Source organism: Orcinus orca, chromosome 3, assembly GCF_937001465.1.
Source record: "Orcinus orca chromosome 3, mOrcOrc1.1, whole genome shotgun sequence".
In the NCBI taxonomy this organism is placed as follows: domain Eukaryota; kingdom Metazoa; phylum Chordata; class Mammalia; order Artiodactyla; family Delphinidae; genus Orcinus; species Orcinus orca.
The window spans coordinates 184,542,375-184,611,605 of record NC_064561.1 but is presented as its reverse complement, the minus strand read 5'-3'; the positions used below and the strand labels follow the sequence as shown (position 1 = coordinate 184,611,605).

At 55.4% G+C, this 69,231-nt stretch overlaps 2 protein-coding genes and 1 long non-coding RNA gene across 13 annotated transcripts in view; 2 read left to right on the top strand and 1 right to left on the bottom strand.

The window, feature by feature from the left end:
* Positions 1-2,756, bottom strand: part of BRD9 (bromodomain containing 9) — a 21,742-nt gene extending 18,986 nt beyond the window's left edge. For 5 of the 10 annotated variants that reach the window (XM_033436644.2, XM_033436645.2, XM_033436648.2 and 2 more), the window contains exons 1-3: positions 2,568-2,753; positions 1,701-1,915; positions 1,266-1,398 (exon numbers count right to left, since the gene is read on the bottom strand). In XM_033436644.2, coding sequence (XP_033292535.1) covers positions 1,266-1,398; positions 1,701-1,915; positions 2,568-2,619 — 400 coding nt within the window. In that variant the 5' untranslated portion in view covers positions 2,620-2,753. Of the gene's footprint in view, positions 1-1,265; positions 1,399-1,700; positions 1,916-2,567 lie in introns of all 10 variants that reach the window. The other 5 variants (XM_033436641.2, XM_033436643.2, XM_033436646.2 and 2 more) reach the window with 3 other exon arrangements.
* A 32-nt stretch (positions 2,757-2,788) lies between these two features.
* On the top strand, positions 2,789-17,100 carry TRIP13 (thyroid hormone receptor interactor 13). The gene is made up of 13 exons (XM_004274515.3): positions 2,789-3,012; positions 3,822-3,987; positions 4,082-4,211; positions 4,917-4,972; positions 5,748-5,838; positions 7,101-7,173; positions 9,790-9,853; positions 10,650-10,736; positions 10,963-11,069; positions 12,727-12,880; positions 14,784-14,896; positions 15,893-15,962; positions 16,292-17,100. Exons 1-13 carry the CDS (start codon positions 2,921-2,923, stop codon positions 16,385-16,387), a joined length of 1,299 nt encoding a protein of 432 aa, XP_004274563.1. The 5' UTR covers positions 2,789-2,920; the 3' UTR covers positions 16,388-17,100.
* An 18,604-nt stretch (positions 17,101-35,704) lies between these two features.
* Positions 35,705-47,327, top strand: LOC117203068 (uncharacterized). 2 transcript variants are annotated; one of them, XR_007476381.1, is made up of 3 exons: positions 35,705-36,218; positions 38,032-38,142; positions 46,955-47,327. It is a non-coding gene; the product is annotated as an uncharacterized LOC117203068 (long non-coding RNA). The 2 variants fall into 2 exon arrangements; XR_007476382.1 differs by having other exon boundaries at positions 35,705-36,222.
* Positions 47,328-69,231: the final 21,904 nt, after the last annotated feature.

Here is a 69,231-nt window from a genome sequence, read left to right as displayed (position 1 = left end):
GTCTCCAGCCCCCATCACTCCCGGGCCTGGGACATTCCACACAAGGTATGAAGCAGCAGACGACGGCTCTGGACATAGAAGCTGACCCTGGATGCACCGATATCATTGTACTTGGTATCGTTTACGGGCCTAAACTTCTGGGCACGCCTCTGTTTATCTGTAAAACGGGGATAAAAATGAGCGTTCCCGTGAGGACTCCAATTGTTAACCACGTCTCTGAGCCCACAGCGTGAAAAACACGGTTTTCAGGGAATGTGAACGCAGATGTCGGTACAGGCTTCCTTCCGCAAGAGTATGTATTAAATGGTCCTCCCTAGCTTTGTCCCCCAAGGCCCACACCCAGCGCCCAGATCTGGCATTCTGAATGCTGTTCTCCACCAAGCAACCAGGGCTCCTTGGGGAAATGGCTCACTTCTGGGCTGAAGGGCAACACGAGTGCAGACCTGCGGGTCCCAAGAGTGACGCTCTTGAGAGTGATCAGGACAGGTCCAAGAGAGCATCGTCTGATCGTGAGTTTTTCAGGTACACCGGGGCAGGTGCTAAACGTATGATCTCCAACAGGCCGTTGGGCAGATTAAGCTAGCAAGTACTAGTAACTGTAGTAACTTCAGGCGCGTTCATCTGAGGCACTGATGTTCTGTGCCTGACCTTCTCTGCTCCACAGCAGGCCCAAGGGCCCTGAGTCCTGCCTGTTCCCTACAGCAATGACTCCCGCAGGAGAGGGTGTTGCCAGGAAGCAGCAACCCCACACTGCAATACAGTACCTCCCCTGCCCCCACCCCGGCAACTCAAAGGTGGCCAGACCCCAAGCCAAGGAAGAAACACCTGCAGGACAAACCCGCCTCCAGTCCAGCACCTCCTGACAACCTGACAGCCTCTGAGGGAAGCGACCACGCACAAATCAGAGCGTCCCGAGCACTCCAGAAGCCTTCCTCTGCTGCAGCCAGCATAGCTCCCAGGGGGAATGATGTCCTGAATAACTGATACCAGCACTAGCCTCCTCCCGTCCACAATGAGCTTCTCATTAGCTCCTGGGCTTTAAAAACAAAAGGCCAGCAGTGGTGGGCCAAGCCCTGCTCTAGGAGTTCAGAGAGGATGGCAAGAACTTTAGGTCCATCCAGCTACTCTGTGTGAGGCCCTGGGAGAGAAAATGCTGTTCCTTCCTTCCTATGCTTCTCCCAAGAGCTGAAGGGCGGATGCCAACCACTAGTTCACAGCGACAAGCTCCGAAGCTCCAGGACGTCTCTGAAAACGCCACCACTTGCCTGGCTGTGTCCGGCACGCTCGGACAGGCCGGTCGGGGGGCGGCTCCACCTCCACCTTCTTCCCCGGATCAAAGTCGTCCGCCTCTCCCTCTGTGTCACAGTGTTCCTTTTCCCGCTTCCGCTTCTTCTCTTCCTGTGAGGCAGGGTCAAGGCAGTGAGAGCAATGAAGTGCTTGTTAACAGACCTCGCGTTCCTCAGGGAAAGCTGAGAGAGAAAAGCCCTCTTCCAGAGCCCCTTCTTACTCCAGGCCACCACCCTTCAAAGACCCGCCCCCCAGGGGCCAGACAAGAAAAGATGCGCAAAGAGCCAAAACCGAAGCAACCGACCCCTGCACGGCGCACCCTACACCCTACGAGAAACAGAACACTCGCTTCCGGAGGCCAGGAAGCCCTTGCTCCACCTGCCCCCCAAGGGCTTTCGGCCGCCCTCGCTCACCTTTCGCTTCCTTCTTTCTTCATCGTCAAGGTGCTTCTCCTTCTCCGACTTTTTCTTTTTCTTCTTCTTCTTCTCCTTGTGCCTCTCTCGCTCGTGGTCTGACCTGTCATCGTAGTAACTGGAGTCGTGGCCGGACCCTGAGAGCTCTGTCACTTCACTTCCTCCAACCTTGAGCACCAGCTTCAGGGGCTTCTCCAAAGGCTTGTCTGCATAGTCTGTGGACACGCAGGCGACCTTCACCGTGTGTGCTCAGGGCGCTCAGAGGCGCATACTGCTGCCCTGTCGGCAGCGTGGTGGGCCCAGGGTGGGGTGTCACGGGGAGGACACAGAGGCCCAGGAAGGTGGGGGGATCGGCTACGCTCAGGTGGACAGCAGGGGAATGCCAAAACCAACAGCGAAAGATGCTGCTGGGGGCAAAGACAGGTGGGGTGCTCCCTCCCTCTCGCCCACAGACATTCTCAGGGGGGCTGTAGGGAGATCTCTGGGTCACTGTCGGGGGGAGGAGCCAGACCACGCCTAGGGCCCAGGCGCACAATCCTCTACCCCCAGGTCCTGGCCCGTGGTCACCCCCTTCCTGTCCTGCAGCAGTCCCCGTGCGGCGTCCCTGACACCGGGACCAGGGGCGGCCGGACCAGGGCACAGGCGGGAAAGGCGGGAGAAGACCTCGGGAAACACGGACGAAGAACCACAGAGGTGCTCAACGCTTTTCTCCAGGATGCAGCCAGAGCTAGACGGACGCTTGAGAGGCGCGGCCCCGAGACCCCGCCGGCGCGCCCCGGACCCCCGCTCTCGTCCCCGGGATCCCCGCCGCCTCGAACGCCCGCCCGTCCGCCCTCCCGGCGTCACAAAGCGCGTCCGCCGCCTCACCCTCGTACGACGAGCGCCACTCGGCCTTATGCTTCTTGTGCTTCTTGCCCATGGCGACGGCGCCGAGGTCAGCAGCGAGTCCTCCCGCACCGTGGCCGCCGACCCCCGGCCCTGCTTCTCCGCCCGCCTCGCCGCGGAGCTTGTGGGATCGCGCCGGAAGCGGGCGCCGAGACCGGAAGTGACCCGCCCGCCGGCGCCGGCGCTTCCGGGTCAGGGGGCGGGACGCTGCGCGCGGCAAGTTCGAAGCGCGGGCGCGGCGGAGGGCTGAGGCTGCGGCGGTGGCGGCGGCGCGAGGCGAGAGGCGGCGGCGGCCGCGGTCCGGTCCGGTCCTCTCGGCTCTCGGCGGCGGCGCCATGGACGAGGCCGTGGGCGACCTGAAGCAGGCGCTGCCCTGCGTGGCCGAGGCGCCGACCGTCCATGTGGAGGTCCACCAGCGGAGCGGCAGGTGAGCCGGGCCCCGAGCCGACTGCGGCGCAACCCAGACCTGACAACACCCGACCTCGACCCGCCTCCCCCGAGCCTGACCCCGACCAGATCCCGCCCTGACAGGAGCCGACTCCGATCCCGAGGCGGACTCCGGCCCGGCCTCGGCTGAGCCAGGGAACGCCGGGCTCTAGAACTGCCGGTCGCAGGAGCTCCGAGTCTGGGGAAACGGCCCTGACCCCGCACCCTCGCCTGCAGTCCCGATCCCCGGCGAACCCTGTCTGGCCTAGGTGGGCGGGGAGGGGCCGGGGCGCCGGGGGTGCCGGTGGCGGGTGACGGGCCCCGGCGGGCGGCGGCGGGGGGCGGGCTCTAGGGGCAGCCGAAGGGCCTGCGAGGTCTGGGAAGCAGCGGGCAGGGGGCTGAAGGGGGACCGCAGCTCACGGCCTCGTCGCCCGCCGCCGCAGCTGTGGGGCTTCCCGTCTCCGCTAATCACAGCCCTGTCACTGCGGCTGCGCTTTGCGGGCTTCACGTTGGGCCTCGCGTTATCCAGCACAGCTCCAGCGTAGTGACTGATCTCCAGGAGCCCAGGGTGGCACCGACTCTTGCCGTCGCCCCTTCTTCGGATGGGGACCTGGGGCACAGAGCCCTTGGGCGGCTTCCCCAGGTCACGAGGAGTCTGCGCAGGTCTGCTCCCCAGGCAGGCCCTCCCGCCTGCCCTCTTCACCGCACTTTGCCCTGTTCCGTCTGTTTTTTTTTCTTTTTTTAAAATCACTTGTTAAAATGTTGGTTTTTAACTCAGACCTGATTTACATGTTTTGTTTGTTTTCCTAGCACTGCAAAAAGAGAAGATCTAAAGCTGAGTGTTAGGAAGCTCCTCACCAGGCATAACATTGTGTTTGGCGATTACACGTGGACTGAGTTTGATGAGCCTTTTCTGGCCAGAAACGTGCAGTCTGTGTCCATTGTTGACACGGAATTACAGGCTAAAGGTCCACAGGTAACTTACTACTTCTCAGCGGCCCCGTGAACGTGCACGTGCTGTTTTGAGAGTGTGTTGTGTAGATTTATTGGATGTTTCCTTCTCGTCGCAGCCCGTTGATTTGAGCATGTGCACTATTGCACTTCACATCTTCCAGCTGAATGAAGATGGCCCCAGCAGTGAAAATTTGGAGGAAGAGACAGAAAATATAGTTGCGGCAAACCATTGGGTGCTGCCTGCAGGTACCCGTGGCAGTAACAGTAGGCAGAGCATGCCAAGAATGGGAGGTCAGAGGATGGTACACGCCTTGGGCTTGTCAAGGAGATTTTGTCCGCTGTATAGAATTTTAGAATGTTGTATTTGTTATGAAATAGAAAGTATATCACGACAGAGAAAGGTAGAAGCTTCCAGTATGAACCTATTTGGATGGATCCGTCAAAGACAGTGCTAACTGAGAATTACACTGGTGCTCTGCTTTCCTGCCCAGTTGGTCAGTCTTGCTGGACCACTGCTTTCTCCTGCCTTCTTGATGCTCCTCCGTGAACTTTGCCGATGGGGTCTAGCAGGCAGAATCCTGCTTCTAATCCGGGTTAGGCTTGATGTCCTAACGACTGGAATAGACCCGCCGCTCGGCCCTGCTGGAATGTCGGCTTGTGGGGAGAGTGGTGGGTTCAGGGTCTGTGCTTGTGTCCGAGCATAGGTCCACAAAGACAGGTGTGCAGAATAATACGACAAAGAGGTTAATTATCTATCCAAAGCCATGTGCGACTGCCACTTATTCAACATCTTTAATTTTAAGAACAATTTTAAAAGTTTAGCTTCCCTGTAACCAGAATTTTAGCTTACCGCGTGTGGAGCAGTGGAGGGCATCAGTGGCTCAGGGCAGACCTAACCAGTAGGTGCAAGGCTTCCTTTCCTAAAATTAGGTTTTTGTTTTATTCTCTCAGCTGAATTCCATGGGCTTTGGGACAGCCTGGTGTATGATGTGGAAATCAAATCTCACGTAAGTTGTGCATTTTTCCCAAAAGACCCCATTATTTGAAGTAGAATCATTATTGTGTCACTCTCTAGCACTCCTTAACTCAGATGGGCTTTGTGAACACTGCTTACCAGCAGCCCATGTCCTGGATTTCTGTCCTGTGGGATTGCTCCTGAGTGGAGCTGCCCTCTGGGGAGTTCCCCTTGGGAGAAGGGGGAGCGTTGGGAGGGTGAAGACCACTTGCACTGGGTCACACGCTTGGTGTGACCAAGCACGTGCACATGGTCACTCCCGTGGGCTGAGGAGGCAGTGCTGGGGGGCAGACCGAGCAGGTGGGCAGGTCTGAACCCCCTTCAAGGGGAAGAGTCCTGCACACTGGGGGGGGCACTAGGGGTCTGTCCCCACCGCCCCTCATCACCCCAGGCTCCTCTAGGCAGCCACAGTGGACCGCAGAGCCCTGGCTGTTCTTTCAGTGAATGTGCCGTGCGCTGGTCCACTGCTGTGTCCCAGAGGAAGGAGCTCACTCTTACTTGGTGTGTCCTTCAGTAGTTTTGTGTGTCGTTGGCATTTTAAATAAAAGTGATCTTTGTGTTCACCGTTTATCCTGAAAACAGTAACAGCCAGCGCTTGTCCTCTCATGTCTTAAGTTACCGTCCGGGTTGAAAGCCTGTAGGTGTATGGCAGGTGTCTGGCCGTGGCGGTCTCTGAAGACTCCCGTCGCTCTACGCGCTTAGGGCACGTTCAGCGGAACCTTTACCTTGCTGGGGACTTTACCTGTACCTTTCCTTTCTCCACGCAGCTCCTTGACTACGTGATGACAACTTTACTGTTTTCAGACAAGAATGTCGACAGCACCCTCATCACCTGGAACAGGGTGGTGCTGCTTCACGGTAAAGCATCACAGCTTCTGTTTGTGTGACGAGATCAACTGTGCGAAATCAGCTTTTGCTTGTGGCTTTGTCCTTCTGCGAGGAGTTGCAGCTCCTTTTTTCTGGGGGGGCCAGAGTTGTCCTAGAACATCCTCCTCTGTGAAGCCAGTCGGGCTCACACTATCTGGGCTTTGGTTACTTGACCCTTCATTTGGTAGCCACCTGATTATGCCTTGTGACTTTTTCTACTGTTATTAAACTTTTCAAGTAACTGCCTTATTTTCCGATTGATCGTGGACTCCTTAGGATAGCAGTTGCCTCGTATTTCTTCGTAGTGTCCTTAGAGCTTCCCTTGATGGCTAATGGACTGCAAAAGCCACTCTTTACAGGACTCTGCCTAGTTCTTGGAGGAGAATACTGGGTTTCCTTTCTTAATGTTCCTGGAGAGAAAAGAATCGAGAGAAAACCCCAATTATAGTGAAGTAGGAGCTATAATTAGAAGGGTGATTAGCCTCCTTATACAATAAAGATTGTAGGCTTGTATACAACTTTAAGAAGACAAAGTCTTTTAAACAGCATGTGTTCTGGCAGATTGGCTTAAAGCCAGGGTCAGTGGAGGCAATCCAGAGGCATTTTAATTAGCGCAGTACATTACTTGCATTTAGAATTGGTTGTATGTTTACTCTTAAACTATGGAAAATGCAGAAAATCAGAGTTGACCATGTCAGCATTTTCTATTGGATGGGTTCATGCTTCCACATCAGTTCCCTCAGAGTTCCTGCAAAACGCTGTGCTAAGTGACACGCACTCAGGGCACAAGCCCTCGCCTTACGGCTCTCCCTGTGGAGCGTGGGGTTCGGGCCCACGTCCAGGTACCTGGAGTGGAAGATGGTGGTTCCTTGGCTTCAGAAGGAGCAAACGTCAGTGCCTTCAGAAGGGTCCTGACGGCTACCAGGAAAGGTGTGTTTGACTTTTGAAAGGTGGATTTTCATAGTCAGTGGATTTCATAGAGGACGTTTGGGGACGAGGAGGATGTCAGTGAAGATGTGGACAAAGGAACGTGGAGCGGACTGTGGGCCAGGAGGCATACCTGGTGATGTTTTCTAGCATTTACACCGCTAGGAGATTTCTTTGTAAGTTCATAAGCGGTACTTGTGGTAATAACATTCGTAGCATTGAAGTCTGTTCGTTATCTTATATCCTGTGGATAATGCAACTCCTGTTGTTTAAGAAATTTCTTATAGCACTAACTTAAAAACACATTTGCTTGCATTTTGTTACAGGTCCTCCAGGAACTGGAAAAACATCCCTGTGTAAAGCTTTAGCGCAGAAATTGACCATCAGACTCTCAAGCAGGTAACTTCGGTAATTTGAGAGAGGAGAGCCACAGAAGTGGGTTTGCTGGGTTTTCAGTTATAACAATGGAAACTTTTTATTTTTAAGTCATTTTACATGAATAGTAGGTCTCTGTCTTTCAGTGTAAATTAATGAACTCCTCTGTACTCAGCGTTGTCTTGAGTTATGATTCCAGTCTTTTTAAACGTGTTGAGACTTGCTTTATGACCAGCACGTGGTCTCTCCTGGTGACTGTCCCACCACGTGCACTCAGAACGTGTTTCTGCTCTTGTTGGGTCGACTGTTAGCTCAGGATGCTTGGTGTCCCTGCTGGTCGTCTGTCTGCTGTTCTGTCGCTTCCTGGGAGGACTGTCCAAGCCTGGCGCTGGGTGTGTCTTCCTTGAGTTTTGTCAGCTTTGGGGTTTATAGTTGTATCACATTTAGGGGATATCTGGCTGTTATCTTTCCAACTAATCCCCTGCTCTCTGCATTTGTTTACATGTTACACTGCCTGATACTGTCCCACAGGCCACTGATGTGCTCTTATGTGTTTTTCAGGCTTTAAAAATTTTCTGTGTTTCATTTCGATAGTTTTCTGCAGTATACGATCTGTCAGTGGAATTTTCGTTTCTGATAGTGTATTTTTCTTTGGAGATTCTGTTTGGTTCCTTTTATACTTGTATTTCTTGTCCCATTGTGTTCTCGGTAAATCCTTGGGTAAGTTTATGATGCTCTGTCTACCAAGTCCGTTGTCGTTATCATCTGGGTCTGGTTGCGGGACACATGTTTCTGCCTCTTGGCCTGTCAGGGAATTTTTGCTTGAATGCGGACGCTATGATTTCAAGCGTCTGGACTCTCTGGTCTGTCTTTAGCGACCGCTGGGTTTCGTTCTGGCGGGCGTTTGTGAACTTGTCTTTGGTGTGATCCTTTTGAGGTCTCTTTTCAAGCTTTGTTCGAGAGGGGTCTCGATGTGATCTAGGCTTAACCCTCAGGTGGGGCCCTTCTCGGGTCTCCGCTGAGTCCCTGAATGAGCAGCGAGTACTCTGCACCTTGGCTGTTGGGGCCTATGAGCGCCAAGGTCTCCCTACTCAGACACACCACCTACCCAGGAAAGACTCCAGGGCCCCTGATGGTTTCTGGGGCTTTATGTGTATCCCCCTCCTCTGGAGCCCTGCTCTGTAGCCTCCAGACACCTCAGGCTCCTTGAACTCTGGCCTCTGTCTCCTTGACTCAGCCTGATGGCCACTCTTCTTGGGTCCCCCCCACGGTCACTGTTGGAAGGTGCTCCAGGCAGGAAGTCAGGGCGGTCGCGCTCGCCCCGTTGCCGTCCTCTCGAGGCGTCCTCACAGTCCTCTGGAGCTGTCATCCAGTGCCTGTCACAGACGTTGTTTCCTTTGTTCTGCCTGGTTTTCCAGTTGGTTAAGGCAGAAGGTAAATATGACCCCTGTTGATCCAGTATGACTAGAAGAGGAAGCCCTGTGAGATTTACTTTGAAATCTATTTTGTTTTCAAAAATGTCTTACAAGTAGGGAAATTGCTTTATTTCAACGCTCTCTTTTACGTTTAGTAACTTGGCCTTGGGCTTTATACAGTGAAATGCATCTGTGTTTTGAAGACCTCTTAAGGGCGGTTTCCTAAGCCACCAGAGGGGGAGGTGTTATTACAAGAAATGTGACTTTTCCAGTACAAAGATCTGGAAATCTGTACTAATTTTGTGGCAGAAAGAAGCCTTAGCAAGCCTTTTTCGCCCACTTCACTTAATAATCAAAATGCTTTATAATTAATTTTGTTTAATAGTCAACCCGATCATTAGGTTGTCTGTCTCCCCCTTCTCCTATTTTGTTAAACAGAATTAGTAAATGGTCTTTTTCAACTGGAAAATTAATGATACTTTTTAAAAGTAATTCTTTTTCTTCCGTGGACTTTTGACCTGAAAGAAACTGTGAAGAGGACCTGGGAGTTCGCTTTTCTCGGGCCCGTTTCCTGTTCGATTGTAGTCAGAACCCAGTGCATCCAGTCTCTTGCCGCCTCCTTGTGGACGGGGTGTTAGCGCTGGATTTCAGCCAGTGTGTGTTCAGGTTCCCTTCTGAGCTTTCCAGGGCTCTAGGTTTGCAGGAAGTGATTTTGTGCCGGAAAACAAATTGTCACATTCTTTACGGTTTTGTGGAAGGAGGACAAAATGTTCCGCTCTGGCCAAAACATTCGTCATGCTCGTGTTTTGATTTCTTTGCTGTGTTAGTGCAGGTAATGCTTTTTCAATATGGAAGCGTAAGTATAAGTAAATACTTATGGAAGCGTAAATACTTACGGAAGCGTAAATCTATAAGTAGATTTAAAATGAGAGGGATTTTATCTTGCTTTAATTCAGATGAAGGTACCGTTCAGTTCGAGAAACTTAACTTGCTCCATCTAGAACTATTGACGTTGGTGCACCTTGTTAGATTTTTCATATTTTTAGTATGTAGCTTGCGAGGCAGCCCAATCCTGTGTCAGTGGCTGTAACGATTGAACAAAGTAGCCGTTCTCAACGTGCTGGGCATTTGAGAGATGCTGCATTAACGAGGTGGAGGTGCTGCTGCAGAGGAGGCTGCCGGACTGGTTTGTAACAATTGCTGTGACTCTTTTTTTCTGTCTTAGGTACCGGTATGGCCAGTTAATCGAAATAAACAGCCACAGCCTCTTCTCTAAGTGGTTTTCAGAAGTAAGTGTTAGTACTAATTCCAGTTCTCTGGGTTGTCAGCTGTGCAGTTGAAAAGTTGTCCTGTAGATTAGGCAAACTTTCTACTCCAAAAGCTTTAGGAGAGAAAGAGGTGAAACGGGAAAGTGAACAAGGGGCTGACTTTGTGGTCAGAGAAAACTTCCAGAGCTCAGCGGTAACTTGGAAATAGCTTGAGGCCTGAGAGGACCCTCTGCCCGTCACATCCAGACCTCTGACTGGGTGGGACAGGAAGCTCAGTGTAACCTTAGGAGGGAGGGGTCTGCCTTCTAACGGGGCGGCACCCCTCAGCTGAGCGTGCGCTGGGGGCCTGAGCCTCGTTCACCATCTGTGAACTGAGGGACTCCAACCAGGTGATGTCACAGGTGCCCCTCACCTCTGAAAGGCTCTGCCGCAGGCACCTGTGTCGGGAGGTCCCCCTGGTGGGTGGTGAGTGGGGACAGGGAGTGCCCATAAGGGGTGCACCGGGCCGGTTTGCACGCGAGACCCAGGCTGTCCTGGTCATGAGGACAACCGGGAAGGGAAAGGAGGAAAGACAGGTGGGCCAAGGTGCGAGTCACCTGAGCCATGCATCCCTGGCCCACGAAGTCAGGAGGGAGGACATCTGGGTTCTCTGCAGACTGGCTCCTCTGGTTCAGGGAGTTTTCCTAGGGGCCGTCAGGAGACAGTGGGCTTGTGCGGCCACCTGGGGTCAGAGCGAAGCCCGGTGGGGACAGTGGACACATGCGCACCAGGCAGCTTGATGAGTGCAAGTGGATAATAAAGAGTGTTTTGCTTCCAGAGTGGCAAGCTGGTAACTAGGATGTTCCAGAAGATTCAGGACTTAATTGATGACAAAGATGCTCTGGTGTTTGTGCTGATTGACGAGGTACGTGTGTTCAGACTTTAAACCTGTGACTGGAGGAGGCTCGAGACTGAGCGGCCTCGTAAATTGCTGGGGCGCCGCCAGCCCCCCACGGGTCCAGCCTCCGCAGGCTCCGTGTCCTGCAGTCCTTGCCCCTTGGGCACCCCTCTCATCAGGCTCACGGTGCACGTGCGCATGCCCCCACCTGCGTCTGCTCGACTGACAGCGCCCCGTTGCTCCGTCCCTACAGGTGGAGAGCCTAACGGCTTCCCGCAACGCCTGCAGGGCGGGTGCCGAGCCTTCGGATGCCATCCGCGTGGTCAACGCCGTGTTGACCCAGATCGATCAGATCAAAAGGTAACGCTGTGCACAGCGGGCTTGCCTGAGAAGCACGGACACCGCTCAGACTTACTCCCAGCTTTTCTAGCTAAGAACGCGTCTGACGTTGAGCGTGGGCTCTGTCTTCTCCACATCTGAGGCAGCCTGTGCTCAATGCACGTTTTAGAAATTTATTAAAGTATTAAAAGCACAAAACAAACCTTGGGTGTGGGGAGGATGTGTGCCCTGCAGAGACGCATAAATGCGGTGTCTGAGTCAGTGCCAGCAGCACCCGGTGTCGGTGGCCGCTGAAGGGCCGGCACTGGGCAGGTGGGGCGCCAGCTGCTCGCCCTTCACGGGGCCGGGCTCGTGTGTCCGCAGCCCAGTCCTGCAGCTCAGGCCTGTGGCCAGTGTGCCCAAAGCCGGCCCAGCTCTGGGGGCGGCTCCTGACTCACGAGAAGCCCCGTCTGCCCTGTGCGGTCTCCCGCCAGCCCCTCGGGCTTCCCCCGTTGCCCTCCACGTGCCGCGCTCAGGAGGGGGTTTGCTGAGCCGGGTGCCGTGAGCCGCACTGCGCTGTGTCGGACTTTACCCTGCCGTCGCGGTGTTCTCCACGGCGGAGAACATCTTCATTGTCTCTTGGGGTCCGCGGCAGGCGTCCCTTGCTTGTCCTGCAGGCGAACTTCGTGTGAGGTGTAGACCCTCTTGTCTCTGCCCCCTCACCCCACCGCCCCACTCTTCGGTCTGGTTTCTCCCCCTGCCACTGCCCCCGCGTCCACCCCGGCGCCCAGTGTGGAACCATCCGCGGCATTCAGCCCCCGGGGCCCCTACCTCTCTCCGCTCTCCTGACCTCTCCGTTTCTGCTGCCGGTGTCTCCCCGGCATCTCTGGGCGGGGGAGGGCCTGCACTCCCACCCTGCTCACGGATCTGGTGGGTGAGTCTCCATTGAAGACCTGTACGTCCACACGGTCCCCGGCCCTCGTTCGGCCCAGAAACCCCAACTCCCTGCGGTTCCCATTGCACTGATGGCCTTGCTGCGCACCCACTGCTCAAGGCAGAAGACGGGGCCCCCGGACCACCCGCGTCACTCCGGGAGGAGTGGAGGCTGGGGCTCTGGTTTCTCTCTCACCCCACTCACCTCACGCTGCCTCTGTGCGGGTCTGACCGTTTGGGAAAAGCCCGAGCCCCGGACGAGGGTCCCAGCGGCGTGTGTGCGCCCTCCGTGCAGCCTCCTGGCCCGTGTGCCCGCCCCGCCCCGGGCTCACCCTGCTCACCCTGCAGAGGGCTGTGTACCTGTGTATGGCCGTGCCCAGGCAGGCAGGAGTGTAGGTGCTGGGGGCTCGGGCGCACGCAGAGGTGAGGGGCTCGCCGTGGGTGAAAGGCAGGGGGATGTCAAGCAGGGGCCCGGGAGAGCTTTCCGGGAGGCAGGGGAGCGACCGGGGCACACGGCCCGGGGAGGGTCTGCTGTGTTGCAGCCAGGAGGACCTGGCAGGAGTTGGGGGTCAGGCAGGAGCTCAAGGCGCAGGGCTTCGGAAGGCCTCGCGGGCAGGCGTGCGGAGGGGGAGTGTAGCCGGCTGAAGGGCGCTGGCTGAATGCCCGGGACCTTGGTGGCCGTCTGTCCTGACGCTCCTCGTGTCGGGTCAGGTGTGGTCGAGTCCCTACAGCATGGGGTGACAGGTCCTCACCTCTCTGTCCGCAGGCACTCCAACGTGGTGATCCTGACCACGTCCAACATCACGGAGAGGATCGACGTGGCCTTCGTGGACAGAGCTGACATCAGGCAGTACATTGGGCCACCCTCCGCAGCAGCCATCTTCAGAATCTACCTCTCCTGCCTCGAAGAACTGATGAGGGTACCTTGGTTATTTCTCTCTCCTAATCAGTAGATTTCTTACGTTTTCTTAACCCGCTGATGCAGCCTAATGTATCTGGTTGCAGCATAGAATGAGGTCTCTCAACCTGACATCAGTCATCTCCTGAGATTGAAAGTTACAGTTGTTGGGGACTTCCTGGTGGTCCAGTGGTTAAGGCTCCGTGTTTCCACTGCATGGGGTGAGGGTTCGATCCCTGGTCAGGGAGCTAAAATCCCACGGGCCACGTGGTGAGGCCAAAAAAAAAAGAAAGCTACAGTTGTATCTGCAGGCTGAGCGAATAGTCGAAACCACAGCCACTGATCGAGTGTTTTGCTGATCATCGTGGTGGTTTGATCTGCTGATCTGCAGGGGCTGAGTGAGTAGGGGTGTGGGCCTGTCCCGGACCTCACGGCCTTTGCAAGTGACCTGCTCTCTGGGCCTCGATTTCCTCCCCTGAAAGAGGAAGAGCGGTAGTGGTCCTGGTTCACAGGGAGGCCACCGGACTGGGGGTCGTAGTTCACAGGGAGGTCGTCGGCTGCAGTGTTCGCAGCCCCGGGTTCTACCGTCAGCGCAAGCACAGCGGCAGCGAGTGCGTTCACGTTCACTGTCTGTTTCTCGCGAGTCAATCTAAGGGCCCGCGTGTGCCCGTGGGCGGTAACCAAGCCAGCCAACAAATAGGGATTTCTACAGCGATCGCCAGGCTGGCATCCTTGTAACTGGCTGGGGGTTGGGACCACTGCCTGCACCACGGAGTGGGGGCCCCAGCGTCCTCACAAGGGTGACCCGGCCTCTGTGACGGGGACGGGAGCTGGTCTCTGCCCCAGGTGCGCTGTCCCGGGCCCTCCTGCTTTCCTGCTCCATGGTGGGGGGGGGGGGGGGGCGGGGGGGCGTGGAGCTTCGACGTGGTGCCGCCGTTTAGGGGCCTGCGTGGTGGCGGGTCCTGCTGGAGGCCCCTGGGGGCCTTTCCAGGGTGCCGCGTCGCACCGTTCTGCGAGTCCAGGGGCCGCCCTGAGGTTTCGCCAGGCGTTCGGACGTTTTCTGGGAGCCGAGTGCCTGGAGCAGGTGTCGTTTCCTAGACGGTTTATGGGAAATGAAGATTCCGATGTGGCGGCGGTTTGGCCGGCCCTGAAGGCTGTCGGCGCGGGACTGTGGCCCTGCGCTGTCGGGGGCCTGCTGGACGGCTCAGGTCCCTGGGGGGTCCGCGGAGGCCGCGGGAGCCTGAGGGAGTGTCACGCAGTCAGGTGGGAGGGTCAGAACACAGCCAGCACAGACCCTGTTGCTTAGTTTTACCTACGACCCCCACGAGCCCTCCCAAATGTGCATCCAGACCTCTCCTTTCTCCTCTCGTGGCTTCTGAATCAGACGGCGTGGCAGCGGCAGCGTGGCGGCCTGACAGTTTAGCGCGGGTGCTTGGGAAGGAGCGTCCCACGTGCAGACACGTGGTCTGGGAGGTGAACTCTAGGACCCGGGTCCATGGTCAGTTAGAGGCTGTCTGACATTCCACCAAATGAGAGTCTTGGTTTTAATACAGTGAACAGAGACCCTCCTTGAGAGGCCGGCCAAGTCCGGCTCCAGGGCCCAACTCTGTCCATTGTGGGATGTGACGCATGGTTGAAACTGAATATCAGGCTGGACTCAACACCTCTGAGTTCCTCCCCACCTGACACGTGCTGAGGACATGTTTTGCCCACAGGAGCAGAAGAGGCTGAGCGCTGTGGTTTCTGAGACACGTTTTGCTGTCTGTATTCTTGCCTTTGTTAGAAGAAGAGGGGCTGTGTGAGAGAGCTGCTTCCTGGGGCCCGTGCAGGCCCAACGGCCCCGCTTGGGTTTCTGAGATGTGGCGTGGAGTGTGCCTGCCGCCTGAGTGCCGTCCCTGTTGCTGACCCTGCCTGTGTCCCCACAGTGTCAGATCGTATACCCTCGCCAGCAGCTGCTGACCCTCCGCGAGCTGGAGATGATTGGCTTCATTGAGAACAACGTGTCCAAGTTGAGCCTCCTTCTGAGTGAAATTTCACGGTGAGCGCTGACCTCGCTTTCGTAACCAAGAGAAGCCTGTTTGCTTTGGGATTGGCGGGGAGGTCGTCGTAATTGCCTGTGGCAGCCGTGGTTGTAGTTTGGGGTCAGACGGCATGGGCTTGATCCCGAGGCATCGCACACGCGCCCGTAGCCTCCCAGCCTCCCTGACCCTGGGCTCCTGGACAGGAGAGTGGAAGCACTCTCCTACCTCTCCTACCTCCTAGACGTGACAGCGGACCGTGAACAAAGTTCTGCCCTTGTATCTGGAAAGACGTTCAGGTTAAGGCTCTCTTTGACGCATTACTGATTTCTTAAGCAATATCTGGTAAACTTTTACAATTTGGCAAGAAAATAAAATGGAGGCTTTTGCTTTGATAAGCAAACAGTTAAACAAGTAAACAATTAGGGCGCTAGGCTTGGTGCTTTGGGAAATAAAGGAAAGTGGTCCAGCTCCCTGGGCACCGAGGGACACGTAACACGTGAGCATCGAGAATCGTGGGCACGCCTGCTCAAGGCCCAGGCTGGTAGCGCTTTCAAGTTCTCAGATGGCCTTGGTGATCAAGGGAAGCTGGGAAATGGAGCAGAGCCCCGAAGGACAGTTAGAATTTGCATAAACTGGAGAGAAATCAGGAAGGCTGCGGGCGCCCTTAGGTGGGTTGTGCTGCAGACACCAGCTGGTGGCGCTGGCGGGGCCTGGGGGGTGGTGTCACTACCCGTTGGAGAGATTTAGTTAAAGTGGCTGAGGTGGGACAGAGGAGAGCAGTTCAGAGACTTGGGCAAAAATTCACCAAGATGTGAACCAGCCCGGTTCCCGGGGGAGCCCTTGTTGCCAGCCGTGTGCCCACCTCACTGTGCTCCTTGTGAGGCCGTGGGTGGCGTCAGGACCCTGTCCTGGCCCCCCTCGAGGGGCTCTGGGGGAGGGACGTGCAGGGTCTAGTCCTGAAACATGCAGTAGTCCGTGTGGAGTTGACGGCCCGAGTGTGCTTATGTTCACAGGAAGAGTGAGGGCCTCAGCGGCCGTGTCCTGAGAAAACTCCCTTTTCTGGCTCACGCTCTGTATGTCCAGGTGAGTCCCCGGCCGAGCTCCGCCTCCGGGCCCTGTTCCACCGCCGCCCGCTCTGTCCAGCAGGGTGTGGCGTCGCTGAGAGTCCCACTTGCCACCATTGGGGTGTCTGCCTCATTTCACGTTTCTAAAGCGACGGGCTCCTGGGGCAGTGAGAGGAGGCGGCCGTGTGTCTGCTCACCCCTCGCTGGCACGTCGAGCTCACGTGCAGGCCCCCCCTGCCACCTAGGAGGTGCTTGTGCCCTGGGGGGAGGGGAGGGCAGGGGGGCGCGGGTGCTGCCGGGTGGCCCCTCCGAGGACGAGAACATTCACAATGCTGTCTGTCTTTCCAGGCCCCCACCATCACCGTCGAGGGCTTCCTCCAGGCCCTGTCTCTGGCCGTGGACAAGCAGTTTGAGGACAGAAAGAAGCTCTCGTCGTGCGTGTGACCTGACACCCCCGTCCGCGTTCTCGGGGAGCACACAGCAAGGAGGCGACAGGCTTCTCTCACAGCAGCGGCCGCCCCGGGAACCTCCGAGCCCGTGGCTGAGCCTTGCCGGCCACAAACCCACAGGCCGGTGTTGTTCAAGAAGCGTGTTATATCTACGTACTTTGAAACGCGTGTTAGAAGACAAACAGCCTGTCGTTTTCTCTTTTAAAAGACGATCATCTGAGCTCTGTGTCTCTTTGTAAAGAACCGTCTAGATGTCCTTGCTCTAGCCTGGCTCCGGTTGACTGGGCCCAAAATGCTGACAAATTTTGTTTAGAAAGATGATTAAGTAAGCTTTATAGAAGCGAAGCAGAAACCACATTGCCTTAAATAAGAATGTAATCATAGCATTAAAAGAAAAGTGCACGTCACTCGAGGCAAGACAGCGTTTGCCTCCTGCATGAGCTTGTTCTGTTCAGTGCAGACATTTGGAGACTGATGAATAAGAAAAACCTGTTCCTATGTTAACAGAAATCGAGAAGAAAATTCTAGGGCAGGTGCTCTTCTCAGTGAGCAGACAGGCTCCACTTGCGGGGAGGAGAAGCTGACGCGGGGCGAGCCTCCCTGGTGCCCAGTGCAGGCCGGCGTTACGGGGACGTTTCACGGTCACTCACGGCCCAAATGCAGACTGATGTTAACACGTGTAAAATAAATTGGCCAATAATTGATGTATTCCACAGAATATCGTGTTTGTTGCTGTCACCTCATGCTAAAATAAATTTCACATTAGTGTTTCGTATACACTTTTAAAAGAACACGTTACCTTTTGTCACAGAACTTAAGTGTTAAAATTGTTTTTCCAAAATTTTCTCGTTTTGATTCTCTTATCACCGTCAAATGCTTTGAGTTTTATTTTAAAATTACTCACACGATCACTTGACTTTTAGCCTGTTTTACGCCTTGAGGTGAAGGTGCATCATCTGCAGGTGGCTGTGCAGCCCGGGGAGGCCCAGGGTCAGGGCTGGGCTGGGGGTGGGAGGACCTGAGTTTCCGCCCCTGGGCCGTTGGCCGTGCTCCGGTCAGATCCAGGACTAGAGCGACTGCGGCCCTGGGGCCGGGGCCTGGCTCTGTGGTCTCCTCAAGACCCTGAAATAGGGTGAAAGTGGTGTCTGTGGGCCCTGGGGTCAGAAGAGGGGAGGGGGTGCTCCACGCTCCAGGGTTGCTACTGAAGTGCCCAGCGTCAGGTGTCCAGATGGGAGGAGACGGGAGCGCGGGGGCAGCGGGGGAGGGAAGCCCCAATAGGGACGGCGGCGGGGCCTGCAGCGCAGGTCTCGGTGGGCTCCACCGGGCATCCCCCAGAACGCGGGTATGTCTGACGCCGCCGCCTCTGGGCACCAGGGGTCAGCGCTGCTCCGCGGGACGGACGGCGGGGGCTCCGGGTTCAGCCAGGGCCCCGGGGCGGGGCGAGAGTGGCCAGCAGAGATGGCCAGCCTTGCCCCGCGCTCCTGTTCAGGCTCTCTGGCCTCCTCCCCCGCCGCCATGTGTGCCCGTGCCCACGGGACATCGGCACCCGCGTGCCAGCCAGGTGGGGGCCGGAACACGGATGCTCGGCGCCCATCCTGCCTTCTCGGGCCCCCCAGGCGGAGGACGCGGACCCCGGGCGCCTCACCGGGCGCAGGCTGTCGTGGGCACGTTCTGGGCCGCGGCCAGAAGCCGAGTGGCTGGGCCCTGGGGCCAGGGTGGGTCCGCGCGGCCCACCCCCTGGGGGCAGGTTCCTGTGGGGGGGCCCGGTGAGCCCGCCAGACACGGCGCCCGCTGGCCAGGCCTCTCCTGAGCCCCCGGCCTGGCGCGCAGGGCTCCGGCCCGACCCCTCAGCCGGGAGGGGCGCCCTGCGGGAGAGGCCGCGGACACGGGGTGGACAGAGCAGAACTTCCCGGGCAGGATGACCTGGAGGACGAGGCGATGGGGATCAGGGTTGGCGAGGGCGATTCTCACGGTCACGCCACCGAGGAGCCAGCTGCTGAGCTGAGGGCGCCGTGGCCGCAGCCCCTCCACCCGGCTTGGAGGTGACACCTCGCAGAAAGGCCCAGGAGCAAGCTGACGACGGCGGCTCCGCCTGCCCAGCCTGGAGGCCCTTCTGTGGAGGCCGTGGTTCCCACCCTCAGCGGTGCCCCAGGGCTGCGGCTCCTGTCACCATGGCAACATGGTGGCAGCCTGTCTCCTCGGGCTGAAGTGTCCTTTGTGATGGGGAGGTGGGTTTTCCATCCCCCGAGTTCTGATTTCCAACTCAAACTTCCTCCCTCCACCGTCTGGTTACTGTTCAGGACAGGAAATATTTTGTTCTCAGTCACCTTGTATCATTCGGAATTGGAACCTTCTTTCTCTCTCACCTGAGCTGTCACGGATGGAAACCTTTATTCTCTATCATCTCCAGATTTATCTATTCTGACCGGAAACCTTCTTTTTCTCTAATGTGAGTTTCCTTTGTTCCTGAAAGCTTCTTTGTCTATAATCTGGGTTCGCATTTGTTATTGGAAACCTTCCTCCTCTATCAATCACCTCAGTTAGAATTTACGACAAGACAGTTTCTTCCCCTGTCACCTGAGTCATTATTACTGACTGGAAACCTTCTTCATTATCACTTGCGTCGTCATCTGTGACTGGAAACCTTCTTCCTCTATCCCCCGACGTCATCACAACGCGAAGGCTCTTTTCTCTTTCAGAAAATCATCACTTCTGAGGGGAATCCTTTCTTTCTGTATCACTTGGGTTGTCTGTGTCTGCAAACTACCTTCTCAGTCGCTCGATGTGCCTCTGTGACAAGCGGTCTTCTGTCTGGACCACCTGAGTTACGATTTATGATGAGGAAACTTCTTTCTGCATCACCCCACTTGGGATTTACGACTGGAAAGGTTTTCCATTGCCTGAGTGACCATTTATGACTAGAAACTTCTCCCTGTGTCACGGTCGTTAGCACTTAGGGCTGGAGACCGTATTTATCTGTCTCCTGATTTAGCATTTGTGACTGGAGGTCATCTCTTTCTACCCCTGGTGTTGTCACTTATGACTGGAAACCGTCTTTCACCATGACCTGCGCTATCATTCCCCTCTGGAAACTTTTCTTTTTTACTAGTTTTGAGCAACAACCTTCAGTTTTGCCACCTGAGTTGTCATTTGTGACTGTTATCCTTCTTCCTCTGGCACCCGAACCCTCATTTACGACAGGACGTCTCTGTCCTGTCACCTGAGTCATCACATGAGGCTGGAACATTTCCTTCTCTTGACCCTGTTACCTCCGTGACGGATGGTCGTCTTTTTTTTTTCCAAGCGTGCACTGGTTTATTGACCATGGACGGTCTTCTTTTTCTGTGATCCGAGTTATCGTCTGTGATGGAAACCTTTTTTTATATATAATGTTGGTTACCATTTATGACTGGAAACCTTCCTTCTCTATCGCCTAGTTATCATTCATGACTGAAGTTTTTTTCTCTCCTGATTGATCATTTATGACTGAAAAGTCTTCTTTCTCCATAATTGATGACTGGTACCTTGTCTCTTTATCACCTGACATCTTTCAGGCCTGGAAACCTTCCTTGTCTCTCACCTGAGTTATCATTTATGAGTGAAACCTTTTTCCTCTGTCACCTGAACTATCACTAATTATTGGAAACCTTTCTTTTTCTGTCTTATTTATGACTAGAAACCTTTTCTCTATCACCTTAGTTCTCTATTTTGACTAGGAACCTTCTTTCTGTATCACCTGAATGATTATTTATGACTGGAAACCTTTCTTTCTCTATAAGTCTTCATTTGTGACTCAAAACCTTCTTCTCTAGCTTATGAATTATTATCTATAACTGGAAGTTTTCTTTCCTATTACCTGAGTTACAATTTTTGACTGAAAACATTTCATTTTCTCTCACCTGAGTTTATCACCTGAGTTATTATTTACAACTGGAAACACTCTTTCTCTATCATATGATTTATCGTTTATGACTTGAGAAAGACAAATATTATCACTTATATGTGGACTCTAAAAATTAAAGCAAACAAGTATAACAAAGTGGAAATAGACTCACAGACACAGAACAAACTAGTGGTGACCAGCGGCGAGAGGAGTAGGGGAGGGGCAAGGTAGGTGAAGGGGATTTAGAGGCACAAAGCACTAGGAATAAAACAATAAAGTTCCAGGGATATAATGTGCAGCACAGGGAACACAGCCAATGTTTTATCATAACTTCGGAGTATAATCTATAAAAGTACTGAACTACTATGCTGTACAGCTGAAACTAATATAATATTGTAAGTCAACTATATTCAAATAGAAAAATGTGAAATGAGGATTTAAACCACTTCATAATTAAATTACCTTAGAATTTATTTAAAAAATTTTTTTTAATGAATTTAAGAAAATAAAATAAAAACAGGAGACGCCAGTGGGAAGACTTAATCACAGAGGCACTGGCGACTGGCCTAATGTTTCCCAGTAAACGGGGCTGGTGCCGCCCCGGGGCTGCTTCATCCCTGCGAGGGCCCAAGATCCCCACGGGCAGAGGGCTCCCCTGGCGGGGCTGGGGTCCCCATGGTGCAGGCCCCACGGCGCGCGTTTTGGGAGCCCAGCGGCTGGGCGGTGGTGATTAAGTCCAAGTGCCGCCCAGCTCTGGACACAGAACAAGCTGATATTAAACACCTGACAGGCACTGACAGATGGCGGAGGCCGAGTCTCCCGCTGTGTCTGTGGAGCAGCACGTGCTCAGTGTCCCCCGTGTCCTCTGAGGGCCTCACGGGAGCCCCACCCACCCAGCAGAGGGCATGTGGCCCCAGGGAGCGCAGGTCCGGCCCTGCCGAGATCCACCGGCCCAGCTCGGTCCTAAGCCCACGGCGGGGGCGGGCTGGGGTCCCTTGTGGGAGGGTTTGAGCTCTAGCTAGGACCCTCTTCTTCACGCCTAGCGCCAGCTTTCCTTCCTGCCGTAACAAAACACGTGAACTGGGGCCTAAACAGCAGATTCACTCTCTCCCAGCTCCGGGGCCAGACGTCTGAGATCCAGGTGCCCTAGGGCCGTGCTCCCTCCCGAGGCCCCAGAGAGGGTCCTTGCCACCTCTTCCAGCTCCCGGGGCTCCAGGTGTCCCTGGGCTTGTGGCCACGTCATCACATGGGTCTCCTCTGTGGCTGTGTCTCTCTTCCCGTCCCTTGTAAGGACCGTGTCTTTGGGTTTACAGCCCGGCGGATAAGCTAGCATTCTCTCATCCTACGACACGCGACACAATCACATTTGAAAGAATCTTTTCCTAATAAGCCAATAAGTTCATAGATCCTGGGGTGAGGGGGTGGACATCTTTTGAGGGCCACCCTCAGCCCACACAGGGCTCTGGGATCAGCCTGCAGCCCTTCCACCCTCCCTTACTGAAAGCAGTGCATCTGTCCCGGGCAACTTCCTTCCGGGCCGGCCAGCCTTCCAGACGCAGCGTTACTTCCAGAGTTTGGCCGTGTCCCAGAGGTCCTTCAGAATTTGTTCCAGAAGTAGAGCAGCAAGAGAGGAAACCCCAGGCCCTGCACACGGATAGGAAACCCCAGGCCCTGCACATGGATGGGGGTCCCCGCACAAGGCCATCCCTGCCCTCGTGGGCATCAGCGGGGCTCACCGGTGGCCTCCCGGCCTGTGGGTGCCCCTGTCACACCTGTGCACCAAGGACATGCCGGTGTCCCAAGGAACTCGTGGGGTGTGGGGTGCCTCCTCACCCCCTCTCCCGTGGCTCCGGGGCCCTTCGCCACTTCTGGTCCCTGCAGGCGACAGGCCGGAGTGCCACACCTGGGCGCAAAAGAAACAACAGCTCTCGTCCAGGCCTCTGGGCTGTCCGGCCTCCCCAAGACAGAGGCTGACTGACTGTTCCGTGGTGGGAGGGGCTCCAGGATGCCCCGCCCCCTGCTCTGTCCGCCATCCCAGGACCACCCTCCTTGTCCACCTGACAGTTGCGTTAGTGACTGGGGCCCAGAGAGCACCCCGAACCCCGCATGCTCGGGAGCAAGGGTCTTCCTCTCCCCGCTCCCCCCTCCCCCACTTCTCCGATGCTCTGGTTCTGTTGAATCCCACTGCCCCTCACCCCGGCCTGGCCTCTGCATCCCCCCCGCTCCACCTGTGGACATGAACCTGGTCCTCCCTTGGGTCGCCCCCCCAGTGCCCCGCTATCAGCCCCCCTGCATTCCGGTTCCCTGGAGGGAAGCACTGCGTGCTGATCAAACGTGCAAATGGCAGGAAGCTAGGAGGGAGAGCTAGTGTACTGCAGGATGAAGTGAAGGTCCAAGACGCCCTCACCACCCTGGAGAAAGGGCCCAAGTTACAAGACGGAAGGTGGTGGGAGAAGTCCGCAGTCACGCTCTCGGGCCCACTCGCTTCACACGAGGAGCAGAAAGACCCAGCCTGACAGCTTGTGAAGAAGATCTGAGAGTGTCAGTGGACCACAAGCTCATCAGGAGACAGCTGTGTGACTCGGCTGCTTAAAAGCCCTGATGTAGCCTTGAGCAGCCTGGAGAGAAGAGGACCCTCAGGCCAACAAAGGAAGTAACCCCCGCCTTGCCATGGTCTCCACTGGTCAGTGCCCACCAGTCAGACACAGGGTAACAGCAGCCCACGCTGACGGGGCAGTCCTGTGGTCCTGTGTGGACGTTTCACGGGTTAATAAGGGTGTGACCCTCACATCGTGCAGTGGGTCTTTCCACCGAAGGGGACAGGAGGTGGGCCCAGGCAGTGGGAGGCGAAGCTCCGCCCTCGGGTGCCTCTCAGGGGTCCTGCAGGGTGTCCGGCCCGGCCTCAGGGTTTCCAGAGGGGCAGTGACAGACTCGTGAGGTTGCAGCAGAAGGGCAGGGTGGCCAGAGTCACGTACTGTGGACTTGGACGTCGGCGGTGGGACCGGAGACACTCAGCCCCTAGAAGAGCCTTCACTGAAAAGGGAAGAGAAATTGTCTTTTCTGCGGCCACGAGGTGAGTTTTCAGAGCCGTGGGGATAAACAGCTGGGCAGGGGCAAAGGAAGGCTGACTGAAGGGCCCAATGAGCCGTGTAAGCGGCCCTGGCCACATGCTCGTGGTCTGTTCTGTTCTGGTTTGGTTTTAGAATTATGAGATAAAGCGAGGTGACAGGACAGCGTACAGAAGCGCGTGTGCACAGCTTAAGGGACTCGCCCTGATCAACGCCTCTCTCCTCCTCAACACTAACCACCACCTGGAGGGTGTGTTTCTACCAACGTCCCTGGAGAAGACGCTGCTCGGTCCTGCCCGGCGTTGGCCTCTGTGAACGGGCCACACTCTGCATCCCTGGAGAAGACGCTGCTCGGTCCTGCCCAGCGTTGGCCTCTGTGAATGGGCCACACTCTGCTCCGTGACCTGCTGCCTTCTCTCCCTTTGCTCATTTTGCACTGGAGCCTCCCCTGTATTTTCACAGACGTTTGTTGGCTACCACAGGCCTCATCGGTTTGTCCATTCTGCCGCCGTCGAAGCCCCCGGTCCAGACCCCCCACCGCAGCAGTGACGCACGGCACACAGGCACTGCGGGCCGCCCGGCGGTGAGCCTGCTGGGACGCACGTCTGCGGGCCTGACTTGACCACGCGGCAGTAGCTGTTCTCTGCAGGGCTTCATGATCTCCTCCTCGCCTGCTGTCGATGAGAAAGCGGGCTCCTCTCGGTGTCCGTTCTCGCCAACTCTTGGTGTTTCCTGACCTGTAAATTCTGCCACACGGTTGGTGTGAAATGATGTCAATTATACTTTTAATTTCCACTCACCTGATCACTAATGAGGTTGAACATCTTACAATTATTGGGTCGCTTGTGGTTTCCTTATCGAATGTTGGGGGTCTTCACGTATCCTGAGTATTAACACTTGGTGCAGGGCGGAACGGATACCTCCTTCCTGCTTCGCGGCCTCTTTACTCTCTGGGACGAGCAGATGTCCTTCCTCTGAACGTGGTTGAATACATCAGAATGTTCTTTGCTGTCTGTGCCTTTTCTGAGTTGTTTAAGGAATCCCTCCGTACCTTCAGGGCTTACGGATAACCTCCTGCCCCATCTTCTAATTTGTTGTTAACAGTTAGGGCTATGGGGGCACTAGGATCTCTCTACGTGTGGGGTGAGGGAGGAGTGCAGCCTTTTTTTCTTGCAGTGACTAACTTCCCTATGACTTCCACATGGGAGTCCAGCCACATGGTCCCCAGCGTGGGCTGGTCTATCCCTGCAGCAAAGCCACCCGGCCCCTCAGCAACAGCTCTCAGTATCGGTGGGGAAGGTCCCCGCCGTGGTCTTCTGCTTCTGGTTCATCTCTGCAACTCGCATTCCTCTGCCCATCCACGTGAACTTTAAAATCATCTCACCAGGGTCCACAGCAAACCCGCTGGAAGCTGACTGGAATTGCGCTGGATCCACAGACCCGTTGGGAGGCCGTGGCTTCCTCACAGCACGAGTCCTGCCCTCTGTCTGCGTGGCAACCTCTCCTGGATTTAGGTCTTTATTAATGCCTCAGTAAAGTGTATGATTTTCTCCTCAATTGCCCTGTTCATGTTTTGTTAGATTTTTAAAATGTTTTATCTGGGATATAGAAATGCAGGTGATGTTGTGTGTTGGGTTCACATCCGACACACTTGCTACATCTTGCTATGTCTAAAGTATGTGCCAATTCTTTTGGATTTTCTATCTTTATCCTCTTTTATTTCTTATCTTTATTATTCTTTTTCTTTTTGTTCATTTTTCCTAATTTCTATAATATAATAATACCATTTGTGAATAATCTATTTTTTCTTCTTTCCTTTCCAATCCTTAGCCATTGTCTTTTTCTCCATCTTCCTCTGTCTCTCTTTGTCTCTGTCTCTGGCTCTTCCTGTGTGTGTCTCTCTCTCTTCCGCAGATGATATGACCACCTACCTCTCTCTGAATGTAGCAAGAAGTACAGTTGGAGGCATACATACCAATCCTGTTCTTAAGGGGAATACTTTCTGTTTCACCCTTTAGTGTTATATTTGCTGAAGGCTTTCTGAAGAGACCCTTCATCCCGTTAAGGAAATGCCTTTCTAAGTCTGATAAAAAGTTTTTCGTGGATGACTGTGAGTGTTCTCAGATGTTTTTCTATAAGCTGATCACATGACTAAATTGGAATTTTGTCTGTCTGTTCGCTGCTGGACGCCCACTGCTTAGAAGGGCTGCGGGGACGAAGCATCTTGACTCCTCCATCTGGAAAATGGGTTCATCTCGGTGACCCGGGCCTGGAAATCTGGCTCCTGGGGGCTGTCTGTGGCCAGGTCAGGGTGGCCCCGGCTGGGCCCAGGGCTTGGGCCAGTGGTCAGTGTGAGCCGTTAGGCCACCAGGAGGGACGGTCTTCCATCTCTGCCTGCTCTCCTGGCTCAGGAGACGTCCCAGAAAGTGGGGGCCCATCGTTGCCGCTCCTCTGGGGTCTCAAACCCGAGAGGTGGCCTTCAGAGGACTGCTCCGGCACGAGGGATCCACGGGGTCTTTGGACTCGCCCGTGAAGCCCCCGACCCCTGGGGGCAACTCCAGCATCCATCCCAGGGCAGCTGGGCGTGGAGGAGAGGCCGTGGGGCGCCGGGCACTCCAGGAAGGGCTCCGCAGGCTGGGTCTGGGTGTGAAGAGCACACGCAGCCCGAGTTCACCCCTCCATCCCCCGGGCGCCCTGCAGGCCCTGCCCCCCACCCCGGGCTCAGCCTCCACCGGGCGGGCGGCTCCCTTCGGCCTCCCCTCCCCTCCCCTCACAGGCCGGCAGCCAGCGCACGTCTCCGGGGTGACTGCACGTTCCTTCACCCCCGGGAAGCCGAGAGCAAGCGAGGTGCCGATGCTCCAGTTCCTGGAACGGTTTCCGGTTGTTTGGGCCGAGCTGAGACCCCAGACTGTGGGGCTCGTCCAGAAACCCTCTTCGGTGGCATTTCATCAAACTACTGGGAAAGAAAATGAAAGGCCCTGACGACCAGACAGTGGGGACCTGCTGGCCCCACGGCTCTGGCTCAGTGTACGCCGGCTCTGTCCCCGGACACCCGGCCCGGCTACTCCTGCCCCAGGGCTTCCTGTTCTTGACCTTAGTCTGCGGCGGCCACGCTGCAGGGAGGGACGGAGCCTCTTCATGTTTCAAGACCAGAAACACCTGTGTGGGTCCTGCCTCAAAGGGGGCTGTCGGGAGGAGAAGGGCGAGCCCACCCCGAGAAGCCACGTGGTCAGCTGGGCCCGCAAGAGCCAGCGTTTGGGAGAGACGGACAGACTCCAGCTGCTCTGTGCGCTCGCCAAGTATTTTAAGCGGTCATTTGATGAAACCCCATGTGGGTTTGGCCAAGTCCATTTCCCAGAACTGTAAACACGCATCACAGAGGGGGAAAAAAAGCGGCACAGATGTTTCTGATTCCTTCGCACTTGAGGGACTGTTTCCTGCTGTTCGGAGACTCCGGGCCCCTCCTGGGGTCCCTCCCCGCTGGGCCAAGAAGGGGAGGTGGGTGACCTGGGCGGGAGGGTGGGGAGCCGTGCTGGGGGCTTTGTGAGGGGGACGGGTCTTCCCACGCTGGAATTTCAGGGTTTGTAAAGTCTGCAACCGCCCACCTCTCAGGGCCGAACCGGTGCCCCAGGAGGGGCCTGCCTCTCTCTGCCTTTGCTTCCCAGGACCCTGCACCCCTCTCCTCCCCAAACACACGTTCTCCTCCAAGTCGCCCCTGAGCACGAAAAGGGGGCTCTGTGCCTACGATCTTATCTCAAAACTGAGCGACGTGTTCTCCGCCAGCTTTATGTTAAAATGTTATTGCCGCTGCTCTGGGAATGGCCTTTATGGGGGAGTTTCCCTTCCTTCCTCTCTTCCTCTTACCAGTCCCTCCCTGTTGATGATTTACAGATTCTGTGCTGAAACTGAGGAGGAGAAAATGCATGACAGAGTCGATAAAACCTGACCAGAAATCTTAGCCAGCCCCCCGTGGCCAAGGGCGCAAGCCTGGTGACACACAGGGACGAGGCTCAGCAGCGCTGCGTGCCGGGGACCCTGCTTGGGACAGCCAGCCACCAGCACCTGCACAGTGGCCAGGATCGGAAGCCGCTCCCAGCAGATTCCCACCTCCGTCCTTTTCTCTGAGGAAAGCACGTTGGGTCCAGGCGAGGACGAAAACCAAACGAAACACGGACACGGTTTGGGAAAGTACATCACGTCACAAACGCCATGTGGTTCTGTGTGATCACCACCAGCTGGTAGATCATCGAAAATGTGTCCGTTCACAGTTACAGTCGCAGGCTGGTTCCAAACAAGGGGAGAAGGGGGCTTTCACGTTTCCAGGAGTGAGGATACAACAGGAGTTTAAGGGACACAGAAACACTGTGACTGAATCAAACTTGGGTCCCCTCACCCGCGTGCAGTGAAGCCAGTCTACTGACCCCGGGTTGTGGTGAAGGAAAGGGGAGCGCTTATTGCAGGTGCCAGGCGAGGAGTACGGACGGCTAGTTCTCAAAGGGCTGGGACTGCCCGAAGGCTTCTGGGTGGGGGTGGTTTAAGGGTGACCTCAGGGCTGAGGACTGTAGGGTGCCTGATCGGCTCACGGGCACTCTTCTGATTGGCTGGTGGTGAGGTCGTCAGGAGTCGGCATCATCAACCTTCTGGTTTTAGCCGGTCTGGGGTCTACATGCTTGTGGGCAGCACACAGTTAACTTCTTCCTCCTGGTGCGGTTTCAGTATCTGCAAAGCAGCTCAAAGATGTGGCTCAGAATAGTAACTAGAGCCCTTGACGAGGAACCAAAGGTCATTAATTTTGTGACGGTTTTCCTTTGTTTCACATTTTCTCACTTCTCTGATTAAATTTTCTCTGTGGAACTCAGGGAAGTGGCAAAAGCTTTTCTACAGACAAGAGGCAGGAGGAGGACATGGCAGGGTCCTGCTTGGTCTCAGCATGAGGTTGCAGAACATCTATGGACCTCTTCAATTCCTTTTCTAAGGGGCTGACCCAAAAGTCAACCTGGCTCTACGATAATGGGGAGCAGAAATGTCGCAGGGAGGGGGAGTTAATTTGCAGCGATATCATTTTATTTGTGGATGTCACAGCAGAGCCACTTCTCAACTCCATGTTCACATTCAGTGTTCTCTCTTCACCAACAAGAACCACAGATTAACACAGAGAATATATCTTTAGTAACCAACAGTCTCTGAGAGCTTTCTATGTACAAACCATCTCCCAATCAGTTCACGCATGTCAATACACCCAGTTCTCTCCTCAACACCGTGAGGGAGGCGCCTTCCACCCATTTTACAGATGTGGAAACAGAGGCTCCGGACGAGAAGCAGCACCCTCGAGGGCGCCAGCTGGAAGGGCACACCCAGGATGCCGCATCTCTGAGAAGCGGCTCCCTGTGTTTGGGACTCCTAACTTGGGGAGCAGACGGGGAGGAGAAATGCCCCAGGCGTCAGGGAGCCGATGCCACATCTACTGGTGCCGATCCAGGCCTGGAGGACAAGGGTGTCCTCGGGACTTCTTCCTTCCAGGAGCACCAAATTCAGAAACTATCAACAGCAGTCTCCTCGGGGAAACTGAGTGATGCCGAGGACTGTTACTTTTCAGCTTTTGTGTACATTTTTAAATCCGTGGACACTATTCTTTTATACTTTTCATTTTGAGATAATTTTAGACTTAGAGAAAAGTTGAGAAAGAGTCCAGAGCTCCGGTGTACCTTGTGCCCAGCTCCCCGTGCCGGCGTCCCGCGCAGGCACACCGCAGCGCTCCAGAGCAGGGATTAACACGGGGAGAATACGGTCGGCTACACTGCTGGCTGGGGTCAGATTTCACCAGAGTTTCCTCGCAAGTCCAACCCCTGTTCCAGGTCCTACAAAGGACCCCACTGCACTTTGTCTCCTCGTGACCTTCACACTTCTGAAGGTCAGGGGTTTGTCAAGTGTCTCGCAGCTGGAGTGTCTGTTATTTTATCACGACTCGGTTGAGGTTACGTATCTTTGGCAAGAAAACGGCAGGAGTGCTGTGCGTTCTCTGGCGTGTCTTGTGGGGCGCAGGAAGCCAGAGTGTTTTGACTTGATTCCCCTGGGAAAGGTGGCGTCTGCCAGGTTCCCCCACTGAAAAGTTACTGTTTCCTTTGAAAGTAATAAACATCTTGGAGAGAGTCTTAAAACTCTGCAGATATCCTATTTCTCCTCAAACTCTCGCCCACTAACTTTAGCTTCCATTGGCGGATTTTGCTGCGACGATTACCCCTGTGGCGTTCTAATGGTGACTGCACGTTTACCTCATTCCTTCTACATTTAGGAACTGGAATTTCTGCGTAAGGAAGAAGTCTCCCTTTCCCTCATTTTCTGCTTATTCCATTATTTATTTACATCAGTATGGATAGCGGATACTCACCTTACACTGAGGTTATACCCCTGTACTGCTGTTACTTGTTTGACTGCTCAAGTGGTTCCAGTTCTGGCCATGGGGCTCTCCCAGGTTGGCTCCTGTGCCCTTTGACACACACCTCCCTCGTCACCATCCTCTTCTGAGCGCTCCCTTCCTTCCTGGCACAATGAGATACTCTGGGCTCATCTCATATTTTCGCCCAGCTCTGGAATCAATCACTTCTCCAAGGAGCCCTGGTGCCTTTTATTGGGAAATGGTATTAGAAACCGTATCTGGGCATTAGGTGTACTCTTTGCTATTGGGGTGTCATTGAGCAAAGAGAAATTTAAGCAGAAAATTAGCCTGTAATTAGTATTAAAATAAATGTGTATCAGATAAATAAATGAAAGAGTGAATGAAGGAACCGATTCTTCAAAATAGTCAAAAGATAGATTTTGACTGACTCATTTCTTCTTTATAAGAAATAATTTAAAAGTAAATAAACATATTTTACTTGCATTGTCTTTCCTTCTCATTTCTCTCCTCCTTGCATTTAGAGAAAGAAAATTGCTGAAAATATTTTGACTAAATAATGCTGTCGTTCCCTCTCAGCTCTTTTCCAACTCTGAAACAGCACCTCTCACTGTCAAAAGGATTTCCTGGGGGTCTTAATAACGTAAATGAACTTCTCAGCTGAAACAAAGTGATCCAGATGGGGCTTTTTCACCTGAAAGTAAATGCTTGCACAATGCCACATAAGTAAGAGAAGTGCAGGCAGCAGTGTATTCAGAAGGCAGGGGCATAGCCCCACAGGGATCTCTGGAGCAGGAACTGTTCCAGAGGCACTGGGTGCTCTGCACACACATTGGCTTCTTAGCCTGGGATGCTAAGAAGCCAATGGCCTGCTCCTTGACCTGCACTTATACTGATTTTACTTTTCTTTGGTAATTAAATTATTTTAGTAACATTTTAATTGCATTAGTAGCAATTATACAAAACTTTTGGGAGGAGCTTCTGTCCTTCCTTGAGACATGGGTTGTCTGTGGCAGGCACTGCTCCCCTGCCCCCCGCTGCACCCAGACTTGACTCTGGGTGAGAACACTTGTCACACCGCAGCACAGCCTGATGTTATGTTTTCACATCTGCTTCCTCCATCAGACTGTGGTGAGGCAGGGCCCGAGTGCTAGAGGCCCAGCCGAGCGAGGGCCTTGGCATCTTCCCGTGTGCAAGCTGCTGAGACACATCAAAAAGCAAGAGACGCCCCACTGCGTGCAGACAGGAATGCTGAGGAAAACACAGCAAAAGCAAAATAAGGATGGGAGAGGAGTAGCTGAGCTTACGAGGAAGAAACAATACATTCAGAAAAATGCCTGCCTCCCGATAAAATGAGATGGATTCACTAATATAATTGAGCCCACATTTACATTACTTCCGTGATCCAGGAACCACCAAGGTAAAACAACAAACAAACATGTTTCCAAGCTGGTGGTAAGCCAAGATTCCTGCTGAAAGTAAAGGCCAGGATGTGCTGAAGGGGCACCGCAGCCAGCCTGCTCAGATCCCCCTGAACAGCAGCCCGTAATCCTAAGGACAAACGCGCAGGGAGACAGGGGAGCACTACAGAGTGGGCAGAGGCCACAAAGCAAAGGGTTCAAACCCTGGAATCTGCCAAGTCACTACGTTTAAAATCATTAATTATAAAGGAGGGACCTGAAGCCAAAATAAAATATAAAAATGAAGAACAAACATGAAACGTGAAAAATAAACAGGAATAATTTTTAAAAGGAGAAAATAAAACTTTGTCTTATCAGTTCAGCTGCTATGACAAAAACACCACAGACCAGAGGCTTCCATGACGACGTGTATTCCTCACAGCTCTGGAGGCTGCAGGTCTGGGATCAGCAGGATCGGGTTCTGGTGAGGACTCTTCCTGGTTCATAGACTGCCACTTTCTCACTGTGTGCCCAAAACACAGGAAGTGTGAGGGAGCTCTGTAGGGTCTCTGTCTTCAGGGCACTGATCCCATCATGGGGGCAGCACCCTCATGACCTCATCAGCTCCCAAAGCTCCCACCTCCTAACACCATCACATCAGGGGTGAGGGTTTCAGCATATTAATTTGGGGGGACACAAACATTCAGTTCATAAATAAACTCCTAAGGATGAAGTATACTGTTCATTGAAATTAAAAATACAAAGGATGGGATAAGCAACAGATGAAACATCACTGAAAGTTATGCTTTGAAGAAATAACCCACAGTGTTCATTCATAGAGAAAAAGAGATGGAAAAACATGAAAGAGGAATTAACATACATGGAAGAGAGAATGAAAATGTTCAGCTAGTTTTCATGGGAGTCACAGAAGAACAGAAAAGAAAAACCTTAATGGCTGGCAGTAAATAGCAAAAGAAATAGAATAAACCCAACCTAGATCCATTGTATCGTAGTGAGATTGCAAGATACGAACAATAAAAACAGCTTGAAAGCATGTTGAAAAAAGGCAATTTGCCTGCCAAGGAGCATTTAGACAGACGCAGGCTTCTCAAGATCTGCAGCAGTGGCCAGGAGACAAGACAGTAACACCCAGATGTGAAGGAGAAGGACGTCGGCCTGAGGTCCACGGGAGTCACATGGGTGAGACGTGCTCAGCCTTGACAGAGGTGATGGGTTCACAGGTGTGTATCTATGTGATGAGACTCACCAAATTGCACACTCTAAATACAATCACTTTTTGTATTTTTGTATATCAATTATTTCTCCATTAAGTTATAAAAAGAACGTTTAAGACAACTCTTCAGAGGCAGGTTTAAAAGCAGATTAGACACAGGAGAAGAGGGGGTTGGAAAGCTGGACTGTAAGACGTAGGAAGTACCTGGGCTGAAGAAGAAAGACAAAAGAATTAAAATAGAAAATAAACAGAGTTTAAAAGGTGAAGACGTGATGAAAACACCTAACCCCACGTACATATTTGGAGCCGTATAGAGAGAGTCGGGAAGCAAGACCAAGTCCAACGCCAAGATCAGTGCTAAGGAAACCATGTATTGATGTGTCGACAAAGCACAGGAGAACTGCTGAACACCAGGGGCCAAGGGACATATTTTATTTTGTTTTTTATTAGTTATCTATTTTATACATATTAGGGTATATATGTCAATCCCAATCTCCCAATTAAGGGACATATTTTAAAAGCCAGAGAAAAAACACAAATATCACTTCATAAGGGGCAATAAAGTGATGCAACCCAGAAAAGAACAGACTGGCATCTTTGTGGTGCTAAGAGAAAGTGAGTACATCCAGACTCCTGTACCCATGTGAGCAGCCTTCAACACGAAGATGGAAGTGGAGGAAGCGCATCCCAGGTGGAGGCACCAGAATGCAGGTGGAGTGGAGGACACGGAAGGGCCGCCCGCCGCCACATCCGACAGCCGGGGTGTCGTGTGGGACCCGGGATGCTGCGGGCTCACTGGGTGCCTCACGTGGGAGGGGCGGGCCAGGGAGGCACCGGGCCTGCGCTGCGAACACCGGCTGGACCCTAAGGTCAAGGTCGGGGCAGACTGTGGGGCTGGAGTGCTCACGGGGGTGAAAAGGCCATCCAGCGGGCGGTGCGGTGATTCTGATTTGTGCACGAGACACAGCCTAAGTGGTGACAGATGTCAGGTCCACAGAACCAAAGGATAAAGTGGGTGAGTCCACAGTCATCGCGGGAGATTTCAGCACACGAAGCTTAGCAACTGGGAACAAACTGCGTAAAGACATAGGTTTGTAAAACACATTTACATAACTGACAAATGTAGACCAGCGCGTTCAGTGCATAGAACACAAGCCTTTCAAAGTTACGCAGGACATTGAACTGACAAGTGGGTCACGAGCCAAGACTCCGCAGAACTGAAGGACTGGATCGCTGGAGCGTGTTTTCTCTAACTGCAGCGAGACAGCAGAAACACGATTTAAGAAATCCTCGAATGTTTGGAAATTAAGCAATAACCTTTTGGATAACCCGTGGGTCAAAAATAAATCACCATGGAAATTAGAACGTATTTGGACTGAGCGATAAACATACGACAAATTTAAACTTGGGGGATGCAGTGGTTTTATAGCCTTAAATGAATATTTAGGGGAAAAAAGAATTTAAAAACAATGACCTGATTTCCATCTTCAGAAAGTAAAGAAAAGCAAATTAAAGCCAATGAAAGTGGCAGGAAGGAAATAATAAGGATAAGGACAGAAGCTAATAACATAAAAACCCCACAGGCTAAAGCATTGTTTTTAAAAAGATGGCTCTTTGAAAAGATCAAAAACACTGATAAAACCCTGACAAAAGTGAACGAAAAGGGGAAAAGGCCTAAATTACTAATATCGAAAATAAAAAGTGATGTTGCTGTGTGTTCTGCGGACAGTGAAAGGCTGTAAGAGCGCACTCTGAAACACTTTGCGCTGTTACATCTGAAAATGCAAAGGAAATGGATGAGATCCTCAATAAACACGATTTTCCAAAACTGACACAAGGGACAAAGGAGAGACTGAATCCCTTAGCGAAATGAACGTGTAATCAAAGCTCTCCCACGGAGAACATGCTACGCCTCACCCGCTTTTCTCGTGAATTTTCGGGCGAACCCGGGCACCGGAAGCGCTGCCTTCCCTCCCCCGCCAGGCGCTCAGGGCCCGGGTCTCAGGCGCCCGGAGAGCACAGGCAGGCCACGTGGGTGGCGGCGCCGCCGCCGCCGCCGCCGCCGCCGCCGCCCCTCAGCCCCGGCCCAGGGCTGTCCGCGAACCGAGAGCACCCGCGGTGCCGCCGGCTCTGTGCTCGGCTGGTTTCGGCGAGTGACCCGAGGCCTGGGGCTCAACCCTCTGCGGACCCAGCCCTGAGGGCGTCCGCGCTGAGAGCGTCCGGCCAGCCCTGCCCTGAGCGGCCCCTCCCTCCAGCCCGAGGGCCTGCTTCTCCGGGAGAAAAGGCCCCGCCCCGTGCCATCGGGCGGTCACGTGGGCCCCAGGGCCGCGCCGGGCCAGGTTGGCCGTTTGTGTTCCCATGCGCATGCGCACCCCCTCCCCCCAACGGGAACTTCCGCCTGCCGCCGTCCGCGCAGCTGTCGCCGTCCTGCAGGCAGGCGCCGCGCGAGTCCACTTTCGCTGGCGGCTCCGTGGTAAAGGTGCCGGACGCTTGGCAGACAGGACAGGACCAGAGTCTCACGCGTGTCACGGAACTCACACCTCGCCCTCCAATTTGTACAAAGGGAACCAGATGGCCCACGAACAGCCCACGGAGGGGGAGGGTCTCTGGGTGTGGCACGTCGTGCCCCCTCTTCTCCACGGGAGCCCAGCTGGTTGACGGGACGTGCCCACAGGCCCCTGGCGTTCCCTCTGCTTCGCTCTGAGTGCTCGCCTGGGGAGGGTTGCATGTGCTAAACCTGCATCGAATCCTGTCTTCATGACTTGCAGAGTGTCGGTCCTGCCCAGAGGGCCGAGAGCCGGGCTGCAGCAACTCCGCCCCAGAGCACCCGGAGAGGCCCCCGGAGCGGAGGGAGGACCTGGGGACGATGAGAACCCTGACCCCGCACCACACCCAGAGGGGACGCGTGGGAGAGGCAGGGGTGCCCAGGTCTCAGCAGGGGCCGGGGGCGATGGGCGTGTGTCCCCTTCCTCCCGAGGGGCCGCCCCCAGCAGTGGGACCCGCCCTCCTCTCTCTTCTCTTTGGTGCTTTACTTCCCTCCCTCTCGGCTTCCAGGGCTTTCACAGCAGGGACTGTCTCCCCGATGTCCCTGCGCCCACCGAGCGCCCTACACACACTAGGGACCGACACACGCCGGCGGGGCGAGCGGTGAGCCGTCAGGGCAGGGGACGCAGGAGCTCCGAGCCTCGTACAAACTCTGCGGGCACGGCAGGCTTGGGGGAGCAGGCTCGCCGGTCTGCCGGCCTTTCTGCAGGAGCCGGAGCCTGGGAGGGCTGGCCTGCCTCACCTGGACAGGTGACGTCGCCCACCGCCGGGCCAGGTGAGGCAGGAGTGCGCCCCGTCTCCTCGGAGACACAGGGACGCCACACTGGGACTCTGGGTGGGTGAGGGGGCTCCTGAGCAAACTGTTCACCTCCTGAGCTCTAATGAACCGGGGGAGAAACGGGGGCCCAAAGGAGATCAAAGGTTGAGACAGATGGTCCAGGCAGCGGCCACATCAAACAGCCTGTCAGCTTTGTCCACTGTTCAGCCCACGTGGGCCAGGGACTCGAGTTTTGCCTTAATTGACTTAACATGGTGTCATGGAGATGCTGACAAAGAGTGAGTTCCTGGCCAGAGCTTAAACTTAAGAGCGGATTTCCAAGGAGGCCTGCGTTCTCCCCTCCGGGGACTCTGGGCAGAGGAAAACAGGAAGGGAGGCCGAGGGCCTTTAACGCGGTTGGATTCTGCCCTCCTGGACCACCAGAGTCACGAGATGAGATGCAACACCGACAGGTACACTTTAAAGGAGCTTGTGTGCTTTCCGGAGTGACGGGGGTCTCATCCGGAGCCAACGGCTAATTCTCAAGTAGGTCGGTGTGATGAACACTTACAACTGACCTCTTATGCATTTTAACATGTAGCTCATCTTTTTAACAGACTTTTAGTGAATACTCATGCACAGGAGGCCCTGAACTGAAGTTTCTAGAAAAGGCCCAACTGGGAGAAGGGCTTGTTCTAGGAAGTAGCGTAGCCTAGAGCGGACCTTTAGACAGCATGTCGCTGGGCGTTGGGCAGACTCTTCTCTGAGCAAAGGGAACTTCTTCCCTTAGAACAGTGAGGACAGACGTCCTTCTGTCCTTCTGGGCACGAAGCTGTGTCATGACTGCAGAGGTGGAGAGGGCATGGTGGCCTCCTTCCAAAGTGTTTCGCAAGCCTCCTCTCAAGATTAGACCCTGGGCCGCTGGTCAGGTTTCAAATCCTAACTGGAAACAGATTTGCTTTCTCGGCTTTGATGAAGTTCTGCTGTTTTGTGCGGCTTTGAAGCTTATTTTTTTGTCCTTAAATTGCATTAATTATTTTTGAAGTTTATACTTGTGTTCACGAAGTCTCTGTGAAGGGCATAACATGCGTGTAGGTTCAAATAATTCAAAGGGATGTGTCTAATAGTTACTTTTAATTGGTAGCAGGGGACGGCATCCAGCTTACTACAAACCTGCATGCTATGGTTGAGAGCTAATTAAACTTGCCCTTGAAGCTGGAATTCAAAGCCTCACTCGTGGCCGAAGTGGTATTATCCGGGGAGAATGTTTGTTTCATAATTTGAAACAAGAACCAGGATCTTGTATGAGGCCCAGTATTACTTCCATATGAGGGGGCTGGACGGAAGGACAGAGTGGACCCCTGACTAGTGCCTCTGCCCTGGGGGCGCTGGCCCCTGCACTGGGGGCTGCCCTGCCCTGGGCCCAGGGTGCAGCCCCCTGGTGAGGCTGGGAAGCCATGAACATGTCTGTGTGCCATGTCCACGCAGCGACGTGAAAGCAGGGGCCCAGGGGATGGGGTGCGCCCATGGTGCAGGCTCTGAGCAGAAACCGAAGGCCTGTGGGACGCGGCCCGGAGAACTCCTATCCTGGGGGCAGGACAAGTGGGTTGGGCTGGAGGAAGCTGGGGAGGGCGGGCAATGACCTGGGGCTGCAGGCATTTTGGGGACTCTAGCTCCTACCGGGAGGGAGGAGGGTGGGCATGGGGGCTTCTTAGGGGGTGGCTGGCCTGGCTCTCAGTTCTAGGGATCCTTTGGCTCCCCATGGAGGATACACTATGGGGGGCATAAGAGCAAGACCTGCCAGGAGGCTGTGGCCAGTGCCCAGGGCGGCTGGATGGGGACAGGGGTGCGAGTGCCTGGGTCCTGGGTGGGTTGGCAGGAGAGCTGAGAGCATCTGCTCATGGCTGGGTGGAGTGTGAGGGGGCTGCCAGGAGAATCCTGGGGTTTCATCTGGAGCCCCTAGAGGAGGGACTGCCACTTCCTGAGAGCAGGGGAGATATGGGGGACACGTAATGAACGTGCTGGAGGGGCACCCAGAGTGGATGTCATGGAAATGCACATCTGGGGTCCCAGGGGGAGGAGCCAAGGGCATCACGTGACCACCAGAAGGACACATCCATGCATCGCAGTACAGAGACCTAGGCGCTTGAGCTCTGAGGCTGGGGACCAGGAGGAAAGGTCAGTGAGGTGAAGGGAACTGAGAAGAGGTGTCCAGCAACCCCAGGAGGCCTGGCACAGCCCTGTCAGCCCACCCAGGTTTTCAGATTTAGTGATGTATTTGGACGTTTCCTATCACTTCTTAAAGTTCAATTTGCTCTACGTTTTCTCATTCATTTTTCTTGTTTTTGCCTTTATTCAGATTGATAGCAAATGCTCACTCGACCAGAGGAGGGTTTAGTGGCTCTCAGAACCCCTGGTCTCCACGTCCTGGTCCCTCATCTGTTGAAACTACTGGGAGTTCTTGTTCTGGGTTCGTACATACGTGTGTCCATGTTTCTTTTCTTTGGTCTTAGTTTTTTCTTAAGACAACAACAAACTTTATAAAGTTATAGCTTTAATCTTTCTTTTTTTCTTCTCACATCTCTTGCAGCTTTTCTGGGTTTGTTTCTTTACATTTTGAGGTTTCCTCCAAAAATGTTTTCATTGTGGGTTTTGTTGGCAAATCTTTTGAGACCTTGTAGGAATAGCTTTATTATGCCCTCAAAATAGTTTGTTCTTTCAACTACTGTGTACCTACTATTTCTACTTTCTTCTTTTTTCAGGGTATTTTTTTCTTTTTCCTATTGCTAATGTCTTCCTTTACTTTTAAAGCATATTTGTCATACTTATTTGAGATAATCTGTCCTAACACTTCTGCTTCAGATGTTATAAGCTCCCTGGTTTGTGGCTCTCTCTTTGTGATTTTTAAACTTCTTTGGTGTTTAGATTTCTTGACTCACTTCCCCCTAGAAGTGAATTAAGTGATCTTTGGAGGAAAATACATCATCCAAGACCTCTGTTTCCATGCATGGTATCCACAACACCCTCAAACTTTCCAACCATACCAAGGACCAAGTGGCCAAAAACCTTGGGACAAAAAGACAATGTAAACAGTATCGAATGTGAACAGGTGCTGGACTTGCCAGATGTGGATTTTAAATTAACTGTTTTTAACCCTTCCCTGCCAGTTTTAAACAATTAAATTAACTATTAATATATAAACAGAAATATGACAGGATGACCAATTTCACAGGAGAACTGAAATCGTTTTTTTAATCAATGGAAATACTAGAGCTAAATCTACATTAATTGAAATTAAGTACTTGAAAGGTGGATTTAGTGATGGGTTAGAGCACAGAACAGAGGTCAGTGAACTGGCAGAGAGGTCAGCAGAAAATATCAAAAGGAGCATAAAAACACCTGAGATTTAGTGAAAAGCTATAAAATGCATGGATGGGAATCCCAGAAGGAGAAGAGAGAGAATGAGGGGCAGGAAATATTTGAAGAAACGCTAGTCAAGAAATTCCCAAGGCAATGGAAGACATCAAACCACATATTTGTGAAAATCTACAAACATGAAGCAAAATGGACACAAGGAAAGCACACCTGGGCACATCATAGTCCAACTGTCAAAAATGTAAATAAAGGGAAAATTGTTAACAGGGTTACAGACAGCTGACTTCTTCACAAAATGATGGAAGTTGGGAGAGAATTGAAGGGTATATTTAAAATCCTGGGGAAATAACAGCTCACCTAGAATTCTCTATCCAGTTAAAATGCTTTTTGAGAGTAAATATGAAGTTAAGATATATTAAAATGAACAAAAATTGAGAGAATTTGCCAATAGTAATTCTCACTAAAATAAATGTTAAAGGAAAATTTTCAGGCAGAAGGGAAATCTTGTTTTTTTAAAGAAAGATAATAGAGAAAATTGTGGAAAACAATAGAAAGGGTACATATGTGGGGAAACCCAGATATTGTATTGCTGCTGACTCACTGCAGCAATACAATATCTCGTAGAATTTAAATAAATGTAAAATTAGGGTACAGAAAGAAAAAAAAAAAGCTAGGATAGGTAAATGGGATTCAAGAGTTGAAGTGTGGTTGCTTTGTCCAGGAGGCTGAGTACTAACTCTAACATATCAAGGATGCATGGGGGAAATCATTAAAAGAAAAACAGAAATTGTATTTAGGGGAAATAATAGGAAATATTTAGATATTAGTCAAAATGTGTCAGAGAAAGATTTAAAAGGGACAGAGGAGACCACTACAAAGCAAACTGTAATATGGTAACTTTGACACAAATGTACCATTAATTACACCAAAAATAATTATTATTTCGTTAAATCATTAAAATACATTAATCCTCTAACTGAAGACAAAGATTGTCAGGCTGGATTACAAAAAACAAAACAAAACAAACAATTGTTCCTCCAAGTGACACATGTGAATGTGAGTACCTCAGCACGAAAGGATGGGGAAAGGTACACCACGCAAACAGACAAAAATCAGCGGAAATATGGAAGATTTGAAAATCATGATAGACAAATCTGACCTGGTTGACATGCACAGAGCCCTGCATCTAATCGATGACTGCAGTATACACTTTTTTCCAAGTGCACAAGGAACATTTACCAAAACTGATGACCTTTTGCATCCCTCAACAACTTTTGAAGTGTTCAAAACATACAATACTCTATGACCACATTGAAATTAACCTAGAAATCAGTAACCAAAAGGTACAAAGTGAGGAAATCCCAAATGTTTGAAAATAACATGATAAAGTTCTAAATGATCCATTAGTCAAAGAGAAGTCCCAGTGGAAATTAGGAGATATTTTGAATTGGATGATGATAAAAATATGAAGTATAAAAACTTGTGTGGGGCTTCCCTGGTGGCGCAGTGGTTGAGAGTCCGCCTGCCGATGCAGGGGACACGGGTTCATGCCCCGGTCCGGGAAGATCCCACATGCCGCGGAGCGGCTGGGCCCGTGAGCCATGGCCGCTGAGCCTGCGCGTCCGGAGCCTGTGCTCCACAACGGGAGAGGCCACAGCAGTGAGAGGCCCGCGTACCGCAAAAAAAACCCCAAAACAAACAAACAAAAAACTTGTGTGGCATAGTTAAAGCTATACTGAAAGGAAAATGTACAACTTTGGGGAATTTCCTGGCAGTTCAGTGGTTAGGACTCAGTGCTTTCATTGCCGTGGCCCCAGGTTTGATCCCTAGTCTGGGAACTAAGATCCCACAAGCTGCAGCCATAACTTTCAATTGCATATATTAGGCAAAATGCTGAATATCAAAGAAATAAGTACTTTACTCAAGAATTTGAGAAAATATTGCCAAAATCTCGGCTTCCCTGTGCACCGAGGCCGAACAGAAATACGGAGACAGGTTTTGGAGGAAGACAGAGATGGCTCTACTTTTCTGCTAGGCAGAAGGGAAGAGACAGCCGGCTAGTGCCTCAAAAACTGTGCGCCCCCTTGAAAATCAGGGAAGATTTTATATGTGGAGCTCGCAGTCCGGGGTATAGGATGAGGATCAAAGTAGTGAAGGTCTTGCATTCCTCCTTTCCTTTGCATTATTTCAAAACAGTCATAGCTGGCATCAGGCCGCCTGGTAATTGGGGTCCGGCAGTCTGGTAATTGCGTCCGTTTGCCTCTGGTTTATCGGCTGGTGACCTTGTTTCTGAAATGCAAATAGCATAGGGGGTGATTCGTTATGAGGGGCGTATAGAATGTAAGTGCTGGACATAATAAGGTTAGGGAGTGAGAGGCAGGGGATGTAACTCACACAGAGTCAGGGGTGATGGGTGCCGAATGTAAATTACATAGTGTCAGGGAGTGAGGTTAGCTTGGTAAAGTACAAATCTAGTTACTACAAATCAGTGACGGTTAAAGTAAAACAAGGAGTGATTAACTCTTTCAGGCCAGGCTGTGTTTCTTCTCTAGCTGGTTTGCCGTTCCCTTTGTTTTCCTTGCTGTCAGGGAAGAAGAAAGAAAACTCTCACTTCTATTTACATTGCAACAAAAAATTAAACAATAACACTCAATTAGAAAGAATACAGCAATGATAAAATCAGCAATTAATGAAATATAAATCATACAGGAGAAGAAAATCAGTAGCCAGAGATTGTTTGCTTGAAATAGAATAATTAAAATGATAAACTCCTAGAAAGTTTAATCAAAAGGAAGATAGGGAGGCACAATTAACAGTGTCAAAGATGAGAATGGAGACATCACTAAGGATCCCACAGATATTGACTCACAAAAGGACGTGCTGAACAATTTATGCCAATAATCTTGACAATGTAGATAAATTGAACAAATTCTGAAAAATGCAACTTGCCTTAACTAATACAAGAAAAAAATTTAAGTCTAAATAGTCCTACTGGGGCTTCCCTCGTGGTGCAGTGGTTAAGAATCCACCTGCGAATGCAGGCGACATGGGTACAAGCCCTGGTCCGGGAAGATCCCACACGCCGCAGAGCAATGAACCCCGTGAGCCACAACTACTGAGCTCGTGCTGTAGAGCCCGAGAGCCACAACTACTGAGCCCGAGTGCCACACTACTGAGCCCATGCACCACAACTACTGAAGCCCACATGCCTGGAGCCCGTGCTCCACAACAAGAGAAGCCACCACAATGAGAAACCTGCGCACTGCAGCCAGGAGTAGCCCCTGCTCGCCACAGCTAGAGAAAGCCCGCAGGCAGTTATAAAGACCCAACGCAGCCAAAAATAAATTAATTTTTAAAAAATACCATAAATAGTCCTACTAAAAACATTCCCACAAAAACTCCAGATCCAGTTGGCTTCACCAGTAAATTCTTCCAAATGCTGTGGAAGAAATGACATCAGTCTTACACAAACTCTTCTAGGGAAGAGAAAAAAAAGAGGTGATACTTCACAACTTGATTTAAGAGAACAGAATGACCTCATTATTCATATCTGACCACAAGGTCATTGCAAGAAAGAAACATTACAGCAATCTCTGACATGAGCATGGACACAAATGTGCTTTAAAAATTAGCAAGTCACAGTCAACTGTGTATGCAGATATACACCATAGCCAACTGAGGTATAATCCGAATATGCAAGAATGGTAAAACATTCGAAAAGAAATCAATATAAATCGTATGCAATCTAACAAGAAATGCTACAACATGGTTGAACCTTGAGGACACTGTGCTGAGGGAAATAAGCCAGTCACAAAGAGACAAATACTGTGTGATCCCACTTACACAAGGTACCTAGAGTCATCAGAGAAATGCAAAGTAGGTGGTGGGCGCCAGGAACGGGGGGGGAGGGGCTTACCATGTAATGGGTACAGCGTTTCAGTTTTGCAAGATGAAAAGAGTTACGGAGCTGGACGGTGGTGACGGTTACACAACAGTCTGAATATATTTAATACCACTGAACATACACTTAAAATCATTAACGTGGTACATTTTATGTCATGTGTATTTTACTAACATTTTTTTATTTTTATTTTTTATTGTTTTGGCCACGCCATGTGGAATGCAGGATCTTAATTCCCCGACCAGGGATGGAACCCACGTCCCCTCCGCAGTGGAAGTGTGGAGCCTTAACCACCGGACCGCCAGGGAAGTCCCAACTTTTTTTTAATTGGAAAAAGTAATAAGGGGAAATAGCTATGGAAAGAGAGTAAATTTTTAAAAATCAGAATTGATTATTGTCAAAATCAATTTAAACCTCTGTCAGATGGAAAACTTTATAGAAAAATATACTTTACCAAATGGAACTTGAAGACATATAAACTTTAAATACACCACTTTCCATGGACAAAAATAGTGGAATTTGTCAAAGACCTACCTCTGAAAAAAGCACCAGACCTGCCCTTTAAGCTGTTTTAGCGCATAGAATAGGAATAGACAATTCTAGATTCTTTTTACAAATTGCATATAACGTCAAAGTCTGGAATGCATCAAAAATAAAACAGGCCAGTCTTGCATCATGAATATTGATGCAAAAGCCTTTTTAACATCTTAGCTAACAGAATCCAGCAACACATTAGGACCAAATGGGGCTATGATGATCAGATGTTAGAAGACCTGCAAATATCATAATACGTTCTCAATAGATGCTGAAAAGCCAACTGACATATTTCAAGGATAACTTGTCTCTTCTGTAAAAAGGGGGGGCAGACTTGTGTTTTCTTGTATAATATTTCTTGTATGTAAATTAAAGGAAGAAAACCTCTGGAAGCATGCACAAAAAAGCGTTACAGCTGATTGCCTCTTGAAGGAATGGAACGGGGAAGGTTCGCAGGCGGGATAATTTTCACTACCTTTCTATGTGTTTATTAAACCATATGGATATATTATTCAGAACTGTTAACTAAATAATAGGTCAATTTATGCCAACTATGTAGACGAGAAAGCAACGAAAGGGAAGATTATCAACTAAACACCGATAAATTCAAGAACCTAAGTAAAACAAACTTTTCTGGGAAAATAAAGAATGCCACAATTAGTGTGAGAAGAAACCGAAAATGTGATAGTCCAATACCCACTGGAGAATTAGGGCTGCAATCAGAGACTTAGGGCCACCAAGGCCACAGCCCCCACCACGTCAGATGCGCTTTATTACCCTCTTCTATGGGACACGCAGCAGAGGAGCTGGTGCACTTCTCCAAGACCAGGAGCAATAAGGGTGACCTCCACCCCCACTGCGTTTCGAAAGAGCTTTGTAGGTTCCTGACTCCAAAGTAAAGGAGTTAGGAGTAGGTGGATGGTTGGATCATCTACAGCCAATGCACAGGATCAATCGACAATCTGACCTGACCCAGGAGAGAGTCAGTATTATAGTGTTGTCCTCTACCGGCAGCAGCCAGGTTTAGTAGGAACAGACTCTGCAGGGCTGTGACATAGGAAGAGGAGCCGTTCTTGCCGCTACTGACTCCGAGATACGGCGTGGCAATAAGGCAGGGGGCTGGTTTGCAAGGACGGGCAGGGAGAGCCAAAGTGCAGCCCCACACGTGGGACCAGCTCTATGCCAGATATCCATGGAGAAAGGATGCTCCGTCCGGTCAGAGGTGTGAACACTGGCTACTACCTGTGGCATCCCTGCCTCACACCGTATGCAAAAAAGGGGGAGCTGGAATAAAGCTCCAAAAGTGACATCATGATCCTTGAAGCTAACAGGAAAATGTAGGACTGTCTTCACAGTGCAAAGACCACCAACCGTAAGGTGAAAACCTGCTGGGTTTGCCTGCGTCAAAGTTAGATGCGTGTGTTCCGTGGAGGGTATTGCAGGCAACACTGTGGATGAGCAACAGGCGGAGGGGAGCCGTTTCCATCGTCAGAAACCTGCCAGGGTCTCTGCCCTGAAGAACCCACCAGAGCTCCCGCCCACCACCAGGCAAGGGGGAGCCAGGACTGGGGCAGAGGAGGTGGGCGGGCGATGCACAGAGGGGCACTCAGGTGAGTGAGCAGCCTCACCGTAACGGGGAGTGGGGGCAGGCAAGGGCAAGCAGCAGGCCGTCACTTCAGCCCACCAGATGGGGGGAGAAGGCGGGGTGCTGGGAAGCACCGCCCGGCGGGGGGACCGGCATCGCGGGCATCTGGAGAGCAGTGGAGAAGAACCTGGGTGACGGGCACTTACCCTGCCCCCGGGGCACCATCGGGGGATGCAGGCAGAGGGCCAGAGAGACGGGCTTGCCTATCACTGCTGCCTTCTCTGGGGAGGAGGATGGTGGTGGCCACTGGCTGAAGGTGAGGTGGTGCCTGACCCGCCCCCAGAGGCAGTGAGCGGGGCAGCCCTTCACCTCTGTGCACGTGGCAACCACTAGGCCTGCTTTTAAGACATGCGGCACCCAGGCTGCACCCCAGATGCCGTCAGTCACAGTCTCTGGGGCTGGGACCAGACACAATTTGTTCTGAAACCCCAGGCTATTCCAAACGCAGCAAGTTTGAGAACCAGCAAACCGGCTGTGTGACAATAGTGTAAATCTGGACGTAGCTTTAAAACAGTGTTAAGTTTAAAAAATCAACAATTATGAGTAAGATCATTGCAAATATCAATTATGCCACTAAAATCAGTTCAGGAAGCACCCTGTGTGTTCGCACGGTTCATACACAAACAAGGACATACCCAGTCACATTGCGGGACTACATGGAACTCGCTGGAGGAACAGGGCAGGGCATAAAGCAACGTAGCTGGACCAGAAGTGACCCACTGGAACAGCGCACGTTCCAGAAGTGAGAGGTTTGATGAACTCTGCACCCAAGCTCCAAAAGTAAGCAAAAGTCAGAAGTGAAACCATAAAGGATTAGAATAAAATACGGATGGGTATTTTTACATAGTGTAATCAACATATCGGTTTGGGCATAAGACATGAAGAAGAGGTCAGTGTTATTTTCAGTGTTAAAACCACTTTAAAAAGCTCCGTCTCTTCACACCCGACCTGAAATGCTGTCTCAGTCAACAGTGACTTCCTGAAATCCCGGAGTCCACTGCCGGCTTCGCACCCCTGCCACGCGGGGTTTCATGTATTTTAACATCTCTTAGGGAAAGTGACTCCTTCTTACTGTCTTTTTAGGACTTGCCTGGCTATTACTGGATTCTTTTCTCCAGATAGACTGAAGAATTATATTGTGACAAGTTTCCAACAACGACCATTGGGAGTCACTTTACAGGCCAGTTTGAAGGATGTTCACTGAACACTGCGGACAAGTGTCCCACCTTCTCACGTGGCCTCTGGTGTGTTTGCTTTACCCTTTGTCTTACTGAACATTTCATAAAGCTGGTACCACGTGCTGTTGAAGCCCGAATGAATGAACTGGATCCTTCCTGCACATCACCGCACACAGGTGCGGGGATGCCACACCACAGCCCCTGGGGCAGTTCCTGTGGCAGCCCCCGTAGCCCGGCCCGCACCTTCAGCAAACAGCCACTCGTCTCACTGGGAGGCGGTCAGGGCCGCCATGTCTGCTCGAGAGCCTGTCTTTGTCCACGAGGCCCCTGTGACGGCAGGAGGGGACACCGTGCTCTCAGGCAGGTTGTCCTGGGGACCTGAGTGCTGGTGAGTGAGTCAGGCTCAGAAACGAGGAGCCCACGTCCGCTCACGGGAAGCACGTGACTCCTCCCAAATCAAGTCGCATTTGCAGACAGTTGCTGGGACGGGGCGTAGCCCTCGAGCGGTGGTGAGGGCCCAGTGAGGTGTGGACCCGCCCCGTCCGGCCGGTCCACAGGGACCTGCGGGGTGGCTCCTGGAGACCTGCATTCCTTTCGTGCATTTGCTTTTCTTATTTTCATGCATTTATCAGTTGTTCCTTCCCTACAGCGAGGATGACGAGAGCAGTTCTCAAGCCGCTATCCGCTCTCCCCTGAATGGCCGTCAGCCGGGAAGTCGCGGGCTCTGTGGCCCGCATGGCAAACATCTGCTTTGTCCTTGTGGGCGCTGCCTTTTGAAACGGGAATAAGTAAAAGTTGTTCTGGTTCACTTGCTATACTTTCTTTTCCTCTCAACTTTGGTAGGAATTGTTTCTTCCTGCTGCCATCGAGCTCTAAAAGATGCCGTCAGAGGGAAACGTCAGCCCGCTCCCCATGAAAGCCACAGCGGCGTGAAGCGGGCAGAGAGGGAGGATCAGGCCAGAATGTGTCTGTAAAAACAGCCTAGTCTGAACGTTTTCAAATAAAGGATTCAATTGTGCGCCTGTATTCCTCTTGTGCCATCTTGGCTGGAGGGCCTCGTTAAAGCTTTCCTGGAAAACAATGCGTTCCTCCTCTCCGGAGCACTTTGGACGCCCCAGCGGCTCATAAAGGGCCCTCTGTGGGGCTGAGCCTGCGGAGGTGATGGGAGATGGGCCTGGGGGGGCACACCTGTCTCCCCACCCCCCCCAGCAGCTTCCACACCCCTCAGACCCTCGGGGTGGGCTGTGGGCGGCCGTGGACCCTCGGGCGTGGGGCGAGGCGAGGCCACAACAGTGAAATGGACCTGAGCACCCGAGTCGCGTGGCCTGGACAAACGCACCGCTGCCCGTAAGGGAAGTCTTCTCAGTAAGCGGTGTCCAGTCGACCGAGTATCTGCATGGGAGGGGAACACGGACCGTGAGCCACACTTCACATCAAAAACGAAAATAAGTTTGAAATGGATCTGAAAGGACACAGGAAAATAGCCTCATGACCCGGGGGCAGATTCCTCAAACCGGGCAGAGACAGCATGACTCAGAAGAAAAGAGGGAGGAACGGGGCAGTATGAAAGGTGGGAACGTCTGTGCATCCAGGACTCCAGGGAGGGAAGGCCAGCCCCAGCCCGGGAGACTCCGGGACACACGGGTCTGACGCGGGCGGCTGGAGCCCGTCAGGAGGGAGCTCACTCGGACACGAAGGCACATCCAGGGCTTTTCCAGGCGACAGCAAGGGGCTCCGTGTCCCATTAAGCCGGGAGACACAGCTCAGACCACAGCAGCAGACTCTGCGGAGGCCGCGTGGGTGGTGGAGCCCGAGGGGCAGGCACGGGGGCCGCGGGAGGGGAGAGTCGGGCCTCCCGCCGAGGCTGCACCCGCAGCGGGTGAGTTCAGGGCCTGGCCACCCCCGGACGGGAGCTGCACCGACCAGAAGCCAGAGCGGAGAGCGGCCGCTCCCGGGTGGGGGGTGCAGGGGGGGGGGCGCAGCCCTCGGTGAAGGCAGGGATGGGGGCGGGCACCGCTTCCGTCTCGGGTCAATCCAGCTGCACGTGGGAGCCGCCCTCCCAAACGTTTACCCGCGTCGAACAGGAGAAACAGACGCACACTGCTTGCCGGTCCTGCCCCGAGCACCTTCACTCCCGAGGAAACCACGCGTGTGTCTGGGGGCGGAGCCCTCCGCCCGCACCCGAGTGAGTGGGCTGCTCCTGGCCCTGAGCTCTTCCCTCGGGTGAAAAGGGATTGGGAGATAAAAACACACGGTGAAGACGTTCTCAGGGGCACTCAACCACCCGTTTCCAGATTGGGGCTCCCAGGGCCACGGGCAGCCGAGCAATGCCGCCTGCTGTGTCTGGGCGGCCGCGGTGTCTCCCGTGCAGAAAGAAGCAGCGTCTCACCCTGAAAATGGCTCAGTCCACACTGACGCTCGCTGTACACTCTGTCTCTGTCTCTCTGTATCTCTGTCTCTCTCTGTATCTCTCTCTGTCTCTCTCTGTATCTCTCTCTGTCTCTTTCTGTATCTCTCTCTGTCTCTGTCTGTCTCTGTCTCTCTGTATCTCTGTCTGTCTCTCCGTCTCGCTCTCTGTCTCTGTCTCTCTGTCTGTCTCTGTCTCTCTCAGCCTGGGCAGGGCTGAGTCTGCTCTGGGCGCTGCCGTGAGGGTGTGGGTGAGAATGGGAATGAAATTCAGCAGGAAGAATCCATGATTCCCTGAAACTCCTCAGAGGAACTTGTGGTCCCTGGGAAGAGGTGGCATCAGGCATCCATGCACATTTCCCAAGGTCACCTCTGCGCCCATCTGAATATCCGTGCATCTGAATGCGGGATGCAACGGGCAGAACCCACAAAGACCTCTGCGTTCTAATCCCCGGACCCGGGAGCAGATACGTTAGGCTATGTGGCAAAGGGGGATTAAGCTCTGACCAGCTGGCCTCGAGGTGGGGGTGTGATCCTGGGTCATCGGGGTGGCCCGGTGCAGTCACAGGGGTCCTTCTGGGGTGGGGGGAGACGGAGAGTCAGAGGGTGCACTCAGCTGCGATGCCGGCTCTGAGATGGGGAGGGCTGTGAGCCCAGGGCCACGAGGGGCCTCAAGAAGCCGGGAGGGATGGGAATGGAGTCCCCCCTGTAGCCCCGGGGGTCCGGCCCCCTGCATACCTGGAGCGGAGCCCAGTGAGACCTGCTTTACTTGTGGCCTCCGGAGCGGTGGGGCAAGAGATGTGACGTTCATACCTGGTCACCAAGGGCTCGGCCACACAATCCGTCAGGATGGGGACCTGGAGGGGGGGAGGGGCAGGGGGAGGGGAGGCCACGGGGGAGGGGACAGAGCTGAGCCCTCCTCCTCCCTCAGGATCCTTTCCCCGGTACCTTCCCCAGGGGCCCCTCCTGCCAGGCCGCAGCCCAGTTCCCAGGGAAGGTCAGGGTCTTGGTCTTCAGGCACAGCCCGGCCCATGGGCAAGGGGTCGAAACAAGCGGCTGCCCTACCGTTTCCATGCACTCTGTCCTCCTGCGGCCCCTAACGTCTCACACACACATCCACTTTGTGTCCAAAATGTTTTGCAGTTGCCATAGACACGGGGCCTGTGGTGGCTGGTGCGGGAAGCTGCCCCTCGGGGCTGCCCTGCCTGATGTCCCCCGTGACCCCTCGCCTGCCCTGTTCTCCCGGGGGATGTCAGACGGCCCGACAGTGTTCCTGGGCGGAGCGGCAGCTTCCCACAGGGCCGCAGTGGGCGGGAAGGGCAGGGCTGCACGGTGATGCCCACTCCAGGCCGGAACTCTTGCTTATGTTCCAGAGCCTTCTGTTCATCCCCATCCCTCTCTCAGCTCCAGCTGATGCAGCTGGAGGGCGGGGGGGCGCGTCCCCATGAGGGCAGGGGGCAGAGGGCACGTGGGATACTAAAGGGGATGCAGACAAACCACGTGCCCACGTGTTCACACAGCCAAATGTGCAGACAGCCTGCGTTCCCCAACTGATGCTCGGGTAAGCCGGGTGTGGCCCCCCTGCAGCGGGATCCCCCAGCCGTAAAGAGGGACGGGCTCTGGCGAAACCCCGTCATGGGTGAGCCTTGAAAACGTCGTGGAAGAAGCCAGACACACATTCCATGACTGTGAAATGTCCGGAACAGGCCAATCACAGAGGCAGGAAGTGAGTGGCTCAGCGCTGCAGGGGCTGGGGGAGGGGGTGGGGAGAGGCGGGGCTTCTGTTCGGGATGATGAACACGCTGTAAACTTGGATCCAGTTGATGGCTGTGCAATTCAGTGACGAGACTGAAACCACTGGAATATACACTTGAGATGGGTGAGTGGTGTGACTTGTGAATTATATCTCAATAAAGCCATTAAAATTTAAGAAGACCTCTGAAAATAATAATGTTCCCACAAGTAGAAAAAAATTAATGTAACATTTTTCGGTAGATTTTAAAAGATTGAAACAGTATATGCTCAGTGTAGAAAAAATTTTAAATATAGAAAGCTACGAAGAAGGACATTAAAACTACACCTAGGGCTTCCCTGGTGGCACAGTGGTTGAGAGTCCGCCTGCCGATGCAGGGGACGCGGGTTCGTGCCCCGGTCCGGGAAGATCCCACATGCCGCGGAGCGGCTGGGCCCGTGAGCCATGGCCGCTGAGCCTGTGCATCTGGAGCCTGTGCTCCGCGACGGGAGAGGCCACAACAGTGAGAGGCCTGCGTACCACAAAAAAAACCACCAAAAAACAACCACACCTACACCTTTCAGTGTAGGTACCACGTGTTTTCTGGTTTTATGTCTGACTTACTCATGTAAAATTACGAGTGTCTCCTGTGTCATCAGAAAGTTTCTCCGACGGCATTTTTACGTCTGCGTGGGCGTTCGTGCTCCGGTCACCAGGCTCCACCAGCTCGTCCCCACTCGTCCCTCCCAGTGTGTCCCAGGCCTTCGCTGCTGTCAGGACAGCCGTGAAGAACGTCTCTGGGCAACAATCCTTCTGTTCAGTGGTTCCTTAGAAATAATATCTAGAAGTAAAATTATGGAATGAACGAAAATGGACTGTATTTTAAAGACCTTTGAAGAAAAAAGGGAGCAAGCGTCCCCAGGCTGTGGGCTCCTTCGGGCTCTAGTGTGATCGACGGCACCTCAGTGAACCTGGTGGATTCTGGCCTGAGTAACGCTGACGTCTCTGACTGTCATTTGGCCACGGCAGACAGCGAGCCGGCTGTTTTCTGTGGAGCGACCTTACTGAGGTTAGAACACCAGCGGGGGTTAATGCTCTTTCCTCGCAGACAGCATCTGGCCGCTGACTCCCGGGATCTGCCTGCTTCTCCAGCCCCTGGCAAGGGCGTTTCCGGGACCCCAGTGGGACGCTGCGGGGAGCCAGGGCCGCCAGCTTGCCCGCGGCCAGCAGGGGTGGCCCCAGAGCACCCCCCGAGCAGGGCCACACAGACGCCCCTCCGGGGGCTCCCGTGCGTCTCACCTGGCCCTTCCCGGCCTGGGGGAGTGCGTTATCATCCTGAGATGGCCCGGAACTCACCCGGGGGCCACCCGGGGTCCGAAGCCAGCTGCACCCCCTTCTGCCCCCGGGGCTCCGGGATCATTTCCCTTCTCGGGCCTGGTCTCAGAGAAAGCTCCAGGGCCAGTGGCGGAGGCAGGGAGCCTGGAGCGCCAAGGCCTCCCCAGCAGGGCTGGGCGTGGGGTGGGGACCTCCTCCTCCGCACCCAGGGCAGTCACAGCGGCGCCTCCCCGACGTGCGTCTGGGTATTGCACCTGCTTTAGGCCAACAGTGCAACCCAGCAAAGGAAACCCTGCTGTGGGCACGACCCCTCCGTCCAGAGCTCGGTGTGCAGAAGCCCCCCTGGGGTGGTCTCCGGGGCCTCCGTGCTGGGCCCACCAGGTGGGTGTCCCCTCCGCGCCCTGCTCTGGCTGTTGAGGAGAAGCCAGGCCACACGCGGTTGGCCCCCAGCCACCTGGGCCCGAGCTGTCGGGGAGCACGTCTGTTCCCCACCACTGTTAGGAGTTCACTCTCGCTTTTGAAATTCAGGGGGAGGCCGTGACCTTTGGCTCTGATGTGCAAAGGGTCAGATGGCAGACGTGGGTGTCTGGGGAGGGGACGTGTAGCGGCTCCCTCTGTTCCTTTTTTTTTTTTTTTTTTTGCGGTACGCGGGCCTCTCACTGTTGTGGCCTCTCCTGTTGCGGAGCACAGGCTCCGGACGCGCAGGCTCAGCGGCCATGGCTCACGGGCCCAGCCACTCCGCGGCATGTGGGATCCTCCCGGACCGGGTCACGAACCCGCGTCCCCTGCATCGGCAGGCGGACTCTCAACCACTGCGGCACCAGGGAAGTCCTCCCTCTGTTCTTAAGGCCTGGAAGGCTTGATGATGTTGTGCACAGCTGTGTGTGCACGCGCACTTGTGTGTGTCTGCATGGGCACCACGGGCATGTGTGTGCCGTGCGTACACCTGTGTGTGTGCGTGTGTGCATGGGTGGGGGCAGGCGCTGAGCCAGCCCTGGGTGCCCCGGCTTCTTGCCCCTCGAGCCCTGTCGGCTGCTGCCCTGCTCTCCTGGCACCTGCAGGTGGGACAGAGCACGGACCAACGACACTTCCCGGGGTGAAGGGCGCGCTGGGGGGTGCAGTGTGGCTGCAGGGGAGGGGCCGGGTCTCCAGCGGGGAGGGAGGACTGACAGGCGGAGGGAACTGCTGAGATGGCCTTGTCCACAGGTTGGCCCCTGGCCTGGGGGTCCCTGTCCTCTGCTCAGGCCCCTGGTCTCCCTCCACACCACATACCTGTTGCCCTCTCAGCACGTGTGCAGCTGAGGGAAGTTTGGGGTAAAGGAATGAAAGAATAACATCTTTTCTTCCCTTCAGCTTTGCTTGGGTCTGGGCCGTTGGTGTCTTTACAGCCAGAGAGAAGCTCTGTTTCTCTTTCTCTTCACTGAAGGAAGAACACCCACCTTTCCCGGCGTGGCTTGTGAGGCTGATTTACAGAACCACCTGGAAAGAGAAAGGTCTGCCCGTGGGCTGTCCCTGCAGAGCCCCCGTCCCCCTCCAGGCTGTGGACACAGCACGGGGGCTGGGGGTCCAGGGTCCAGCCCCCGACGGTCAGAGAACCAGCCCAGCGCTGGGGGTGCGGTCGCCAAACGGAGGGTGGCGCCCAGAGCCCAGCCGCTGGGCTCGACGTCTGCCTGGTGCTGGTGAGACACTGGCCTAACCATCACCAGAGCCCAGCCGCTGGGCTCGACGTCTGCCTGGTGCTGGTGACACCGGCCTAACCATCACCAGAGCCCAGCCGCTGGGCTCGACGTCTGCCTGGTGCTGGTGAGACACCGGCCTAACCATCACCAGAGCCCAGCCGCTGGGCTCGGCGTCTGCCTGGTGCTGGTGAGACACCGGCCTGACCATCGCGGCCCTGCGTCGGCTGTCACCCTGGACATCGGCAGAGGATCTTGGTACTTATTCTTGTCATGCGTTTAAAGCCAAATGAATAAACCTGTACCCACCCAGGCCACGCAAACTCGGGTCCCATGCACTGGTCTAGAGGAAACCAAGCTCTCAAAACATCTCCTTGGCCTCTCTTTCTGGAATTGCCCCTGCCCCTTGGCCCTCCCTAGTGGAGGCTGCCCTGCCTGGAGCTGCAGGGCTAGTCGGTTACCTTAGAAGCAAAGTCAACTGCCTGAGCGCTGGCTAACCAGCTAACCAGTCCTCTGAGCGAGACTGCCCTGCAGCGGGATCCTTGCCCACCTCAACCCCACACGCAGTCCCCGGAACGAACGCTCCCGGGCAAGAGGGGGCCACACTCTGCCACACTTCAAGCCTTCTCCTCACACTTACAATTTTTAAAAGTTTTCCCCCATCTATTAAAAAAAATGTGTTTATTGTAGAAAAGAAAAAGTCCAGAACTGAAACAAAAGTCTCCCACCCCCAATAGAAGTAACTTCTGCTAACAATTTAATGTGTGTCTTTCCAGAGGTTCCCCACGCAAAGGCAGACAGAATGATTTTTGTACAAATAGGATTGTGGCAAAAATATGTTCTGAGACCAGCTGTGTTTTCTCTCAACAGCGAGCCCTGGACATTCTTCCTCACGAGCTGGTGCAGGTTCTGACCGTTTTAAGGGCTGCGTGGTGTCCTACCCGGTGGTGTGGTCACTGTGCTTCTTCCCATTGGCGAGCTTTAGGGCGTTTCCAACTATTTCATCTATTAAAAGCAGGGCTGCGATGAGGACACACACGTGCACATGCGCACACGTGTGCACCCCCAGGTGTGTCTGTAGGGGGAGGTCCCGTGGGCGGCGCCCATGCTTCTCCACGGAATCCTGGGCCTGACGAGGCCACCACGTTCCCGCTCAAACACCGCCCCGGATGAGCCCGCCTGCTGGGAGAAGGGGTCGCCAAGCCCTGAGGCCCCTTCCTTCTCTGTCACGTGTGTCCAGTGCCCGCCCAAGCCTCGAGGACTCATCACCGAGATCAACAGAAGCCCCTGGGGCTCGGCACTCAATGCAACACGGCCCTGGCATTAACAGCTGTCAGAGGCCAGCGCTGGGCCGTGGACGCAGCTTCTGAGAGGTGGACGGAGCGCCTGGCCCAGCCTGGGTCCTTCCAGGCCACCGTGAACATGGGGCTGAGTTGAGTTCACGGCGCCCGCAGGGACATTGAGGGGACCACCAGAACCGAACTCTGTCAGCCTCATTCGGGGCAGCAGGTCCCAGTCTGGACAGCCGCCATGACCGTGACCGCAGTGGCCCCGGGGCAGACCCAGCGGGTCTGAAGGGTCAGGAAGCCTTGAACTAGGGAGGCTTGGGCCCCTCGGTGGGACCCCCATGGCCATGCCCTGGGAACTCCTCAGGGCGGCTGAGAGGCCCACTCCCGGAGGCCTGGGGGCCCCGAGGATTCTGTCGAGGAGCCGGGTGGCCTGCAGTGCACTCAACCGGGGGTCACTTTGCTCCCCTGCCCCTTTCAGGGAGGAGGGGACACTTCCCGCAGCCTCCTCTTCAGGCCGACTGGCCACACAGGCCGGGGTCATCCTTTCTCTCTCTTCTGCCTCTTTCTGCAAATTCTTCTGGCCAGCACTTGCCCGGTGCTTCCCAGAAACCAGCCCCCGGGTGGTGAGCGCCCAGAACGAAGTTTTCCTGGGTCCCCGAGGAGGGGCGCTCCGGTGAAGGTCTGAGGGGCTCACGGGGAGGCCGGCCCTCCACCTGAGAGGTTCTACTTTCTCCAGGGGGACTGACCACAGAGAGGCAGCACCTCAGCGGAGGGTGTCCCCAAGGGCGTTTGACTGCACGTCCGGGACCCTGAGACCCTCTGCACACCAAGGGGGCAGCCTGCCCTGTCCCCTTGAACCTGGGGGATTCTGATGACCTCAGAGAACAGAACACAGCACAAGGGACACCCCACCCCCCCGAGCTCAGGCCCAGGCCGGAAAAGACCAACCTTTCCCCTGCACACGCCGAGGGCCTTGGGCCTCCAGCACTTCCAGGTGTCCCGGTGTCCGGAGGAGGGGATGTGGCACTTGGACCACCCACTCCTGGGGACCCCGTTCCGTCACCCCAGATGGAGAAACAAGCACAGGGGTAGCAGCTCGGACCACACCCTCGAGGTTCCTGAGAGAACATTTCAGGGGATCCGTCACACGTGGTTCCCACACGCCTCCCCCATCCAAGGCGGACGTCCACTTGCAAACTGCCCAGGACAGCTCCCTGCCCCAACCTGAATCAACCTGATACGTCCAGGTTCCCCCCGTGGAGTCGCATGGGAATGCCTCTCCTTCTAAGCTGGACTTGGAAGATCCTCGGGGGCCCCCTTGGACCAGAGTATTTCCCTGCAACCCCCTAGGCGTTTAGAATTCTCAATTCATAAAGTTTCTATTGACCACGTGATATGATATGAATGGGATGCCGTGTCCTGCCGGGTTCACACATTGAAGCCCTAACCCCTCCGTGAAGGTGTCTGGAGGTGACTCGGGGGAGGTGAGCCCGTGAGAGTGGGGCCTCCTCGGGGGTCAGTGTCCTTGTGGGGTCGCGAGGGAGCCTCCGCTCTGTTCTCTGCCCGCGAGGCCACGGCGAGAAGGCGGCATCTGCACCCGAGAGGCCTCACCGGAACCCCACCCCACTGGCACCCGGTCTCGGGCCTCCAGCCTCCAGGACTGTGAGAAATAAGACCCCCCCCAGCCTGTAGGTTTCTGTTAGGGTGGCCTGAAGGGATTAAGACACACAGCCTCTCCCAGATTCTATATCCACTGGATATAGACTTCACCTGTGAACGCAAGTGCAGGTGATTCCCCTGAAAGGTTCGCTGGCTCTTTTCACTCGCCCATTCACTCGTTCACTCATCCAGCAAGTGATTTCTCAGCACCTGTCCTGTCTGGGCAGTTGTGCAAACATTCAGATTCCCAGGCTCCATGGAACTTAGAGTGGCCGGAAAGTGTGTTCAGGCAGTAAACAAACACACAAGGAGGAGGGGGCTTCCTGGGGACCGAGGACGTGCCAGCCACGTGGAGGAGGTGGGGAGGGGCCGCAGAGGTGTGGGAGGGGCGCCCCAGCTCCGGGCCGCACGTGCAGAGGCGCCGAGGCGGGACCGTGCTGGCACACGTCCTACAGGCAATGAGGCCACCGTTGCTGAAGCAGAGGGGGCGAGGACGCTGCAAGGGGCGTCCGGTCAGAGGGGAGCGGGGAGGTCTTGTGGGTTCTGAGCTGGGAAGTGGCCTTGCCGCCCCACTGGTTAAGGAGTCCCTATGCCTGGCGGGCTGGGCGGCAGCAGCAGGGACATGGGAGAAGACGCTGCCCCGCCCTGGACAGGGCCCAGGAGGCCGGGGCCACAGCTGCCACGGGCTGTGAGGAGGGGCTGGACGGCGCGTGGGCACCGCAGGCGGAGCACACGGGCCACCACAGGTGTGAGAGGCAGTAACAGCTGGAAGTTTCTGTCGACTTGGGTGGATGCGAGGGGAGATTTGGGGGAACAGGAGTTGGGCTGGGACCCTCTGAGAGTGTCGTCCCCCTAGACAGCCAGGTTGGGGGGCTGCGGGCTTTCGCTCTCCTCCCTGTGGTCACATGTGGGGGCCTGGGGGATGCTCCTCAACCGGGTGCCGTGGATGCCATGAGGACACCGCCCGAAATGGGCCCGGCCCGTCTGGGCAGGTCTCTGAGCCTCAGAGGGGTCAGAGCCACCCCTTCAAAGCAAATCGTTTTCTGCTGTTTGCCCTCGGCGAGCTCAGAACAGCAACCGTGCGGCGATGCTGAAAAGCAAAGGCGGGCAGAGCGAGGGCGCCGGCTCAAGCTTCAGGGAGAAGGTGGCTGAAAGCTGGGGGACTCGGGGGCCCCTCTGGCTGCCCGGGGGGCGGCCCCCCGACACTCCCCCAGACGCAGCCCCGCCGGGACGAGGGGCACACCCGGGGCTCCATCTCCCCCAGGGGGCGAGCCGCGTCCACGTCTCGGGCGCCAGACAAGCCCGGCGTCCCGCCTGCTGACGGCTGCCTTGCCTTATCCTCACCACCCATGTTTGGCTGGAGAGGCCATGATTATCCCCATTACAGGGGTGACAAGGCGGAGGGACCGCCCAGCATCACGGGGCCACGCAGAGCCCCGACCCCGGAGCCTCCCTCCTGCTCGCTTGGCTACACACAGGCAGGCACCCCGGGGCCTTGAGAAACAGTGTACGGGGCCCCCACCGACCACCGGCTCAGACTCCTGGGAATCTGGGGGGCTCACCGGACAGGATGAGAGAGGCGGCGCCCCTGCCCCCGCCCGGCTGAGGAGGGAGCAGGTGCACAGTGGCCTCAGAACAGGGGTCGCAGCAGCGCGAGAATCCCCTGCCCTGGGCCGTCCCGGGGCTGCGTGTTCTCCCACCTCCTGTATGTAGACACCACTCAGGGAGGCGCTCGGGAGACTGGAGGCCTCGCCCTAGGTGCCCCCCATGCCCTACCCCGGCCAAGCTGCACTGGGGAGACAAGAGACCCTCTGTGACCGTCAGGCAACAGGAGCCCCGGAACATTCCGGATCTCCCCGTGCTCCTGGTCACTGGGGCCTCTCCCTGTGCTGGGTCACAGGCCTGCCCCCCACGATCGCCCAACTGCCCAGCAGGACACCAGACACCCAGACGGCCGGCCCCCCTGCGGCAGGGGCTTCCCCGACTCCCTCTGGCCACTGGGTGGCTGGGTGTCACGGGGCTCGGGGGGTGCGTGGGGCCCGGGGCCCGGCCTCTGTGTCCGCCCAGCCAGCTCCAGGCCCTGCGTGGCCTCCGGCCGTGGGGACTTGCTTACCGTGGCCGGGGGCGGGGGCAGCGGGGGAGGCGGGAGAGAGAAGGCTCTGTGTCGACCCTTCCGATCGCCGAACGGGAAGCAGGTCGTGCCCGGCGCCCCCCACTCCGTGGCCTCCCGCAGCCCCCCAGGCTCCTGGCCGCCTCCAGCTCGGGCCTGGCCCGGGGTCTCTCTACTCTGTCTCCCGCCCCTGCTCCCTGACCCGCGTCTCAGCGCTCAGATGTGCACCCGGCTTCCCCCGAGTAGGGGGCCGACAGGAGGGCCCTGGCCCCGGGTTGGCCCTGAAGGTCGGGGGGCGGGTCGAGCTGCTTCCCCGCTCCCGGGGTGATTTACGGGACTGAGCTGAGTGGGTGCCCAGCGCGGGGATGGTCCTTCATCCTCCCCCTCCCCACCCATCCGCTGCTCTCAGTAGCAAGCGGAGCAGCCAGTTATCACTCCGTTTCCCGTGTCTGCGGGCGCGACACTGCCCCAGGCAGTCAGGGGTCAGCACGCGAGGACTGAGCCCCCTTTCTAGGGGAGCAGAGAAGCCCAGCAGCCCGGGGTGCCCCCGTGGGGAGCCCTTGCTGGAGGTCCCGTCGCTGGGCTCCACGCCGAGGCCTGGGAGGAGAGGCCGGGGGAGGCAAAGGGAAGCACAGCTGGGAGGGGCTCTTGTGCCTGTTCTCAGCCCCACAAAACTCTTCTGAGTCCTCATCGAGGCCGGAAGGAGGGACGTGGGGAGCAGAGACAGACTTGGAGGCTGGGGCCCACTGGCAGCAAGGAGAAAGCGCCCCGAGGGGCCTGGGGACACTGGGAGGGAAGGCCCCCGATGGAGACCCCTGTGCTTGCCTGAGGGCATCGAGCCAGGTGACCCGGGGCAGAGGGAGGCCCTCCGGCAGCAGGGACTCAGTGTTTAAGGTGCGTCCCAGCTTGGGATGTCTAGGACCCCGGGAAACCCAGGAAAGCAGAGGTCAGTCCGGCTCAACAGCGCAGCACCGCTCGTAGGCCCTACTGTGTGCCCTGAGCGTGACAGGGCCCGCCCTCGGGGGCGACGTAATTCTAAGTTCCCGGGGGCTGGCTGGGGCTCCGAGGTGCTGAGGACGGACTGGACACAGGGGACTGAGTCGCGTCCCCCGAGGCCCGCAGCTTCCCCAGTAGCCGCCAGCTGCCGGTCGCAGGCTACACGTCCCCCGCCCAGCCCTGCTCTGAGGGGTTCTAGGACTGGTGGCCAAGGGCACCCTTGTCTGGCGCCAGGGTCCCCACCCCCAGCCCGGCGAGAGAATCCTGGCTTTGGGCTCAAGGCCCTTGTGGTACAGATGAAGGAGATGATCCCCTGTTAACAGCTGGCCCAGCACGGGGCCCACCTCCTCCCCTGCATCCTGGGCCCACCTCCTCGCCTGCATCCCGGGGCCCACCTCCTCGCCTGCGTCCCGGGGCCCACCTCCTCGCCTGCGTCCCGGGGCCCACCTCCTCGCCTGCGTCCGGGGGCCACCTCCTCGCCTGCGTCCGGGGCCCACCTCCTCCCCTGCATCCTGGCTGTTCCGGCAGGAACGCACCAGCAGGGCAAGCACTGGGTGGGCACGGGGCGGAGGTCAGAGTTCAGCCCCCAGAGTCAGCCAGAACGATGGAATTTGTGGCTATTTCCTAACAGTCTTGCGCAAGCAGGAAGCAACTGGAATGAGGTGATGACAGCTTCAAACCCGCTTCAGTTTCTTGGTTGATTCCAAGTTTTGGAGGCTTGCGGTCGCGCTGGCCCTGCCTCTGCTGCCGGCCTGGAGGAGAGACGGGGCTGCGGGGCAAGTGGCCGAGGTCCCTGCGGGAACTAGAGCCAGGATCCCACAGAGGGGTCAAGACAGCGACAGCAGAGCGTTAAACCAAGCGTGTGGCCCAGGAATCGGGGACTAAGTGCAGAGGGTGGGGGGCCCTGGAAAACACTGAGGGCGCCTGTTCCCACGTGCGTGTATGTGCGTGTTTGTGAGCACGCGTGTGAACGTGTGTGTTTGTACAGGTGTGTGCACATACGTATGTGCATGTGAGCACCTGGGGGGAGGAGGGAGGAGGACCCGCCCCACAATCCCCTTCTGCCTTCCGGCCCCGAGCTCACCTGGACCTTCGGGGGGACACGGTGAGGGCCTCTGCATGGGGCCCTGCAGGACCCGCCCCCCCCAGCCAGTCTCCTGAAGAAAGGCGATGTGGGCCCCTATGTGGCTTATTGAGTGCACGCAGGGCACTGGCCAGCAGGCGGGCCTGGGGCCCGGGAAACCGACTTGACGGCACGGGAGCAGGTGGCATCCTGACCAAAGGGCCGTGAGGAGGCCCCTGGAGCAGGCTGACGGGAGGCTACGTGCGGCACCCCTTTCACCAGGGCAGCTGGTCCGGCCCCATCGAGAGGCAGCCTGAGCTGAGGCCACCCAGCTCCTGCCAGCGGCTCCCAGGGCGCGGGCTGACTGGACCCCCAGGGCCGGGAAGGGCGACTCAGACAAGCAGGGCTGTGGCCGCCTGGCCAGGCTGCGTCCTGCTCGGCCACGACCCCACAGCCCTCAGGGAGAAAAAGCGTGCGTCCCCACTGCTCGGAACTGGCCTGGGGAGCTTCACCCTGGAGTCGTGTGACCTGGGCCCCTCGGTAGCTGGCCAAGGGCATCAGGCGTCCAGGCAGGCGGCAGGGCTTCCTTCCTTCCAGGAAACCGGGGGTGGGCCTGGGCCCACGGAGGAGAGACGTGGTGACTGGGGGGTGCGCAGAAGACCCTCGCTTCTGTGTCTCCTCTGATGGGGCCTTTTGGGAGCCGGGGGTCCCGGGGCTCCTCCCACCAGGGTCTCCCTCTCTGGCCGGATGTCCTGAGCTCAGGTCATGGGTCCACTCTGAGCCAGCCCTACCGCCGGGACTGCAGGAGACGCTCTTTCCCTCGGGACAGCCCGGCCCCGTGGCGCTCCTGCTGGCTGGAGCTGTGGGCACACGTGCAGGACGACACAACGCCCGTCACTCAGGCACCCCAGCCCCAGGCTCGCCCTTGCCCTGCAGCACATACTCGGCCGGGCCCCTGGTGCTATGAGTCGGTTTCTAGAAGCAGGTGAGCCTGAAAGGGTGACCCCACTGCCCTCCCATCCTGCCGAGGCCGCCAGTTCGGGGGAGAGGAGAGCCAACGGCCTGGTGAGCCCTGCTGGACCTCCAGGTGCTCCAGTGGTGGACAAGGGGCGTGGGGACACCACTGGGTGGTCACTGTCCACACCAACTGTAGAGCAGCCTGCTCCAATGGGCAAAGACTCTCCAAGGATAAACACTGTTCAATTAAATAAGAAGAGAAAATGTAGGTTTTTTTTTTACTACATAGAAATGTTAAACTTCTGTAAATCAGAAGAAAAAAATACAAAAACCAAGTCTAATGTGGCATATGTATACAATGGAATATTACTCAGCTGCAGAAAGAAACGAAACTGAGTTATTTGTAGTGAGGTGGATGGACCTAGAATCTGTCATACAGAGTGAAGTAAGTCAGAAAGAGAAAAACAAATACTGTATGCTAACACATACGTATGGAATCTAAAAAAAAAAAAAAAAAAGGTTCCAAAGAACCTAGGGGCAGGACAGGAATAAAGACACAGACCTACTAGAGAATGGACTTAAGGACACAGGGAGGGGGAAGGGTAAGCTGGGACGAAGTGAGAGAGTGACATGGACATATATACACTACCAAGCGTACAACAGACAGCTAGTGGGAAGCAGCCGCATAGCATAGGGAGATCAGCTCGGTGCTTTGTGACCACCTAGAGGGGTGGGATAGGGAGGGTGGGAGGGAGACGCAAGAGGGAAGAGATATGGGAACATATGTATATGTATAACTGATTCACTTTGTTATAAAGCAGAAACTAACACACCATTGTAAAGCAATTCGATTCCAATAAAGATGTTACAAACAAACAAACAAACAAAAAAACCAAGTCTAAGAGCAAACTGGGTGAATGTTTGCAACAAAATGATGGGGCAAACATATCCTTCATATACAAAAAGCTCTTACCCATCAATAAAAATTATGCCATAATAGCAATAGAAATGTAACTGTAGACATTGATACAGAGGCCAACCTTGATCATAGCCAAAGAAAGAAATATTGAAACAAAAATAAAACTTCATTTTCCAGTTTATCATGTTTTGGAATGTGATGAGCTTGCCTATAGGTTGCTGATGGAAGTGTAAACTGGTGAGGGCTTTTGAAAAGCAATGTGCCTCTAGACATCACAAGTAAGAGAGGTTCCATACCTCTGCCAGGCAGTTCAGGGGACAGTTAGAACAGAGACAGTGATTTGTGACAGAAGACAGGTGTGATGATGTCACCTGCAATCATGACAGGAGGGAACCAGTGATACATGTCCTATGGTCGTGCCACGGAGCATCAGGTAGAAATGTAAATTGTGCTTTTTAGAGACTATTCAGGTGTACAAGAAAGTGACCATGAAACAGTTTTCGGTAAAATGAGCAGAAATAAATCCCTGGATAAGGAAGCGGTTGTATCTCAGGGAGGTGGCGTTGGGGACGGTTTTAGTTCCTTCTTCATATTTAATTTCTACATTTTCTAAATTGTCTATAAGGATCAGCCAGAACTTTTATAATGAGAAAAGGTAAGGAACTTCTCTTTTTACAAAAAGCCAATTCTCATAAAAGTGGATAAGGTATATTGTGAATATCATGAAGCTTTCCGATCCATACGGGCAGATCTCCAAAACCGCAGGTGTTGCTGCCAACGTGCTGGCCCTTGGGCACTGCCGGGCCCCTGGGTGGCTCTGGGCCCCTGCTCCTGCCTGGCTCCCCGGGGGACTGGCCGTCCCATATTGGAAAACCTTTCACTCTCCGCTTCACGGCCACCTGGCTTGAATGGAAATACCCATCTCTGCCCAGCTCTGCTGATTCAAAGGCACTGGGTATCCGCGGTGGGAGGCATACCTCCATGTGGTCCTCTCCCCTCCCTCAAGTTACACGTGCCATCCTTTCTGGAGGAAAACATTCAGTGTGGCTCTATTTGCAATAACTTGAGCCAGTCCCACTCGGCGGTGACAACAGAGGAGATCGGAGGGCTGAGGGTCAGAGACCGAGAACTCGCCGCGCTCGCCGGGCCTCCTGCTTCGGGCCGGAGGCGCTTTTGGGACCCAGCAGGTGAGGGTGCTTATTGACAGAGGGCTCTGCTGATCCTGGTCCGGCCCAAGTTCCCTAAATGAATGGTCCAGGCACCTGGAGCCGCCACAGGACCACAAGCAGGAAGGAGGCTCCCGGGCCGCTTCCCCGGGAAGGTCCCGGCTGGCTGTGGCAGAGCGGGGCCCCCGCAAGCTCGCAGCCAGCTGGTGGCTGCCACCCAACCAAGTGCTTCTGCCCGGGAAGGGGCCAGGCCCTCCGTCCTGCGTCCTGTGGGGTGGCCCGTCCTGGGGGTCCTTACGGGACTGCTAGGCACGTCACAGCACACAGACCCAAGCCTTTACTAACATGGTCAGACGGAAAGCATTTTCATTTAGCAAAAAGGACGCCCAACAGACGCCTGGCCTGAGGGGCGCGTCCTCCCAGGTTGAGCTCCGGCGGCCCCGTCTGCCCCTCGAGGCTCTGGTGAGCTTCCTGCATGCCTGTGCTCGGGCCCCCCTCGGGGCGCGGGGTGTCTGGGCCAGCACTGCCCTCCGCCAGCTGCGTGTGGGCCCCTGTCCGTGGACGTGGGTCCTGGCGGGGGGTCCCAGGGCGGCCACCCCTCCCCCCAGCACCCAGGCGAAGGCTCGGGGTAGGCGTAGGGCCCACAAACTGTGCTCCCCAGAAGTCGATGCAGGTTTTCAAGATCGGCCACTAAACACACTGGGGGGGAGGGCGTCCCCACGATGGACCCCAGCAGCCACGAACCCCCATGCACCACCCCCTCCCCCGGCCTCTGCACTCGCACGATGGGGAAAGAAGCCCCAAAGGAACGCAGGCGTGTGACCCCGAGCCCCGCGGCGTGGAAGGGTGGGAAGGAACGTCCCAGATCCTGAGCTGGGGTAGGGCCGCTGTGCCCACGGGCCCACCCCCACCAGCCGAGCCCCTCACAGCCATCAACGGAGGCCACGGGCAGGGCATCCTGGGAACACAGGGCCCCCAGGGCTACGACGCATTTCAGAGCAGGAAATCCCCCAGCGAGCTGAAAGCGGTCTGGATCCGGCCTCCTCGTTGCCTGCAGCTCTTCTCAATGGAAACTCTCCCCGTTCCCCGCCCGCAGATGTGCTGGGTGAGGGCCGTGGGGAGGACAGAGGCCGAGCGTCCCCCCTCGGGCTCACCCCACCTCCAGACGCGTCTCCTCGTCTTAGAGACACGCCTGGGCCCTGATGCGATCGTGCCGACGCAGATTTTTGACTAGAGACGCAGCTTTGGCACAGCTCTGCCCTTTGAAAGTGCTGAGAACTGATTTCTACCAACAGTGGAACTGTCCCAAAGGCGCCATGCCTGGAAGGGGGCTCAGGACGGGGGCAAGGTTGCCTCTGAGTGAGCCTGAGCTGGTCTCAGCTTCCGGTCCGCCCCGGTTCTCCACCGGCAGAGGACAGGACACTGCAAGTGTCCCCGCCCAGACTGCCCATCCGCGGGGGGCCAGGACGCTCAGAGGGGCTGAGCTCAGCAGAGGGGAAGGGGCCTCGGAGGCACAGGGGGCCCAGGCAGCGCGCCCGCGCTGACAGTGGATGGCGTCCCACAAACGGGCTGTGGCGAGGACACACCAGTCAGCGCCACGTGAGGGGGCCACACGCAAACCACACTGGTCTGAGACTTGCGGGAAGAACAGACGGCAACCCCGCAGGGGTTGCATCATAGCGAAAGCACCAACGCAAGCACGATGCCCACCGAACCAGTGGACGACAAGGAGAGGCCGCCCCAGAGAAAGTCCAGGACAGGGACAGTGGGCAAGCACACCCCTGCCGACCGGGGTAACAAAGAGGGTGCGGCTGCATTGCACTGTGAATGGTCACAGCGGCTCCAGGCCTGAGTCTCAAGAACGCGCAAGCCAGGCTTCCCTGGTGGCACAGTGGTTGGGGGTCCGCCTGCCGATGCAGGGGACACGGGTTCGTGCCCCGATCCGGGAAGATCCCACATGCCGCGGAGCGGCTGGGCCCGTGAGCCATGGCCGCTGGGCCTGCGCGTCCGGAGCCTGTGCTCCGCAGCGGGAGTGGCCGCAGCAGAGGCCCGCGTACCGCAAAAAAAACAAAACAAAACAAAAAAGAATGTGCAAGCCAGCGGCTGTGCTGGGCCCTGGAGCTGCTGGCACATCCTGTAGGGACCCCAGCTTGGCCCCACCTGGGGGGCGGTCAGAGAAGGGAAGGGTCCAGCAGGTGCCAGGGGCTGGGAGCCACGCGTCCCAGGGCCACCTTTGAGTGGGGATTGCCGGCAGGGTGGGGGACTGGGGTCCAGTGGAGGGTGGGCGTGAGAGGTCTGGGTTCAGCTCGGGGTGCCCGTGCCCCGTCCCCCAGGGATCCAGCCCCTCCCCTGGCACCAGCGCATGTGAGCTCTCTCTGGGGCCCGGGGTGGAATCCGTGAGCTGGCTCTGGGTCAGAGCGCCACCCCTCGACCGCTATCAGGGCTTCTTGTCTGCGTCCGTCTTTACATGCGGGGCACTTTCACGTGGCGTTGGTGTCTGGGCTGTGGCAGGCGCTCCACTCAGCTGTGCGCGGTGGCACTGGTCAGGCTCCCAGCACTGTTGCCAAGTGTGTGTGCTCAGCCTGAGGTCCTAAGTGTGCGTCAGCGCAGAGCCATCTGCAGACTCTTAACTTGGAGGCTCCTCCTGGGAACTGAAGTGATTGCTGCATCAGTGTGAGCAGAGAACTTGCCTTTCCTGCATCCGTGCCCTCCAGCTGGGCGGTGCCAAGGTCAGCGGGCAGGTGGCCTTTTTCGGGAGCCCAGGCTTGGCTGGGAGCCCGCAGCAGCCTGCAGGACCGGGAGCCCGGCTGGGGGACGGCACGGGGTGTGGGGCTCCGCGGGGAGCCTGAAGATGGATGCAAGGCAGCTTGAACCAGCTTCCGCTGAAGGGCCTGGTGGCCTGGGGCTAGACGGCGGGCGCAGCCTCGGCCCCCGGGGCCTCGTGGGCTTGGTCAGTGATCTGGCCAGGACTCACCCTTTGGTGGGGAGGCTGAGGAAGCAATGCCATCGGGACAGGGGCGGGCACAGTTAGAAGATAGAATTTTCAGTGTTTTTTATGGAGAAAAGGGCCTCCGAAGGCCAAAGTGCCTGGTCTGGGCTGCTGAGCCCAAGAGCTGGACGGACGCCCGCATCTTCCAAGCCGGCGCTGCAGACCCTCCTTCCTGAGCTCAAGTGGTGAGTGCACCCCGAAATCTGGGGGCAAGGGCTCCCCTCACCTCCCAGCCCCCTGAGCCTGGGGGCTTGCTGGACCCTCAGGACACCCTTGGCCCTGTGTGGACGACGAGGGACACGCACAGGACCCACCCGCGTGGGAGGCGCCCGTGGGCACTGACAGCCCGGCCAGGAAGCTGAGCTGAGGAGGACTGCGGGCCCTTCCTGCCCCTCAAGGCACCCAGATGCCACCCCGAGCCCAGGGAGTGGGCAGAGCGGGGCTCGTGTCCCTCCTGCGGTAGGGGGAGGGTGCTGTGTGCCCCATAGGGACATGGCCGCAGCCTTGCCTGGTTGGGAAGCACAGTGTCCCGGGCCGGAGGGCCTTTCCGGCATCTCTGAGGTCAGCGCCCCCAGACAGGGGACCTAGGTGAGAAGGGAGCCCGTGCTCATCCCTGGAGTCGGCAGACGTGTGGTCTGAGGCTCAGGAAGGACCACGTGGAGTCGGGCGGAGTCGCTTTTACAGGTGGGAACAGGAGCCCTGGGGGCCTTTCCGAGGAGCAGGTGGGGGTCGCCAGCGGAGGTGATGGTGGCATGAGACAACGAGTGACCAGGATGCAGGAGACACGAGCAAAGCACAGCCTGTGGCCGGGCCCAGCCCATCCTAGCTGCTGCCTGGGCCTCGCCGGGAAGGGTCTGCTGGGACCTGGGCCTGGGGGCAAAGGGGGCCTGGAGCCCAGTCTGCTGTCTGCTCTTCTGTCAATGATCTGCCTGTCCAGCTGAGGGCACTGCGGTAGCAAGGGGGGTGGGGGGACAGTGGCCATTCTCTGGAAACTTCAACCCACGCCCTGTTTATGCACCCACTGTGGACCACCTGGGAGCCTTGCTGGGTGAGGCTGGGAAGCCATGGGCCACTCTCCACCCAGAACAGGACCAAGTGGTGGACACAGGACATTGCAAACAGACAGCACTTCTGCCTGGCCGAGCCACAGATGATTCAGGATTTCAGACGGTGCACGGGGCGCCGTACTGCCTCTGTCCTGGCCGGGACCCACAGCCAGGACTCTGTGAGGTGACGGCCGTGGTCCGTGTCAGTCCTGCCCCTCCCCCTTCCGCCATCAGCCCCCGCAGCAAGCACAGGAGTGGACGTTCGGCAGGCTGACGGCCGCTGCACACAGGCCCCCTCTTGGGACCTTTCCAGCCAGAGCTGGTGGGACCGTCCTTTTGCTTCTTCCCCAGTTTTGGGTGTGGGCGGGGCTGCTGGAGCTGCCGCGGCCGTGTCTACACGCACCGGGGAGCCCAGAGTCTTCGGGCAGAGAGAAGCCCCAGAGTGTCCCGGTGGCGGAGTCCCCTGTCCCGTGCCCAGGCAAGCCCCACCTCTGCTCGTCCGTGGCTCTGGTTCGTGACCCTCTTTGGGGTCCAGAGAGTCTGAGTTGAGTCTCTTGCAGTCGAGAATTCCCGGCACCAATAAGCTTGAGGGACTTCCCAGGATGACCAGCTGTGCCCTGCCCCCTGGCTGCAGCCACGTGGGCAGAAGGTCAAAAATTAAGACTCAGAGAAATTGGAGGTATGCCACCAAAAGCACGATCAACAAAAGATGAAATGGATACATTGGAAATATCAAAATTAAAAGGACACCATTAAGAAAGTGAAAAGACAACCCATAGGATGGAAAAAAATATTTGCAGATCCTACATCTGACAAAGAACTTGCAACCACAATATGTAAAGAACTTTTACAACTCAACGACAAAAAGGACAAAGATTTAATAGACATTTCTCCAAGGAAGATATGCAAATGGAAAAGAAGCACGCGAAAAGGTGCTGACAGCGCCACTCATCAGGGAAACGCAAACCAAAACCATGTGAGACACCACGTCACACCCACCAGGACAGCCAGGACCAAACATCACAGGACGGCAAGGGCACGGAGCCTCCCACACGGCCGGCGGGCTGTGAGGTGGGAGTCCACATTGAGAACACCTGGCGCTCAGTGGGCTCGTTCCTCTCGACGCGAAACAGAGGCCCCACGTGACCCAGGTGCGAACCCAAGAGAACTGGAAAGCTGTCCACAGGCTTGTGCGTGAACACCCACAGCCGCCTGAGAGAAGAAACAAGCCAGGTGTCCACCAGCAGATGAACAGACCAACAGAACGGGGTCCATCCACACCACGGAGGAATGACGCCCTGACAAGCTGCAACGTGGATGAACCCTGGACACGTTACGCTGAGTGAAGGAAGCATACGTCACGGGACGCCCTTCACACGAAATGTCCCAAACAGGGCCATCCATGGAGGACGAACACAGGTCGTGCGGCTCCCTGGGGGTGGCGGGAAGACGGTGGGTGGTGGACTTGCTCTCTGAGGAGGGCGAAGATGTTCCGAAGTTGCCAACGATGGTTGTGCACATCTATGAAAATGCTAAGAATCATGAGTTGTACACGCCACGTGGGTGGATTGCGGGGCATGTGA

Excerpts from the sequence above, each read along its gene's own strand:
- TRIP13 (XM_004274515.3), top strand. The coding sequence starts at position 2,921 with ATGGACGAGGCCGTGGGCGACCTGAAGCAGGCGCTGCCCTGCGTGGCC. Across the intron at positions 4,212-4,916 it reads CCATTGGGTGCTGCCTGCAG|CTGAATTCCATGGGCTTTGG; the intron begins GTACCCGTGGCA and ends TTATTCTCTCAG. Across the intron at positions 4,973-5,747 it reads ATGTGGAAATCAAATCTCAC|CTCCTTGACTACGTGATGAC; the intron begins GTAAGTTGTGCA and ends TTCTCCACGCAG.